The 72,089-nt window shown below is 37.9% G+C and overlaps 2 protein-coding genes across 3 annotated transcripts in view; both read right to left on the reverse strand.

Moving 5' to 3' along the window:
• Nucleotides 1–4,613: 4,613 nt before the first annotated feature.
• On the reverse strand, nt 4,614–17,439 carry AGR2 (anterior gradient 2, protein disulphide isomerase family member). Of its 2 annotated transcripts, none has more exons than XM_003782728.1 (8): nt 17,263–17,439; nt 13,603–13,748; nt 13,286–13,349; nt 13,121–13,173; nt 11,625–11,698; nt 9,622–9,685; nt 6,891–6,974; nt 4,614–4,907 (listed from the first exon to the last, which is right to left on the reverse strand). In XM_003782728.1, the coding sequence occupies exons 2-8, from the start codon at nt 13,739–13,741 to the stop codon at nt 4,858–4,860; spliced, it is 528 nt and encodes a 175-aa protein (XP_003782776.1). In that variant the 5' UTR covers nt 13,742–13,748; nt 17,263–17,439; the 3' UTR covers nt 4,614–4,857. The 2 variants fall into 2 exon arrangements, with proteins under 2 accessions (XP_003782776.1, XP_003782777.1); XM_003782729.2 differs by having other exon boundaries at nt 17,281–17,431.
• Nucleotides 17,440–57,598: 40,159 nt separating this feature from the next.
• AGR3 (anterior gradient 3, protein disulphide isomerase family member) overlaps nt 57,599–72,089 on the reverse strand; it is an 18,051-nt gene continuing 3,560 nt past the window's right edge. Inside the window, exons 3-8 of the mRNA XM_003782730.2 lie at nt 69,184–69,247; nt 59,880–59,932; nt 59,319–59,395; nt 59,011–59,074; nt 58,492–58,575; nt 57,599–57,811 (exon numbers count right to left, since the gene is read on the reverse strand). Of these exons, the coding sequence (XP_003782778.1) occupies nt 57,762–57,811; nt 58,492–58,575; nt 59,011–59,074; nt 59,319–59,395; nt 59,880–59,932; nt 69,184–69,247 (392 nt within the window). The 3' untranslated portion in view covers nt 57,599–57,761. The remainder of the gene's footprint in view (nt 57,812–58,491; nt 58,576–59,010; nt 59,075–59,318; nt 59,396–59,879; nt 59,933–69,183; nt 69,248–72,089) is intronic.

Below are 72,089 nucleotides of genomic sequence, written 5' to 3' on the forward strand. Positions count from 1 at the left end.
TAGGTCCATCCTGAACCCCTGGAGGCCCTGTTATGAACCTGCAGGCTCATTCCCAGAAGGCTGCGATAAACACATAACACATCACGTCCGAGGAGAGCAAGTCTCAGGTCCCTGTCCTCCAAGCACAAAAAAGGCTGTCAGGCGAACGCCAGACCCTAGATGTCCTTTCTTCCAAACCGAGCATTATCCTCTAACTGGCACTATGCTCCTGTAAGAAAGTCTCTTCTCTGTTTACATATTTCATTTGGAGGAATGTTTCTTGGAACATTTGCCCAGTCAGCCTTGATGTTACATTTTAGCTAGAGAATTTAATGTGACTACAGAGGAAAAAAGGTTTAGCTGTAACTTCTAAAATCTGAGCTTACTGTGGCTCAAGTTCACCTCAGACATTCTGTTCTTCAAGCAACAATGTGTTTGGTATGAAAACCAGTTTTGCATGTTCAGCTCAAGTAACGTGGCGTTGAATGGAACCTTTCAGTGAGGGGAAGGAAAGCACAACTGGGGCTTGTAGTTCTCAATTTTTCTAAACATTTGTGTGACTCTTTTAAAGTGTATTCATTCGTTTGAAAGTACTCTAACTACGTGAAAGGATTTCACTTTCAGGTGGCACTAAAGAAGTAAGAATCACATTTTCATGTAGTATTTCATAGGAGAAAACTACTCTGAGGCATTGTGACTGTGCGGTCATGATCATCACATGTGATTGTTTTATTTGATTAGAGATGCTGATGAAGTTGAAGACCAGTGAGGGGATTTCTGTAAAGTTGTTCTGTACTTGGTACGGTTGAGGCTAACAGATGGTTTTTATAGTAGGCTCTTTATGCCAACTGAAATGGCAGTATGTGTTGGTTAAAGTGTTCTGAACAATTTTAAGGGCACAATTAGCCCGTCAGCCCACACCTCTACTTCGTGGAAAAGAGAGGGAGGGAGAAAAGGAAGAGAGAGAGGGACCAGGATTTGTCATGTTGATACTTTTCTCTTTTTTTTCTTAGACAGAGTCTAACTTTGTCACCCTGGGTACAGTGCTGTGGCATCACAGCTAACAGCAACCTCAAATTGCTGGGCTGAAGCAATTCCCTTGCCTCAGCCTCCCAAGTAGCTGGGACTACAGGCGCTGACCACAATGTCTAGCTATTTTTAGAGATGGGGTCTTGCTCTTGCTCAGGCTGGTCTCCAACTTCTGAGCTCAAGCAATCCACCCACCTGAGCCTCCCAGAGTGCTAGGATTACAGGCATGAGCCACCCTACCCAGCCTGTTGACATTTTTCTTAAATGTCATACCAAAACATAACAATTGTAGTCATTGAACTACCTCTTGTGACAATGGCAAAGGGTAAATCAGACTCCCCTGCCACATGCTGGGCTACTTCAGCTCATTCTCCTTAGGGAAACTAGCATTTGGAATTCATTTTCAAGAGAGGGCTTGAGGGAGTTGCCTATAAGTTAAAATGTATGTTTAAGAATGGACTTTGACATCACTTAGATGGCAAAACCACTTTCTGCTGCTTACTTTTAGGATGTTTCTTTTTAAGGTAGTTGAATTTATAAGCTGACAAGTGGCCTTTTCATAAGTTAAGCTGACTTGACCTGGACTTTGAAGTTCAGCTTCTGAACTGAACAAAGTTCTATTCTTGCCTTAGAGCTTTTTCTGATACCCCCTGGCTCTTGCTCTTACCAGCAGTGACTGCAAAACAAGGTCCTCAGTTGCTGCTTAGGATGACTGAGAGGAAAAAAAAAATAATACAAAACAGGCAGGCAGTCACAGATGATCATTCAAAGAAGACCGCAGCTCTAAAATAGGTAAAAACGGTTTAATCAGGCACGTTGACCATCTGTGTAAATGACTTTTATAGATGATTTATATAAGCAACATTTTTTACAGCTAACTCTTCTTTTTTCCTCTCAAGCTGTTGGATCTCAGATAAAACTGAGAAAAAAAAGTTATTGTGGTAAAATATGTGTGGCATAACATTTATTATTTTCACCATTTGTAAGTATCATACAATTCAGTAGTATTAAGTATATTCACGTTGTTGTGCAACCATTACACTCTTTTTTTCTTTTTTGTGACACAGTCTGTTGCCTGGGCTGGAGTGCAGCGACATTATCATAACTCACTGCAACCTCAAGCACCTAGGCTCAAGCCATCCTCCTGCCTCAGCCTATTGTGTAGCTGGGATGACAGGTGCATATCACCAGGCAGCTAATTCTTCTATGTTTTTTATAGAGATAAGGTCTTGCTGTGTTGCGCAGGCTGGTTATTGAACTCGTGTCCTCAAGCCATCTTCCCACCTTGCCCTTCCAAAGTGCTAGGATTACAGGTGTGAGTCACTAGGCCTGGCCTATGCCATTCATTTTCAAAACATTCTATCACCCCAAACAGGAACTCTGTATCCATTTCATTCATGTCATAACATGTGTTGAAATTTCCTTGTTTTCCTAAGGCTAAATAATATTTCTTTGTGTTTATATACCACATTTTGTTTACCCATTCATCCTCGGATGAACATTTGAGTTGCTTCACCTTGTAGCTGTTGTGAATTATGCTACAGGCACGGACGTACAAATATCTGGTCCTTGTTTTCGGTTCTTCTGAGTATTTGACATATACTCAGAAGTGGAGCTGCTAGATGGTGTTGTAATTCTAGGTTGAATTTTTTAAAGCATTTTCCACAATGGCTGCGCCATTTTACATTCAGAACAGGTTACCAACATTTTTATCCAACTGTTTGAAATGACACTCTGGCATTATAGGCCCCTTCTGCTTCTCTGTAGCAGAGAAGACAATCAAGCTAAGCACAAATGACAGGTTGTGAGATGACAGTAGAGGAATTTGGTGGGAGAAAAGCATTTCTAAAATACTTTTATGAGCTTAAAACAATTGTTTTCTTGTGTGTGGCTTTTAATTCTGTTTTTAACCCTGTAGGTGTGCAGTTCCTGTCGTTGCAATGATAGTATAGAAAGTCTTAAATTCTTTTTCAGTTAGGCCTTTTTTTTTCTCTGTTTCTTCATTTTAGAGATGACAACATGGCACATTCTATAATTCCGTAACCCATTTGAAGGTTGCTACTTTTTAGTATATATACATAATGCATTTTAATAATGGCATTAAAATAATAGTATCTTGGAACTTTCTAAGACCTCTGTTTTTCTTGAATGATTTCCTGAGGATCTATTTTTAGAAGTAGAGGAGGCGTGGGCAAAGTCAATATTTTTTATAACCCTTGCTGTTTCTTTAAGGCTTTCCTAAGGGGAGGGCACATTTTGCCTACAATTTTGACATTTCATGTCCTAAATATTGGTTTATATTTTAAAAAATTATTAATGTGTGTTAAGATATTTTCTTCACTATATTTCAAAATGATACAATCATCACCTTACTTCACATCGGCCTAATGAAAATACAAACATCATTTTGTTGCACTACAGAAGCTCAAATCACATAGAAGTTATTGTTCAAACTATTTGTTTGTAGAAGTGCAGCTTCTTATTTTACTCCTCGTAGCCCTCAGAAAACTTTCTAAATGAGATGTTTGACCTTTTATAGCACATGGTGGTTACCTACTTGTGAGATGGGAACTTATTCCCTCAAGATATTTTTGGTGAACATTTGTATGTCATTAAGTCGAAAATATATGCTGAGCAACTACTAATAGTAGTCCCTGTGAGAGACAAAACCACATTGAAAATAGGTTTTTCCTACCCTGAAAAAATGAATAATTCCCAAGGATTTGTTCAGAAAATATCTTTCCTAAAAAGTTACTACAGACAAGCCATAGATAATCAGTATGCAAAGCGTCACCTAGACCACCACAGTCCAAGGGCCAAAGAAGTTGGTGGGGTTGGATAATAGAGGAATTTCATGTAATAATGGATGTGAGATCATGGATGCAGTGAATCAGATCATGATACACAGTCTGTGAGGCAGAATATTGCCCTCTGAGGCCACACCCTTTCACGATTTTTTCCAAACATTAGTGACCTCTGATCTCTACCTCACCCGCACGACATCACTGCCCTTGGCACATTTCCCGGTCAGTCACGTGTTGGTGAAGGCGGGAATCATTCAAACTGAATGTATTCTAGCTCAGGACTCTAGGGCTTTGAGAGACCAAGTCTATTTCAGGGCCAATTCATAGGATTTCTTTCGGGTATGTCCGGGGAGGTAGAAGTTCTTTTGATAACTTTTCCACAGAATTCGTTTTCTGAAGGAGGGTGTTACCTGCCAGGGCCCTTCCCTGAGATTTAAGGTGGGAAAAGTCTGACTAAAATTGAATTACTAAAATGTGTATATAAGAGTTTCCGATCTAGGTGGGTAGGGTTGTCTCTAAGTGGAACCCTGATTTTCTTGGGATGTCTTTCAAGGTGTTTTTTCCTGCTTAAGCATGGGCTGTTTCAGACTTCTATTAAACTTACGCCTACATTGAGTCACCCAGTGAGAACCTGTATTGTGGTGAGATGATAGTTTTTCTCTTGGTTTTCATCACTGGATTTAGTATGGTTTTGTCCCTTCCTTGAGCAGTGTAGGTGTGTCCAATAGTCCTTTTTGGTGAACAAACCAATTAGCTTTTCTGCGAAAGACCCACATTGGGAGAAAAAAATTACCTTTAGTTAGAATACCCCCAAAAGGATTTATTTTTTAGAAAATCATGGCTCACTATGGTAGTATACAATATTGTTTTTACACATGAATACTTGAAACCAATTTAAAAAAAAATAGCTATTGTAACATTAGACCATAATCTGCTCAGTGTGTCAGCCAAGCTTCTGCGTTCTCCAGTCTTCTGAATTCTCTTCAGGTTCCAAGTCTCAAGGTCTAATATAGAGGGAAGGGCTTACAGATTGTTTTTTTTTCCTTTACAATTCAGTTTTCAGCAACTTGAGAGCTTTCTTCATGTTGTCCAGCACTAATGGGGGATATGAATAGGAGAGTCAAGACGTCATCAGGAATTACATGAATAGATGTAATAAGCCTCGAACTTGGTACTCTGTTGCTTACTGGGGTACTTTTTAACCATGCAGTAAATAGTCGGTAATCTCATTGAAATTTTTTTTTCCCTAAAATTACATGAAATGGCTTTTGTGACAATCCAGTTCTCTAGTGTATTCATTTCTTCTCATATCTTCCCTCTCCAACCTCCACTTCGAAAAGAATCCCTTTATAAGCTTCATTAGCAGGAAACAGGTCTGGCTAATTTAGTACATTTTAAATTTTAAAAGTAAATTTTAAAACTAAATTTAAAGTAAATTTTAAATCATGCCTGTAAGAAATAATCGGTTAGTAGGTGTGTGCAGCTCCTGATGATGGTTTCAGAAGTAGGTGGAATGTAAATTACGGCAAACCAATTTGCACACATGAATTTCTGTAATCTTCATGGAAACGCTCTCAGAAGTTTGTTGTTAGGTAATGAAATAGGCAGAGAGAGGCTGAGTAGCTTACTCAAGGTCACACAGCTAACCAGTGAAGGAGCTCCTTACTCCAGAGCCCAAACCTTAGAACTGTTCTGCAGCAGCCGTTCAGGAAAGTGAGGTTTGTGATGTACTGGAATAAGATGTCCATGTGCCAGGCAGTCAGCAGTGCTTACTCTTTCTACAGATATTTATTAAATGCCGGTTCTGCAAGGTATTATGACCTTACTTGTTTAAGATGCCTGCCTGTAAAGAGTTTCATTTTATTAAGGCCCAAGATTTTTATCCCAAATGGCCACTACTACTTGGAAGGCCCTCCCCTTGGTCCTCCCAGTGCTGACTGGAAACACTGCTCATGGGCCATGAGGATCTTGCCTGCTGCCCAGACAGCCTCACATTCCTTCCTGACATGCTGTTCTAAGGCCATGCTGGCCCAGGGAAATTTCTGAGATGGTTAAAATATTCTGTGTCTAGGTATTGAGCACTTGGAATGTGCCTGGTATGGCTAAGTACTGAGTTTTCGATTTTAATTCTAGATTAGTAACATGTGGCCAAGGGATGGCACAATTGAAGGCAGCCGCTCCGAATTGGCCAGTGTTAGTTCCTAGGAGAAAAGCCACTTTTCTTCCCTGAAGGACTAATCAGATGTCATAGCTAGGTGTGGCCTTCCCTTGTGATACTTCATCTGCCCTAAGGCTATTTCTCCCCCCCCCCACACACACACACAACCCTGCTCACAGCAGCCACAAGGAAAGTGACTATTTTTTTTTTTTTTAAAGAGACAGAGTCTCACTTTATCGTTCTCAGTAGAATGCTGTGGCGTCGCAGCAACCTCCAACTCCTGGGCTTAGGTGATTCTCTTGTCTCAGCTAGTAGCTGAGACTACAGGCGGCCCCCCACAACTCCTGGCTATTTTTTTGTTGCAGTTTGGCTGGGGCTGGGCTGGAACCCACCACTCTCGGTATTAGGGGCCAGTGCCCTGCCCACTGAGCCACAGGTGCTGCCCCAAGGAAAGTGAATTATCTTGACAACTGTTTGGATCATCTTTCCTCTCGATCTTTCAATTGAGCCTGAATTTAACTTCAAGCCCGACTAAATTATTTTACTTTTGTTACTTGGAAAAAAAATCTCACACAGGTTATCACAATTATTGCAGTCAGTTCTGTGCTAGAAAAAGTGTGTTAGTCTACCTAACAGAAAACCTGAAAAACAGGTAATGTGGTCATAGAATCCTCTTTAGAGAAAAAGTTACCTAATCTAAATAATTCATCTTCAACTGAGATAATAATAATTAAAAAAACCAACAACCTGAGGTGGAAAGAGGATTTGCCCTAGGACACAAGGCTAGTTGGGGCCAGACTGATTCTCTGGCATCCCCAGGCAGACCTCTGTCTCACCTGGCCCTGTGGCCTCTTGGCCCTCACTAGAGCAATAGAGACGGTGAACACTTGGACAGCATTCAAGTTGGCAGTAACACTTACGTAAAGCTGTATCTGTAGGTTCGTAAGCATAGAGACGATTTGAATATCTGCCGGTGATGTCGGCTCTTACTGTCAGGGATGGGTCTGCAAAGAGCGAAAGGGAATGGAATGCTTTGTTTCAAATGATCTCTATGGCCTGATAATGCCAAAGCCTACCTCTCTGTGCTCAGTGTCCCATGAAGGAACAGGGCGTGTGTGCTCCATCCACTCTGCTCCCAGCCTGTGCCAGTTAGCAGCTGGGAGGGAGCAGTCAGCTGCTGTAAATTGTTATTTGTGGCAAAGGTTATGAACCCTGCCGTCCTATCTATAGCAACGTTAAATGAGAACAATATATATTTTGAGAGTAGTGTGATGTTTGTTTTTCTGGTGAAAATGTTGACATTCTTTTTTTTCTTTGAGACAGAGTCTCACTATGTTACCGTCAGTAGAGTGCCATGGCGTCACCACTCACAGCAACCTCCAACTCTTGGGCTTAAGTGATTTTCTTGCCTCATCCTCCCTCCCGAGTAGCTGGAACTACAGGTGCCCACCACAATGCTCAGATATTTTTTTTGTTGCAGTTGTCATTGTTGTTTAGCTGGCCCAGCCAGGTTTGAACCGGCCGGCCTGGGTGTATGTGGCTGGCGCCCAACCCACTGAGCTATGGGTGCTGCCCATGTTAACATTCTTTGCTGAAAAATTGTTTTAAAACTTTGGAATGACTATAATTGTAGTTGACACATTTTACCATGAGCAGCGTAAACAGAAACCCACACCTAATGTCAGTTTTCAAAACTGAAAAGGGATTTTTGTTTATGTATAATGAATAAAGAAGGCAAACCTTTAAGGACAACAAAGGTCCCGTAACTATAGGGTGCTCTCACTGTTATTGTTAACTACCTACATTTTAAAAATAAGGATTTGAGTCTTACATGTGAACATGTTTCTCTAAATTTAAATCCATTTTGTAGTGTTTTATATTTACCTGGAACTCACCTAATTAATGGGAAAAAAGGTTTTTAAAATTTTAAAATTAAGGTGCACACAGTAGGGAAGTGGTAGAGGGAAGAGGGATAGAGGATAGAGACCAAAGGGATAGAGACCTTTGTGAGGGAAAGGGGGTAGAGGCAAGTGCAAACCATGCCTTAGGCGAAGCGATTAAGGAACCCAAGACACATGTCCTAAAAAGTCAAGGTAGAAGACAGGTGAGAACCATCTGCTTATTGGTAAAGTCTGTTCCAATCACGGTCATTTCAGAAAGCTGGGCTGGGACCAAACGATATTAAGTTACAAGAATCAGAGGTTTATTTATTCACCAAAATTGAGCCTGACTATACTTCTGGTTGGGGCAGAGGAAACAAAAACAATGTTTGTATCACAAATCTTTGTAACTAATTAACACAGGAAAGGCTTTGTGAATACCCAGCCTGTGGCTCACAGTCCTGGCTGTACATTGCTGTCACCTGCAACGCTGTAAAAACCATCCTGCCTGAGTCCCACTCCCAGATATTCTGACTTGATTGATTTGAGGTGTGGCCTGTGTGGCTTGGTTATTAACATCGTCCAGGCGATTCTCCTGGGCGGCCACAGGGGACAGTGGCTGAGTGGGAAGAGCAAGTTGCCTGATGTTGGTTCTTCCGATTGAAGAAATCGAACATTTGTTAAAATGCCCTGCGACAGAGAAACTGTAAAAAGAATTCCTGCACAAGGTATGACTGGACAACCTGAGAGCAACCTTTCGATGTTAGGGTTCCAAATGTTATAAATTCTAACAGAACCAAATCATAAAATTAGTGCTCTGAGGTCAGCCTTCTCCTTTTTATTCATCACCATTTCTTTTTCTTTACCCTGTTTGTACATTTAATGTAAACTTGGATGAATGACACAGAGGAGCCACTCAATTCGAGTGAGCTCTTCTATGGGATGGATTTAATTATGGGTTGGCCTTAAATCAGTAGGACTTCAAACAAAGTCAGGCTCAATACATTCACTTGATAATTCAATAGATATTTATGGAGAACCTGCCACAGGTTCGTGCTTGGAATATGATGGTGAGAAGAAATAGGTACAGTCCCTGCCCCATGGGGCTTATCGTTCTATGGGGGGGAATTTATCACACAACCCACCTAATAAACACAAAATTATAATTGAGGACAGGGTAATCAATAAATGAGCCACAAGAGCATGTAGTGGGAATTTGACTAGGTCAGTGAATGTCAGTGATGACCAAGGAGTTAAGGAGGTGACCTTGGGGGACAAGGGAAGCAGGAAAAGCTTCTAGCAGAGGGAAAGGCATTTGCAGAGTAGTAGTGCCAGGAAGAGGAATGGCTCCTTTAATTTTTTTCCCCACTCCCTGTTCCTAACTTTCCTAAAAATAATGATCAAAAATGTCAGAAAGAAAAATTCAGTACACTAATTGAAAATGTGCCTGATTAATAAATATTTGCAGGCTTGATGTATTCAGGAAAATTATCAATATATTTAAAGAGTGAACAGGGTGTTCCTTCTCAGATGTATTGTGGCAGAAGATGAAAAGTTAAAAGGAGCAGATGAGCCGAGAAAGTCTTCTGGGAAATAGGGAGAAACTCGCGTTTTCTATTGAAAACTACATTGCAGGATTTGAAGGAATGTTCCCCTTGCTGGAGCACAGTAACAACACTGGCCTTGGTGAAGTGGGAGGACAGGGGAAGGGGTGTGACAATAACAGCCCCTATGCCATTGTCAGCTTGCATCATCTCACATTTTCACTTACCAATAAACATTATCCTGGGGACATACTGGCCATCGGGAGACAGATGCTTGTCAGTTGTTTCATACTAAGATTTAAAAGAACAAACAGCTCTTCAGCTATTTTCAAATTTGTTAACACAAGAATGTGTCCACTATTGAGCCGGGCACCTCAATATATCACAAGGCACCCCTCTTCCACAAGGAGTGTCATAATTAATACAGATGGAGAGTCAAGTTCGATGCATGAAATAGTAAGTAAGAGAGACCAGCATGTGCTGCGGAGATGCAGAATGGGTGTGATAAAGAGCAAAGGAGTTCGTAAAGGGAGAGCTTGGAAGCCGTTACCGTGTTTGTGGAAGAGATCTTGGGTGAGGTAGGAGAATATCGATGAATGAAAAAAGTGGAAGTCATTTCTGGAGAAATTACAAAGACAAACAGGATTCTCTTGAGTGTTCATGAACCGTTTAGTGATTTTTATTAGAATTTGTTTAGCAAGGCACAGTGCTTATCTCATGAATGCAGAGTCCATTGAGAGATAGGCAGGAAAGGGACTATTGAGGATCCAGTGGGTGAAACTGGACTGAGGATGTGCAGGGATATCGGGCGCTTATGGTGCAGGTTCCAGTAGGACTTTCTAAAGTGGGTCAGAGGGAATCCTGAAAAATCAGCAGGAGCCAGTCGTGTGGAACAGAACGCCACCCTGTGCAGGGGAGAGTATGTGTAAAGGTGTGGAGAGCACAGGCACAGCATTTTCTCATATGACCAGGGGCTGGGAAGGACTGAAGTAGCAGAAATGCAGGGGGCAGTGGTGATGGAGGCTGCTGGAGCTGCTTCAGGGGCCAGTGCGTGGATGACTGCACAGTTGCTGTTGCTTGTGCAGAAATAGTTAAGAACCACTGGAGGGGTGTCAGAGAAGCACCATGAACCCAGTTTGATCTTTAAAGTAATTACCCTGACAGCCACGTGGGATTAGACAGAGTTTATCTTGTAGGCAGGAAGCCATTGAGTCACACTACAGCTAGGTAGAAAAGTGAAAAAGTCTTACATTGAAAGAGTGGTCCTGAGGTGACTGATAGCATGAGTATTTAGAATTTAAAAGTGCAAAGCTTCTTGAATAGCAAAACTTTAAATGAAATAGGGATAGAGCAAGAAGAGCTATTTGGAAAAACTCGAACCAAGATCATTAATTGAGTGTGGCGCATATTGGGTCCAATCTGGTTATGAGATGTCTGGAATATGGTTGGGTAGATGAGTTGGAAGTTGTTTCAGGTTTGGGTCGGATGTGGGAATTATCTCTGTGTAGGAATCTATTAGAGGCAGGTGTACATGAAGTTGTCCATCAAGGACATAAACTGGGAAAAGAGAAGGGGTCCAGTAGAGATTCATCAAGTCACTAAGGAGGGTAGAAAGAGGATGAGGAAACCGTGGCAGGGAGGCCAGAGGACTGCTGGTGTGGATCGATCTTTACAGAAGCTGAGCTGTGCATGGGCTGGGGTGGCCATCATGGCGACATAGGATTAGTATCATTGTTTGCATTCAGAAGGAAAATGGAGCCCATTTGTGTACAGTAAAAAGAACTTGCAAAGGCAGAAAGCTGTGTATGAGGAGGGGTGGAGGAGGTGAAGTAAGGTGAGAATGTGCGAAACTAAAGCACAAGAGGCCACGACTGCATTGGGAAAGCAGAGAGGGATTAAACACGGAGGCAGAGAAGCCAGGCTTGTAGGGGGATGGGCACAGGGAGTAATTTCCAAGATACAGAAACTTTCCAGTTATTATAGCAACAGAGAAAATGCCACAGGAGTGTATTTTTCAGACAAACCACGATTATTAATTACTCCATAAAAACGGACATGCCAGATGGATTATGGATAAAATGAAATTTCTTTTTTTCTCTGCAATTTATGAGATGGGATATTTGGAAGAGATCCCCGTTAATGTGGTATGACTAAGATGTACAGGGTAAATAAACCATCCATTGCAGATAAAGACATGGGGGGTGTCAGTGATGATGAGAAGTAAACTTACCACTAGATTGAGGAGGACAAACTGCTCTGCCAATTTCTGGATATCTTTATTCTCAGCAAACACTTTCTTTAAAGCTATAATATAAAGAAAATCATCAAGCATTCATCTTAGCATTGGTTAAAACCATTGTTCTCTGTTACATTTTATGCTGAAATGCATTTTAGATACAATATTCTACTCTGCGCTTTAGCAAGTGATGCATGAAGTTAGTACCTATGGCCTTGGCTACCTCTGCTTTTTGCATTCACTCATTCATACATCTATCCACTTCTTTCCAGATTGTATCTACTGAATGGCGACTATGAGGAGAGCACTGTATTATGCACTAGGGATAACCCGGTGGGAAAAAAAGAACATGTGCTCTGCTCATAGAGCACAAATGCTCATGTGGGTGACAGATCGTAAGTAAGCAAATAGATAACTTCAAGTGTAGGTATGTACTTTGAAGAAAGCTAAAGCAAGGAAGGTGATTAAGAACTATGGGCTAGTCAAGGTAGATGTCTCTGAGAAGGTCACATGGATGTGAAGGAGGGTTGCATTTCGAAGGGACTGCAAGGGCAATAGGTTAGAGGTAGGAATGAGCTGAAGGTAGAGTGTGTCTGAGGGTTAGCGTGAAGGTGGGCAGAGAGAATGGAGAAGGCAAGGGAGGGACAGGGAAGGAAAGGAAGCTATCGGCCAGATCGCGTCCAGCCTCGTGGCTCGTGGTCAGGAATTTGGTTTTAACTTTACCACTTGAACACATGAACAATAGGGTCTGACTTACATTTAACAGCTTCACCCCGGCTTCTGTGTGGAGAACTGGCTATTAGGTGACCAGTTAGGTGTCTATTACAGTGGTTGAGACAAGACCTGATCATGGAAGCAATAGGAAGTGGATGGGTTTGCGTAAGACCAGCTACATAATACAGGGTGGCCTTAAAGTTCATGTGGATGTGTGGATGATCACTCTGTGTATTAAGTCCAGTGCAAAATGAAAACGTACAGCCCCTACTCAAGAATTATAAAGGATTTTAGACAGTGACAGCAGAGTATTAAATCATGTGTAGGAATCTTCCATGTTCTGCTCCCTGTGTGATCACACTGGTTACGTGCCCGTAAGGCTGGTCCTGGTTTTAGGACTTTTTTTTTCTTTATTGTCCTTGGTAGAGTGCTGTGAAGTCACACAGGTCACAGCAACCTCCAACTCCTGGGCTTAAGCAATTCTCTTGCCTCAGCAGGACATGTTTTGAAAGTAAAGCTAGTATTTGCTGATGTATTGGATTTGGAAAATAAGAGAAATAAAGACATTGATTTTTAAATCCTAGAGCTTGATTTTCAAAATATACACCAATGGTTAACACAAAACATGAAAATATTTGAAGTTACTATAAAATGTTTTTGTTACACAAAATACTCTTTCAGCTGTGCTAGGTTAGAAGGATACAAAGATGAGTGAATTGAACTCTGGCCCTAAGGCCAAAAATATATACAAAATTACACTTAGAAGAATAAATTACCTTGACTGTGTGGGCATTCATCCAAGTGGTGAATGATCATCAAGGGTTTGTTGCTTTAAGAGACAGAGATCGGATAAATTTTAATAAGATTTCATTTACACACAGGTGCCACTAGATGGTGCTCTTGAGAGCTTTGAGAGAGTTCTTCATAACCCTCATCCTTACCTTGTCTTGGATTTGTATAAAGCTTCTTCATATGTCTGAGTCCAGATGAGTTGATCACCCCAACCTAAAACAAAACGAACCAGTATATTTAAAGCTTTCATAATTTCAGGTCCAAAGCAACAATAAAGATAAATATATTCTCTTGTGCTAAAGAAGAAGAAAAACCTCTAGAGAAAGTAGAAATAATTATAAACAATGATAAACCTAGAAGGAGCACATACCCAAAAATGTTCAACACACAAGTTTCAGTGCTAAGAGTTAGAAAAGTCCTTCCCAATTAAGTAGCAGTTGTAAGCCAACCAGCAGCTGACTCCTACCTCTGGAGAGGGTCTGAGGCAGTTTGGGTTGAGGGTCCTTTGTGTCCTTTTTAGCTCCAGGTTTGACTGTGGCATCTTTGGCCAGAGTATAGGAGACGGCCACAAGGAGCAGGAGGGCTGACACTGAAATTCTCTCCATGGCAAATCTGATACAGAAAACAAACACAAAGTCAATCAAACAAAAAGGAATTAGCGATCTTCAGGATCTGCAGATTGCAGCACCACGATGGTGGAATACAATAGGAGCTGAGGCTCCGTTGAGATTAGACATAGGAGATTGGAGTAAACAGCCACTTTCTGTAGGATTTTCCTAAGAACATACATGCTCTTCCACTCATAATTAAGTTATATCCCAGTAAATCCATTGTAAGTTGAAAATCTCCAAGTTAAAATGCATTGACGAGGGTCCCTCCTTTCCTGAGGTTTCACTTTCTCTGGTTTCAGCCACTCATGGTGGAGCACGGGTCTGAGATAGATGAGTGCAGCACAGCAAGATGTTTTGAGAGAGAAGGCACAGTCACATTATTATGCTGTATTGTTGTAATTGTTCTATTTTATTATCACAAATCTCTTATTGTGCCTAATTTATACATTAAGCTTCATCATTGGTATGCATATAGAGAGAAACAGTATACTATTTAAATTGCACACAAACTTTATGGCCTCCCCGTGTATATTTTAGTGCTATTTGTACTTTCAGGCATCCACTAGGGTTCTTAGAATGTCTCCCCCATGGATGAGGGGGACCACTGTGATACCCCTGCTGACCATCATAGCTTAGCCTTGCCTACCTTAACCCTGCTCAGAACACTTATATTAGCCTACAGTTATGCAAAAGAATCCAACACAAAGTCTATTTTATAATAAAGTGTTGAGTATCTCATTTAATTTATGGAATACTATACTGAAAGTGAAAAACAGAATAGTTGGATGAGTAAATAGAAGTGTCGTTGCTACTGAGGTCATACTGCTTTCTCACTATCATAATAAAGTCAAAAAATTAAGTTGAAACATCATAAGTTGGGGACTTTCTGTATATAGTGTAGGTATCTAACTATCCACATAGATATACAAATGTAGATCTCTAAAGATAAATATTGCTATATTTTAAGAAAACAGCTACATTTAAATTTTATATTTAAAAACTATTGCTGATTGTGGTGGCCCATGCCTATAGGCCCAGCTACTTGGGAGGGTGAGGCCAGAGGATCACCTGAGTCCAGGAGTTCTGGGCTGCAGTGCACTATGCCTATGAGGTGTCTACACTAAGTTCTGCATTAATATGGTGACCTTTCAGGAGTGGGGGTTCATGAGGTTGCCTAAGGAGGGATAAACTGGCCCATGTCATAAATGGAGCAGGTCAAAAAACACAGTACCGGAAAACATCTTAGGAGTATTCTCCTCTTTTCCACCTCCCAATGCCTTGCTGTAGACATAAAAGAATATGAAGTTAAGAGCGACAAAAAGAGGCGAGTTCAAAAGAAACGTTTCTGGATTTTGCTACGTTGCAGAGCTGGGTCCCATCTTCCCAGAAACAATTACCCTAAACATAGACATTTCTATAACCTTCAGTTGAAGTAGAAACATTGCCAGAAGAATGAAATAGGAGTAGAATGATTATTTCATTTAGAACCTGCCATCTTTGTCACTTAAGACTGGTACCCACGCAACTCTTTCTCTAATGGGACATTTATTCAAACTCCATATTATCTCTGAATTAACTCTGTATTAGCTCCAGGACACATCAAGCTCCTTCCAAGGAAATAATTTTTTGAATCTCTGTGTGGGCCTGTATAGGTAGGTGGTGGTGGGCATCCACTTTAGTGCATATTCAGGTGGGATTCATAACACAGAGAAATAAGCACCATCTACGTCTCTTTATCACATTCTTGTATCCCTTTTGGTACGCTACAGCTGATTCCGAGGAAAAGCTGTAGCCAATGACTATGAACAGGAAAGTGAAGGGCAAGTGAGCTCCATGAGGGGGGAGAGAGGGAGGGAAGGAGCTAGCAGTGGAAGGGAGTTGAACTAGCAAGTCATGAAGGTTATCCAGGGGCCAGAACATGAAAAGCTGGAGGTTTGAAATTCTGGTAAAGCCACACACTAAAACTTCATAAAAGGAAAATATGAAACGGCGGCATCTGACTCTAACATCGGTGTAGGTTTTGAATTAAGATAGACTCTGCAAAGGACGTGGGATGGACTGTGTTTGCTTAGTGTTTTTAAGAGGGCAGTTTTTTACAACCCGATAGCTTGGGTGAGAACCTTTGCTAAGCATTAGTTGATTAATAAAAAAAGTGTTGCTAAGTTACCAAATACAAATGGTGTCTTGCATTAAACCCACCAATTATTATCAAAGTCATAGTACATAGCCACAAAATATCTTACTCAGAAAAGACATAAGCAGAAAGCAAGGAAATACTTTTCTTTGTTTTCTACACCCATAAAGATGTGGAAATGCCAATGCCAATGTTTGTTTTCTAGAGTTCTGTAAAACAACTCAAGTGTGCTGTGAGTCAACAATACCCAGCCCTCTTAGTATAAACACTTCTTTTTAATGTTAAAACAACCTAGAATTTTAGGTGAGAAAAATTATACTTTTGGAATATTAGCTGGTTCAGAAATTTATCATGAGTGACTACTAATTGATCAATAAGCCTCTCATTTTGTATTCTATTTATAACAGCGTCTATGTGTAATTTGCAGAGATAATAGCAAATCAATGGCAAGGCGTTTCATTCAGTCTGCTGACAATTCTTGTTGGACGGTAGCCATCAGGACCCTTTGCTATAGCTCCGCAGATTACGGGTTGGAACTATTGATATGTTATTGCTTCTGTTTTATGGCATGATGACTCAAAGAAGGCTAATATAACTCCAGCTAGACAAACATCCTGCACTGGGGTGACTTTCTGAGTTTCACTCTACTGAGTTTTCAAAATAGGAATAGACTGCTCTGCAAACTTCCTGCATAAACCACTGCAAAATACAATGCTAACCATGCAAGTATCAATAATATGGAGGCGCACACAAACACATATACATGCACACACGGAACCAGCATTTTTTACTGGCACTATATCCCTGTCTTCTTGTCCTTAGCAAGGGATGAACTTGCAGGACGTTTTGGTGTCCACGTTTGTGAGTGCTTCACAAGCAACTCTTTCCTCTGACAGTCTGTCCCAGGAATTTAAAGATTGAAACAACAAGATTATCTTTATACCAGACAGAGAATGAACATTTTTTTTTGATTTGCAATAAGACATTCCGAGTGGTCAATCTGAGCTGAGGTGTTACAGTTGAGAAGCCCACAAGCCTTTGCTTTAACCCAGGGGGAAAGAAGCAGAGCATTAGATGGTGACTGAAATCCCTGGCCCCGTCCCAGCCTGGAAAAGTGGAGTTCACGTACTCTTAACCCTCTTGTTTCCTACAGGAAAAAGCATTACTTTGAACCAGCCCAGGAACATAACACTCTGCCAGCTCTAGCCAAAGAAAGGCCCCAGTCAGCCTTTGGTGGAAATTCCATCATTCCCTCTCCAAATCCCACTTCCTTGCCCTTAGAAACTTGCATTTCTCTATTGATTGCCTGCAACTTTACACAGCTATAGTCTAAAACTCATTCTAGCCAGTACGCTTCTGCAGCTACTGTCAGGAGCCTTACCTGTGTTTCCCCACCCACCTGCCTGTGCGAGGCAGCCGGCCAGGTCAGTCCAAGCTTCTGAGTGTGCAGGTGCAGCTCCAGTCTCTATTTATGCAGGAGACGCACCTCAATCCCACCCACTGGTCCTGTATTTACATGTTGCTAACTCAAAAGGAAACTTCCTTTTCCCAAACGATTGTCTTCCCTGGGTTAAAGGGTTCCTTAGTTTTTAAAACCTAACGTTGCAAAGGCACGCGTTTCAGTAGCCAGGTTTTTTAACTGTTTGTGAAAATACATTGTTAAGTGGCTTGGAAACCATGGGCAGAGTGCCAAATCCAGGTAAGCTTTAAATGAAGACTTTTGATTTGCCTGAAGGCTGATTTGTCTTTATGTGATTGGATGGAGTTTGTGGGTTGTAGATTTTTTTTCTCTCCCCCTTGGGCAGATTGCCTTTATTTAGTTGAGAACACACAAGAGATGATTCACAATTCTAACCCTTATAGTCATATAACCTGCCAAACTCCATTATGAGACAAATTATTTTCCACAATACACTTCCCTCTGCCTGTCAAAAAAATATATTATACCTTAACGACAGGTAAGCAAAAAATACAAATCAATATAATATTTCAAAGCTTGAGGAAGTTCTTGGAAAAAACCAGCCTAATATTATGAGCTTGTAATAATTACCTTGCTGTTGGATATATGCGGTAATTTCTCTGCAAAGAGTTCAAAGGTATTTCATAGATACTCTCTCGTTTAAAGGCAAACTTCCCTCCCAGGCATGCAGGAAATCCTTTGCCCCATTTTTTCAGACCTAAAAACTAAGGTCTGCAATTATTTTTTTTTTCCCTGAAGATTGTACAATTATTCAATGAAGATTTTAGAACTGGAGTTTTCTGTCAGAAAATTTTAATCCTATATTTTGTTCATGAAGCTAGATTTAGTCTTTAGCACTCAGAATGGAGAAACTTTAACTGAAAATTAACTAATAGAATGAGAGTCCTACACAAATAACTTCTTAAAATGACTTAAAATATTTAAAAGCCTATTTCAAAAACATTTTTAAGTATGTACATTTTTTCAATAAAATCTTGAATTCTGTGGGCAAAACAGTGATTCTCAAAATATTAAATTTTCTTTCAGTCCTAAGTGAGTTTACAAAGATATAATTTCTTTAGGAGTTTGACTAAGAACAATGATTCTAAACTCTTACCAGGAGAAAGGCTCTTATATAGATCCTTAACCTATTTAGCCCATGGAATATTCAATTCAACTCCTTCATTTTGCAGGTGAAGAAATAAAGATGTCAAAAAAATTTGAGACTTCTGAAGGTCCCACAAGCTGCAGAAAGCTTAAGGGCAGTGGTTCTCAACCTTCCTAATGCTGCAGCCCTTTAATACAGTTCCTGCGGGTCGTGACCCATAGGTTGAGAACTGCTGCTTTAAGGCAAGGCTGGAACAGAGCCCATGTATTCTCTAGTCTAGTCCTTTATCTGCTGAAACTGCAGAGTGAATGGGATTTGGAGTAACGGGATTTCAGCCTGATTTCTGCATCCTGGTGACTGCTCATTGGATGATTTCAGAGACATTTAACGACTCTGAAACTTTGGTTTTTCTATCCATAAAATGGGCATAATACTGTCTTATATGACTATTTTAAATATAAAATGACTTAAGGAATGAGAAAGTATTTGGGGTATTTGTCCACTTGGCCTGCCATAATAAAATGTCACACACTGGGGCCTTTACCAAGAGAAATTTATTTTCTCACTGTCTGGAAATTGGAAGGCCAAGATCATTGTGTTGGTGGGGTTAGTCTCTTCCGAGGCCCTCTCTCCTTGGCTTACAGATGATCTCTTTTCCCTGGGTCTCTGCATGGCCTTTTTCTATGGGACCTGTCTATTACATAATGTACTTTTAAAAACAATAAGTATACCAGTTATATGGGATTGAGGCCTAGCAAGATGACCTATTTTAACTTATTTACCTCTTTAAAGACTCTCTCTCCATATATAGCTACATTCTGAGGTGCCAGGGATTAGAATATCAATATATGAAGTCTGAACGAACACAACTCATAACACTTGGTAATTACAAATATCTCTGATTTGTTATAATTAACTATAATGATATCACAATTATTCCACTGTACTTCTGTGCTTAATCTCACATCAGTAAAACTCAGTGTCTGCCTGGTAGGTAAGGTATGGCAAGAGACGATTATTAGAACACATCTACACATGCTATGGTAGCTGCAGAATCTTTGGCATAGCAGTCTTGGTGTGAAGCAATTAGGGATTTGTAGATGGTGCAAATATGCTTTCAGACAGGAGGATGAGGGAATTTTCTTACATGCTGTTAAACTTCATTACTTTTAACAGTTATAGATCAGTCTTCTGGATTTGCCTGATATTTTAAAAATATGTTGTTAGCTGGGTGCGGTGACTCATATTAATCCTAGCACTCTGGGAGGTGTGTTGCCTGAGCTTAGGCGTTCCGGACCAGCCTGAACAAGAGCAAGACCCCATCTCTACTAAAAATAGAAAAACTAGCTGAGTCTTATGGCGGATACCTGTAGTCCCAGCTATTTGGGAGGCTGAGATGAGGAGATCGCTTAAGCCCAAAAGTTTGAGGTTGTTGTGAGCTATGATGCCACAGCACTCTAGCCAGGGCAACAGAGTGAGACTCTGTCTCAAAAAAAAAAAAAAAATGTTGTTACTAGGTAAAATCTACAGGTATAATGTTGGATAAGTAAAACTAATCTCAGAACCAGTGACCCTAACAATGGTCATAATGAACTAGTGTAAGGTGTAACTTTGAATGTTACACCTTTGTGTTTTAAACATTTGTGTCATCATGACTTCAGAGGTTCTCATTCAAGCATATTTTAAAGTATTTTTTTCTATTTTCGAGTAAAATCTAGAGGCTTATAAATAATAATAACTAGCAATTATTGGGTATTCAGTACTCATTGTGTAGTTGACTCTATTGTTTCATTTATTTACTCCTTCATTCCTTTGTCAAATATTCATCAACTTGATTTATGTAGCAAATACTATGCCAGGCATTAAAAATAGAAAAATGAGATAGACACGATCAATTATTTAGGTAGTCAGACACATATATGGACATTGCAATTCAGGGTGATAAGCCATGCAATAGGGAAAACACATAGTTTTTAACACTGTCCTTATTCTAATGTTATTTATAAACTGATGGAAGAATTAAGATAGAGCCACACTAAAAACTATTCACATTAGAATAGCAGGCAATAAGGGGCATGCTGGGGGCATAGATATCAGGTGTTACTATTTTTCAGAGGAGGTATAGATTGCTATCCATTAGAATGCTCAAACTGATGGTAGAAAGCAACACTTCCAAATGGATGCAGTGACATAGAATTTGTAAAATATGTGGGATATTTAAGGACCAGCCTAACTGAGGTGAGATTTATCTGGGTGGCTCATAGACAATGAGGTTGGGGCTATTTGCCTGAGGATTTTAATGCCATTCTGAGGTTAGACTTTATGCTCAAGATGAAATATTGGGAGGAGGTGTAGGAGGACAAGCTGTAGATTCAGATTGGTTTGAGTCTGACACTAGTTTATGACCATTACATACCTTACTAACCCAGGCAAATCTCTTTTCCTCTCTGTGCTTTAGATATTTACCAAGCAGGGAAAGTAAGACCTGCTCCTGAGGATCTGTGGAAGACTAGATAATAGACATAAAGTGTTCAGATTGGCACATAGCATATAGTAAGCACTCAACAACCTTAATTATTAATGCAGAGTGTGGTCACTTCTCTTATGATCTGTTAGGTTTCTGTCTATCAACTCTGTGATAGCAGAATTTTTGTTTGATTGCTCTTTGTAAGAGCAATCATAAGCCTTAAACTTTTGATGCATTATGTATTGGAAAAATTAATTTAACTTTGTGACATCTTCACCAGTCTTCATTATTTTTCTTTAAAAAATAAAGAAATAAGTTCAGATGAGTGGGCATAATTTGTCCAAAACCACAAAGCTGATGAGTAAAGACCTAAAATTTCCCATAATTGCTGATAATTAATGCAATATTTCTTTCATCCCATCAGGCTGCCTTCTGATGTCAGGAAGTAATGAGGTAAACTTGTAGATGCATGCTAATTCCACAAAACTGAATTATGATGAGCTTTATGCAGAAAGAATTAAAAATGGCTTCTTGTACTCAAGGGGTAAGCCTCAAAGGAGACTTAGCAAAAACATGCATTTAACTGCAGACCAAGTTATCGAATAAATAAGTTTTCCTTAACTCTATCTTAGAGAAATAGACACATAAAAATTTTTGTTTTGACATAGAGGAATAATTGGCTGTCATTCGAGTTTATCTTAATGTCTGAAGGAGGCTTCTGTGAACAGAAATAATTGTTTCCAGCTACCTGGGTTTTAATTGATAATTTGGGTATTGAAGCTGAAGGACTTTAAAATCTAGTTTTTTTCTAAATCTACATCTACAAATTAATTTTAAATTATATATACTTTATACATTTGCATAAAGTATACAAAAATATATTTTACCTATTAAAACAGTAAATTGGTCTAAAAATAAAAGTCACCTATTTTACTTATTTCTTAGTGGTTTATTTAGCTCAATTTTGCTCATCATTTAAAATTAATATTAAAATTGGCTCAATTTTAATATATCATTTAGCTCAGATCTATTAAATTCACCTGAAATAACTAGATTCAATTTAAATGGCTTAAATTCAATAGGTCAAATAATAAATTCAATAGAAGAAATTCAATTTTATCTTTAAATAGTTAAAACTATATTTATGATTTAATACCAGTGTATCTAATTCTCTTAAACTTTGTAAATGCACAACAGAGCAGGTTTGCAAACATAATTAGCAAAACCCTCCTAAGTATTTTAGTAGCCCTTATAAATATCGTAAATAAAAAATTACTACATAGCAAATCAAATTATACTAATTATTTTTATGTGGCTTCACAATAGATTATTGTCATTATTTTTAAGAACTGGTAATCACTGTATTAAAATAGTTGACTTAAGCATCAACAATGGCGTCTTCATTACCTCCTAGCTCAATACTGATGGAGTAACCTGCTTAATGATCTCAGGACTATGCAAGTCAATGAACCGCTCTTGCATTCTCATCTGGAATTGATCCCACACCTCAGAACCTTCAAAAGGAATTTTTCCTGTAGTGATTCTCATGGTCTTAGCAGGCATCCAATCTAGTCCTTTTACTTTGAGATGTATTTCCTTTGCTCCTCTGATCAAGTCAGCATACACCTTCTCCAGGGATTTTGTATTGCTGCTGGTTAAGGTAATTTTTTTAAAATTTAACTTTCTAGTTTAATATTATTTTCTTTGCATTAATAATGTAGCATTGTCCAAAGGAAAATACATTCTAGACTAGCTTTTTGAAGTTAATAGGTCATAATTTAATATTTAATTTTAAAAACATATAAAATTTGGAATATTACAAGGATATGCATGCTTTGTTTACATAGTTTGTTTTTGTACATTGTTAAGTCAAAGTTATAAGTGTGCTTTTTGCCCAGAATGGCCGCTTTGTACCTATTTGGTGTGAATTTACCTGAATCCTCCTCCCCCTTCCTACCTACTTGTTTTGCATTGAGTTTTACTTCCATATATGTTTTGGGTTTTTTTTTTAGACAGAATTTCACTCTGTTGCCCAGGATAGATTGCCATGGCATCCTACTCAACTCATGGCAACCTCAAACTTTTGGACTTGAACAGTCTTCTTACATCAGCCTCCCAAGTAGCTGGGACTATAGGCACCCACCACCATGCCCTGCTAGTTATTCTAATTTTCAGTAGAGATGGGGTCTTGTTTTAGCTCAGGCTGATCTTGAACTCCTGAGCTCAAGCAATCTACCTGTCTTGGTCTCCCAGATTATTAGGCTTATAGGCACGAGCCACTATGCCTGACTGTGTGCATAAGTGTTGATCAACTAGTTTCAATTTAGTACTGAGTACATGATGTTGATGTACTCATCAAACATTGAGATACTCAATTTAGTATTGAGTATGTGATGTTTGTTTTTCTATTCTTGTGATACTTCCCTTAAAAGAATGGTCTCCAATTCCATCCAGGTTGTCACAAAAGATACTAGATCACCATGTTTTATGGCTGACTAGTCTTAATCCATTCATGTTTTGGTGGACATTTGGGGTGTTTCCACATCTTTGCAATTGTGAATTATGGTGCTGCAAGTGTCTTTTTCATAAAAAATTGCCCCTTTTTCAGTAAAGACCTAATTGTGAGATTTCTAGGTCAAATCATTCTTTGAGGTATTTCCATACTATTTTCCATAAAGGTTATACTAGTTTGAAGTCCTACCAACAGTATAGAAGTGTTCTTTGTCTCCACATCTGCACCAGCAGCTGTTGTTTTGAGACTGTTTGATAAGAGCCATTCTCACTGCAGTTAGGTGATATTTCACGGTGGTTTTGATTTGCATTTCCCTTATGGTTAGAGATGTCGAGCATTTTTTCCCTTACGTTTATTGGCCATTAGGCTATCTTCATTTGAAAAGTTTCTGTTCATGTCTTCTGTCCGCTTTTTAATAGGGTTGTTTTTTATTTTCCCTTGGGGATTTACTTGAGTGTTTTTGTAGATTCTGATCACAAGCCCTTCTTTATCAGATATATAGCATGCAGACATTTCCTCCCTATTTTGTAGGTTGTCTATTTACTCTATTGATTATGTCCTTAAGGTAATTCTAATTTGGTGAATTGCCACCTTGGGTTCCATGGTGTTTTTCCAGTATCTTTAGAAGCCTTGGCTGTGGCGAGGCTTCCTGACAAACTTATTCTTTGCCAGGAATGATCAGGGGTGAGTCAGGGACAGGAGTGGAAAGACCATGGTCCCTGCAGCCGGGACTGTGTCTTCCTCAAAAAGCTGCTTCATAATAAATGCTTTTGTACTTTTCAATTAGAATTTTAATTCTAGGCACATCTTTAAAGTCATAAGGCTAATATTTCAGATTGCCTAAAATATACGTTTCTTTGATATTTTACGAACATTTAAATGACAACCACCTAAATGTTATTACAATATTGTTCAAAACTTAAATTTAACATAAAAGTCTTAAGACTATGGGTTTGAGTAACTGGTTTTGTTCTTCTTTCTGTTCTCTTCAGGGAATAATAAGGGAGGAACAGATTTACTCCTCAGGTGGACAGAGGATCCTAGTTCTAAAGTCTGGGACCATGACATGGGGTTAAAGGCTGAGAACCAGTCACTGATATATCTAATGTTGTGCAATTAGATGTGTTTCTTGTGGCATCCAGCTCTGTAATAATCATCCATTTAGGAGGGTGAAGAAAAGACATACATGGAAAGCACGAAAAGTAGAGAGGAAGTATGAGGGCATCCAGGATAGGGCCATGACCGTGAATGCAAGTTTAGTAGGAACTTCAAACCACAAGGCAGCAACCTAGCCAGATAATTGGAGGATACACCTGATTATATAAAAATCAGTTGTCTTAAATCAAAATTCAAGGATACTACTTACGTTAAAGTAAAAAAAAGCCAAGTCCTCTGATGCAGGAATGTATTACCATTTGGGGTCATGAATAAGGGTCATAAATACTTACCAGCTTTCCTGGAAGACCCTCAGTTTAAGCCTGATGTTAGGCATACTACTAATTTGGAATATTTATGTTGGGTTCCAAAAATATTTGATTTGGGCAATAAATTACATGGTTTACGTGATGAACTCTATTAGCTTTCTTTGCAGCAAAAATGCAAATATATATACAGTATGGGCACACATAATTTTACAATTATTTCAAAGAATTTACTTAAATAAATGAGTAAACCCAAAGATCTCTTTGACATTGCCATAAAGTCCAGGTTAAAAATATTTGCTCTAGCATTCAAGTTTCTATGCTTAGCCATTTTTAAGGAGCCTACAGCTTTAGAATTTGGCATGCAGGTCTCCACACTTCTTTATAGCATATCTAATATTTCTTCCTGGCTAGCAGAAATTTCATGCTCTGTATTAAGGAGGAAGAGTCATTCAAGTCTCTTGTCTTCCTTGAATAAAGGCACACACAGCAGGAAATCCTTTTAGATCATGGCAGAGGGACACTTTGTAGGGAAGGAGAAATAAAAAGTAATTTAAAATATATGAGTCTCCAAAGTCCATCAGAGAGTTCCTCATGAACTCTAATCTTTTTGAAGGAAGATGGGCATTTCGAAAGGAGACATTAACATCATTTTTTTTGGAATTTGAAGCAAATAATCTCAGTAAATACTTAGAATTTCCGATAAAGTGATAGCTTTTAAGGAGGTCAAATAGGCTGGACACAGGGGTCAAAAACTAACTCCATCATAAATGAAGGGAACAGTCCATATACATTAAGAAGACGTGTCCTTAACAGTTGACGTCTGACCCTAGAGTCAATATTGTTAGATGGTAAATATACTTCTTAGGGTGGAGCACTGAACAAGCAGAGATGCTGTCAGAAGCTGTTGTTTCTCCTGAAGCATGAAAATGACTTTTTACAAAAGCCTGATTTTGCTTTGGAAGATAGCTCTACTTGGACTTAAGTTCTGTGAAGTGTCTGATTCTTTTTTTCACTTTACTCCTTTGCAAACTATTGTATCTGATGCCTTGTGGTCATGACTAGAGTTTTCTAGCTTATTATCTACCCATCTGTATAGTGGAATGGCACGTGTTTTGGAAGAAACAAATGAATATCAATGTAATATAGAAAAAACAAGTATTTACATAGAAATACAATTTGGTAACTATAACTCATGGTATACTAGATCACGTAACTCTTCAGTTTGTGATGTTTTCTTTAATAGGCAAAATCCCATAAATTTTAATATTTTGGATCCACAGCAGGAAACAAACTTTACTATTAAACAAATGACTCAAAAGAAAAGTATGATGCTTATAATTATTTAATCCATTCAATAGTAATAAATAACATTCTAAGGCTTCATTTTTGTGGAAAATCAAAATAACTATTCTGGGATCTATGATTCTAATTTGTTTCTGATGAAGATGTTTTGTGTGTGTCTTTGGTACCAATCAATTTTGTTATACTACTTCTTTAAATGAAAGAATTGGTTTAAAAAAACAGAGTTTGAGTAACTCAAGGGATTTTGAAGAAACTGTCATGATTGTTACTTTAAAAAAAAAATAGAATCACTTATTGCTTTCACAGACTGATCGTTTGGGGATGATTTGCACTGTCCAGTTCTTGCATTTCATCCTTCAAGTTCAGGACCAATGGGAATATAACACATCCTATGTTCTCAACTTTCTTCTGTTTGCAGGTGTTTTCCACATGACTCATTCTGTAATAACTTTATTCTCATGGTCCTTAACTGTAGGTCAGCCCAGAAAGCAAACAGAGAAGAGACTTGTTCCATTTCCTTTCTTCCTGATTTCTTTAAGACCTCGTCATCATTTCAAGACTGACTTCTGCTAGGTTCACAGCATTGCATTTTTCCTCTAATCTGAGTTTTTCGGAAAAGGTCCCAATTGTTTATTGTTTATAGGCTCTGCAAATGGGGAAATGGGTTTCAATTCAGCAAATATTTAGGATGTAATTTTAGAAGAGTATCTTAATTACAGTTAAACCAGTTTTCTATTATTCCCATTTTCAGTGGGGGTGTCAACTGAAAGGTTCTCTCAATAAAGTAATTCAATCAATTACTATCAGCATCAAACTATTTGATGAATTTGGTGAATTTGCTGAGGCTGCCAATATGGGTTGGGGGATATCTGAATATGTTTAGGGCATGAAATGTAAATATTTTATAAGGAGATTTCTATGTGACATCATTAAGATTGCTTTGCTAAAATACTAGACTTACCACTCAGATCAGCACCAAACTATGCATGCATAGGCAAGTAACTTACAAATTTTCAAATGAATACATGGACATTATGTTTATGATTTAAAGACTAGTTTCATTCGATTCATTTTTACTAGCCTGGCTGAGGCTCATTTTATACTGCTCTGAAATGAAAATCTTTATTTCCTCAAAGTACTTTCATACGATTTTTATGTGACGTGTCCAAACCATATCATTTACAGCTTAGATTAGTTTAGAAAACTGAGATTAGTTACTTCCTGAACATGGGGAATAGAAATAAAACAGAAAAACTGTGAAAATTGTAAAAATTTCTGAAAGCACATCTTAATAGATATCTTCAGTTGTTAATATCGGCAACTATAATTTGTAAAGTTTAATGAGGGGGTTCATATATTACGCATGATCGTATTAAAATGTAATTGATGACTCACCTGATGTTTTATACATTTTTTAGTTTTTGTAGTAAAGTGGTTGCCATGGTCACACCACTTTCCTTTCAGCACTATTTGTCAGCTTTTTATCATAAGCTTATCATAGTTTTTCCTAGCAGAGTCATTGAGAATAGTTTAGTATTACTGAACTATGGAAGAGTGGATGAAAGGACCTAAAATGATTGCTTTAAGATCACCAAGGCATGAATTTTAAGGAATAATTTTTCTACAGTTTTACTCTCATAAGTAAAAGCGGAATTTATGTTTTTATAGTGGATGGGTGTTCCCTTTGTAACCATTTGAGCAGTACGCACTCATGAATTTTGGCAAAGCTGCCTTCCTTTATTGACTGACTACATGTTCTGAGCTAGAGTAAACCAAAGATCAAGCATAAAGTAATATAATATTTATTCTGGCCTATGCAATCCAAGAAAGATTAAAATTAAAAAACTAATCCCCAAAGCTTATCATACCGGAAGGAGTAGAACATCCTGTGACATCTTGTCACTGGGAAACACCACAGGTTTCAGTGGAACAGACGATGGAGACGAGGACTGATTTTCACAAATGGCGGCGTTCATGGGGAGCTGGGCACAGCGTGCTGAGGTTCTAATTCATGGCCATTTTCTCTTTTGCAAGGCACTCTGGGGGGGCATTTCAGGTTCAGCAATAATCCAGCAGTTTTACTAAGCTCAGAAGAAGGAAGTTGCCAGGGCAAACATGGTGTCCCGGGGGGCAGTGGATGCAGTTAATTGGCAGAATTCTGGGATGCTGATTAAATCCAAAGAGTTTTATATTTTATTTCCAACCACAGGTCAGCATCAAGGACCACAGAAATGCATTGTCTGTCTTGTTATCTAAAGTCTGAGGGAGAAGCAGGTCTAGGGTCATCTCTGTGCTCAGTGCTTCATGCAAAAGGAAAGAAATACAACAGTGCCTTCCTCTACTTTGAGGACTGCTCGGCCCTCTTTACGCCCTCATCTTCTGCCCCACCAGCTACCTTTGCTGTCCTCAAAGCTGCTCTTCAAGGATGCCTGTGCATTCAGTATGCAGAGTACTGTCTCAGGACAAGAAGTTGTGTAAACCGGAAGTGTTAGCATAAGGCCACTTGGGATCTAGAGACTAGTCAGCCTTCTCTTTGCTAGAACTGGGGCTGACGATTGTCTGTTCTTTTGACATCTGGGGAAGGGGTTCCTTGAATAGAATGCAAATGGAATCACATCAGTTCCTCCCAGAGAGTATCTGGTTTTGATTTTCATTTCTAGAAGTTTTACTGGGTTCTTTCCCAGCCTACCTGTTTAGTTTTACAGCATTCTATCATTTACTGTTTCTTTCCTTGTAAGTATTCCTTAATAAGCTGAACATATTTAAAATGGAAGTGCTAAACAAGCCCATTTGTTTTGCTTGTGGACTGTCCTTTTGGGGGATATTTTTCTTGCTATGGTCTACATTTTTTGTGAATGCATCATCTATGGTGATTATTTTTCTGTTAGAGAACAGTGTGCTGGGTTATAGATAAGTTTCTGGGTATCTAGCCTTTTTTCTGCCATACATTGGAAGAATAAGTGTTGCCCTGGGCCACACAGTAAATATATAAGTGAGAGCTATTTAGCAAAAATAAAGACCCATGCATACTTTTCATCATACCTGATACCATAGACATGCAAAAACCTCCTCACAAAAGTCAGCATGTAGCCAGCAGCCTGCAGGTTGGACACCCGTGCAATAGAGCCTTTTTGAGTTTGTCCCTGACACATACCTGGATGGTATCTCTGGTGCATGGTCATTTTGATTTTAATCGCTTTTCTTTGGAAGATTCTGCTTTTTCACAAGAGCATGTTTTTTTTTTGTTTTTTTTTTGTTTTTTTTTTTAATTTTGATTTTCTTTGTAGGTCTCTCTGCAAAAGGCAAGTTTCTTCCTGGATGTCTTGGTTACTGAGTGGTTTCTCTAGCCTCTTTCCCCAGGGTCCACAGTTTCAGCAGAGCTCTGAGTTTCAGCTCTTCTCTTTACACCCAAATCATTTTTCCTGAATCCACTTGACATTTACAAATGTTTTCTAGAAATGTCAGTTAGAGGGGAGTAAGGAATAAAAACAACCCAGTCTGCTGCACCAGCCAGGTCTGAATTGATTTGTGTTAATGCAAGCTCTCAGGATTCTTTTTTACTAAGTGTTGTATTTGCTCCCTGGAAAAGAGGACTCAGAGAGACAGCAGAGTGTTGTCTAAGGAGTGATTATTGCCATGGTAACATGGGAGTAGCTTTGTTTAAAGTTTTGGTGGGGACATCCCTGGGCTTTACTCATATTGATTGGTGACAAGGAGCCTGAAGAAGGCCATGGGTGAGGGAGTCCTGGAAAGCGGGGTCTAATCCAATCATGATGACAGAGAGGCTGAGCAGCGGATGGGTGCCCGCTTCAGGGTGGGTGGAATGGCAATAGCACCTAATTCTTCCTGTAGAAGGGGAAGAAGGCCTCTATTTCCTGCTTTTACGTATTTGTACTTGGAATGAGAAACGATAACATTCAGGATATGTGTGCCCTCATGCCCTAGGGTAAACAAATAAGAAATTAAGCTGATGGGAGAGAGGGAAAGTTAAGAGATTTTCCAGGATGTGCCATCTTTATTCAAAGAAGACTCTGTTTAATTCAAAGGAGACTCTGTTTAATACTATCCAGTTTTTAATATATATAGTAGACTACGTGTGTGTGAGGGTGTCGCATGCACATAACCAGCCAGCATCTTTGGTGGTGATGAATGATGAAAGTTGAAAAGAAACTTCATTCAATCAAAAAGCAACTGTGGGCTGTGTGCAGTGGCTCACACCTGTAATCCTAGCACTCTGAGAGACCAAGGCTGGTGGACTGCTTGAGCTCAGGAGTTCAAGACCAGCCTGAGCAAGAGCAAGACTCCATCTTTACTAAAAATATAAAAACTAGCTGGGCATAAGGGTGGGTGCCTGTAGTCTCAGTTACTCAGGAGGCTGAGGCAAAAGGATTTCTCAAGCCCAGGAAGTTCAGGTTGCAGTGAGTTATGATGATGCCAAGGCACTCTACCCAGGGCAAAAGTCTCAAAAAAAAAAAGTAACTGTGGCATCCCCACTTTTGCTAGGTACTCTTCTAAGTACAGAAGACTCAGCAGTGAATAAAACAGAGCAAAATTCCCAGCCTCCTGGGATTTACAATCTTGTGCAAAGAGGCAGGCGTGAAACGAAATCAGCTGGTAAAACATATGGGGTGTCAGATGGAGGTAACGAGGATGAAGGAAAATATACAAGTCAGGGGCCGTAGCGCTGGCAGAAGGTATCTGAGTTATATAGTGTGCCGAGGGAAGCCTGATGGAGAGGGAGGGGAGGGAGCCTGTCAGGCAGAGGAAGAGCCAGGGCAGAAGCCTGCCCAAGGTGGGATGTGGAAGGGGTCATTTGGCTAGAGCCACGTGAGCTGGGGGCCGGCAGCACAGGGGATGCCACCGGGGAAACACCCAGGGGCCGGGCAGATTTCATGGTGCAGACACACAGCATGAAGCAGTTTCCACGGAACTGAGAACGCTGGGCAAGAGCTCTGGAGTATTGGGGCAAACTGAGTCTTTGGATTTAAGAGTAGAACTGGATTATGGGCGGATGTAAGGGAGGCTGTAAATAAGAGTCAGTGCTAGGAGCGGTGGGGCCCACAGGGCTTCTCTCTGACCCTCGCCTCACCCGGTCCCCAGGCTCAGCCTGCCCGGCCTTTCCGCAGCCTCCCTGGCAGCCGGCTCTCAGCTGCGATGCTTCCTAACTCGTTGGCATACTTGCCCCTCCTCCCGCCTGGCTGATAACTGATGTAAGGTCACCCACTTTGTCTCTTTAGGATGCTTGAAGATAAATCTCCTGGAAGGGTCCAAGATAATTTCATTCCTTGAACACAGAAAATTACTTTTGTACTTAACTGCGTGTTGTATTTTGTGCTGGGTGCCTCAGGGAGTTGCAAAGAGGGGCGACACACGACACCTGCTCCCAGAGAACTCAGTGCAAGAGAGAGGGATGGGGAGGCAAGGGATTTGCACAAAGAACCGTAAAATTCCACTACAATAGAGTTTTAGACATGGTTACCCACAGTACGGATACATAGGAGGTGTTTTCTGGGAGGGTGAACTTACTGGTAATTTTTGAAATACAAGGACATAGGCAACCACGAAAGCTGGTCTTGTGTTTAGCTGTGATCACAGTTGCCTTATTTTATGCTGGAAATGTTACCAGACGGAGCGGGTCCGGCTACCTGTCACTGTCAGTCAACATGTAGAGACCGGGTTTAGGTCCGACAAGCTCAGTTTGTCAGAGCGAGAGCAGCTTCTCAATGCTGTTTTGTCTCAGCTATAATTTTAATAACTTTTATAACAAAATACCAAGGAAACCAACCTAGAAAATTTTAACTTTATCTGATAGGAAGTAACATGTTAATGCAGCCTCCATTCTAACAATGGAAATTGTTTAAACCACAGAAAGGTGATTTCTACCTTAACAAAATAGCTAAGAGAATCATCAGAGGAAACATAAGTAACCCGTATTCTACCGATATCGCAACACCTGCCGTCTATGTGTGACCACCTCCTCGGGGTCTCCTGAGATGAACATCCTCACAGTCACAGTGGGACCTTCACTAGATAATCCCCGGGGCATGGGAGAGAATGGGAGCTGAGCAGACCAGGTCAGCTGTACGGCTTCAGCTCGGCTTCTCAGGCTCCATCTTGCAGACGGCTCTTCCCGCATCCGCAGAACTGCGGGATGGTGTGGCGCCGGCCTAAGAGCCTGGACAGCGGAAGATGTGCCTGGTGTGATGCAGGCTACTTGCTGGGGATCTGAGGAAGTTCGTTAATCTCCCCTTAGGTCAGTTTTCTCATGAGTAAATGAGGGATAAGACAGTAGCTGCTGCACGGGGTGTTTTAAAGGAACAAATGAGCTAACATCTGTTGTGAACCAAGAATAGTTAACACAGATGTTAGATATTATTCCCAGCAACAAACTCGCTCCTCTTCCTCTTTTCTAGCCACCATTTCTTTCTAGTTGCACTATTTTCATGGAAAATTGTTGCTTGCATAAACAAAGACAACTTCTTCCTCCATTAAGAACCATCTGGAGACTTTTAAGAGAGAAATATGGAGAGATTCTGTAATGGGGGGAGTCTTAAATCTCAGAATTGTTAGGTGCTACAGAAATTTTTGGATAACTGAGCTTCTAGAGTTAAGCTTTTATGGATAGTTATTGATAGTCTTTCAATCTTTCATTTTATAGAAAGAATTTCAGTAAATTAAAGATAATTAAAATCAAGAATGTACATATAAATATATATGTAATATAATGTGTTATAATATAAGAAATATATATATATTATATAATATATATTTCTGTATAACATATAAAAAATTATAAGTGACGTCTGTGCATTTAAATTTTTGGTGTCATTTGTAAATGAAAACTTGGACTTTTTGTTTCTCTCACCTGCATCTGCATAGAATTTTTTTCATGTGAAAAGTTGATCGTTTATTTAGCACTAAAATCAAATTATAAAAACATCAATTCTTTCTTAGTACAGACAACAGGCATTTTAAAAGCATTTCTGTCATTCTAAGTTTACATCAAAATATCTGCAAATCACTCTAATTTCCAATGACAAAGACAAGTTTTGCTGGTTGTGAGGTCAGGGAGGGGAAGCAGGGGTGCTCTGTAAGCAGTCCAGTGGACTCAGGGAAAGCTGTTTCTTTATTTTTGTATAGAATTTTAAAAGAATCTTTCTAAGGTCTTGGACAGAGTGTATAATATACAACACACAAGGAAGCTAAAAATGTTTGCATTGCTCAGAAGCTATTGTAGGATTGTCCACTCACACTTCACATCTATAATCTGAGGATTTGCTGAGGTACTTACTTATGAATAAACTTGATTCATGCTTAACTCTGTTTAAAAAAAAAAAAAGTCTTACGTAGTAGCACAGCTGTTACCAAATAAAACTTGGCCCAGAATTTGCATAAAGGATCATATGATTGAGGGAGGACAATCACAGTAGTAGTTGGCAAAAGGGGAAAGTCATGTTCTACTATAAGAAGTGTGTATGTGGTTTAAAATATAGTATATAAGAATCAAGATGCCTACAGTGTTTTGCAGAATCTCTGAAGGATACTGTGGAGGAAGAGGAAAACCAAGCAGCCCCAAATCTCATTCAGAACAACTCTCTCTTTGTTTCACACAGTAAACGTCTAAGTAAAAACTCCTTTTGAACAAATTTAGAGACAAAACATTTGAAAGGCACTAATAGAGACCAGGCTCTTCGTTGCTACTCTGTTTATTCTGCTCAGCCCCAAATGGCCAGCATCTAACATAAATCTAACAGTAAATACACACTCAGTGACTAAAATGAGATAGAAGAATGCACGTCATCCATTCGGTTACAGCATAGAATATATTTGGAATAGGAGTAGAAGCCACAACTTCAAACAAGGAGAAGCTGTGACTGAAACCCGAGGAGACATGAATTGCCACAATAAGGCGTTTACACTTCATTTGGTCAGTAATGGAAACTACTTGTTAAATTATATAAGTAGGAGGAAATTCAGCTGAGGCTGTCTTTGTACTTCGAGTTTCTTTATATAACAAACTGCAACTTAACTTAGTACACAAAGAAACTGAAATCTAATTTAGGAGTATATTTTTGTAACAAATAGCTAGGTTTTAGCCAATCACAGGCAGCCAACTAATCATACCATGCCCAAATAAGGAAATTGCCTTATCAGACCAATCTCAAATAAGGCAGCTGACTATCTGTATCCAGTTCAGGTGATTACTCTGTGTTCAACTTATGAAAACTCACTGCTTACACTGCTGGGTGGAGCTCTCTGAACCTCTTCTGGTTTTGATTGATGCCCAAACTATGAATTGTTATTGTTCTTTGCTCAAATAAACTCCATGAAATTTAATTTGTCTAAAGGTTTTCTTCTAACATAGTGATGTTTTTAAAGGAGACTCATGTGATTGGAGCTAGGCTTTTAATAAAGAAAAAATCTGTTATATTGTTTTGAATAGAGAGAAAAAGTACGGCAGAAGACTGGAATTTTAGATGACTTTAATGATACACTAAATTGAGTACCAGTGGGAATAAAAATGAGGAACAATGAAGGTAGAAGAGACTGAATTGGCAACCAATTTGTTATAAAAATGGACGCAATATAATTACTAGTTTTTTTAGCCTAAAAGGTGTCTAGTGACTGGGTAAATAAGACTAAATGTGGAATGGATGTATTATATCCGAGGGGCAGTGGATAATGAAGACTGAAAACAAATCATGAGAAAAGGTAACAAGGATACTTTTGATTTAATCTTTGAAAATATAGTTTATTTCATTTATTTTGTTTTGTTTTGTTTTGTTTTTTAATTTATTGTTGGGGATTCATTGAGGGTACAAGAAGCCAGGTTAATACAGTTTATTTTTAATCTAAGTTTTCTTAGTATTCACTCTCTGCCACTCAAAAGCTGAAACTCAGGAGCTCAGGCCCAACAAGTTCCTCCAGTTTTGGCAAATGGTTTTCATCTTATTTCCCATGCTTGCGTCTTCCTTTTGGTCCTCATGCATTAGTTTCCCCTTTCCTTGCTCCTTCTGAATAGGGCCTCATCCTTACTCTTCTAGAACTGTCCTGGAATTGGAATTTAATAACTGGGACTCTGCAATCTGCTCACAGAACTCCCTCATGCTACCCACTGAAACCTGTTTCTGAGTATTCCCATGCTCTGCTTGTTAGGGCTCTCAAGTTCTCCAAGCTAAACCTCTCTTCTGGGATTGTTTGACTGAACTGCCACTTCTAGACAATGTTTTCCGCTGCCTGACTGGATTTTCTACTAAAACTGGTATCAGAGTCTGAGCATTCAGTGGGTACCAGACTGCAGGAGTTCTCTTTCCAGGGTCCTTGGCCTTTCACTTTATGTCCTACCTGCTGCACTGAACTGGATCATTCCTCAGTGGCCCCATGTGCCTTTCTGCCTCAGATCTTTGTAGATCTGATTGCTTTATCCTAAGGGTTATTCTACCTTGTTCTTAGAACAACTATCTATTTGGGTACTATTTCAGAAAAGTCTCCCTGACCACTGTACCCAAATAAGTAGGCTTCTTTTATTGTCACCTATCATTTTACCTATTCATTTTGTTCCTGGGGTACCTCAATATTTGTGGCTGTTTTTCTGTTCAGCTGTATCTTAGCTGTATTTCCCACTAGACTGTTGCAAGCTCTCAATCACTATTACATTCCCAGCACCACACATAGAATGTACTGGAAATGGATTTGGCAAGTGAATAAAAAAGTGCTTTTATGTGATGTGAAAATAGATTGTTGGGAGCAAAAGCCAGTTTTTAGGGTTTTAAAATATGATTGGGGAAAGAATAATTTGTGAAAAACTAAATACTGATGACCCAAGAAATTGAATGCAAGAGAGAGGATGATAGTTTGAGGCAGTAGCAAAGTTGATAAAGGTTTATTTTAAAGTAATAGCCTTCTAAGCTTATTGGCGGTAACGGGAAAAGGATCCTGAAGCATTGCTCAAATTGGAGAGAGAGGAGGAGTCATAGTGGGGCAGAGAAAAACTTTGTGGGAAAGGGGAAAGGTTTCCTTGACAAGAAAGTAGAATTTATCTCTTCTGTGGGAGCAGGTAAAAATTGGGGCAGAAGGGAGGGGGTTGATGGAGTTCATTGTAGCTGGCTTTAATTTCCCCTGCAAATAAGAGATGGTTTTGTTTACTTAAATGAAGTTAGGTATTAGAGGAAGAAAGGATTTGGAACAGCAGGGGATGGGATAAGAATTAACGAAGGCATATAAAATAATTGTTGGACAGGAAAGCTGAGATCAGACAGCATGACGTCAGGGTTTATGACCTCTCGTTCAGAAAAACAAATTGCTTTTGACTTGGAGAAGTCATATAGTAAAGACTGTGGAGTTGTAATTTATTTAGTGACTTTTTCCATTTGTTTTTAACTTAAAATTTTTAGTTGCCTTTGTTCATCTTTCTCATTTTTATAATTTCATATGGGTATGAAATGAACTGACAGAATATTTTGTGAGTAATTTAGCAGATAAATTGGATTAAGGGGAAAAGGATATTGAAGGGAGAGAGAGATTTTATTTTCATATTAAATAACACAGTAGTATTTTTATTATTGCTTCATTCTGGGTGTGTATCCTATCTGAGCCTTTTTTTCTCCCTGGTAGAACTAAATCTTTGCATGGTCAATTGTACTTACGAGATAAAACTTTTTTAAAAAGCTAAAAATGATATGCAACTCGAAGACGTAACACTCACTTGACTTTTAAGAGTGAATGTAACATTGGTGGTTACATTTGATAAATTGTGTATGCATTGGGGCCTCCATGTCTCCATTTTAAAAAAAGAATATGAAAATAATGAACTATGTTGGGTTTCTAGGAGGAAAATAAACAGTGATATTGTAAAGGGTTAGCTAAATATTAAATGCTTTGCAAATACCTTTGGTCTTTGCTCTGCAGGAAGGACTCATAACCTTTTAGATAAAGTTATTACATTTCTGAGGGAAGAACATGAATGAATAACAAAGCAGGCATTGCCCCTGGAAATCAGTCCTCTGATACAGGACTGATAAGTAGATTGGTTTCCAGTCTACATTTTCTTTTTGAGGAAATGCAAACACTTTAGTAACATGATCTTACAAATAGCCCTATTCTCATTAAGCAGTGGGCCATTTTTACAAAGAAAGGAAGGCTGATCAAAGAATATGTGTGACTTGTTAAGGATCAACAAGAGGGCAGATGAGAGAGGAAATTGACATTAACCTCTGGTTCTGTTAGTAATGAGTCACATGTCCATGATTCAGACAGGCTTGCAACAAGAACAGCTCTGGGTACCTAATAAGTGTTCAATAAATATTGGTTATGTCAAAGAATATTGTTTCAAAAATGTCTAGAATATTTGTATAACCACCAGTCTGTTATTCAGTGTGAAATATGATCTGACTTCCTCTGCAACAACAAAATTTTCACATGGGTTTTAGGATTAGGACTGTAGTTTTGAAGTTTTAGAATAAGTGGCCTCAACAGAGGGATGATCCGTCTCTTTCCTGAGTGTTAATGTTACCATTTGCATTGCATTTTTATATTCATTTTCTTTGCTGATATGACTGAGTATGAAGGTAGGCATTGATTCTACTTTTCCAAAGAGTAAACTGAGATTTCAAGAGGTTATTTCCCTGCCTAATGTGTTATGACTAGTACTTTGCAGAGACAGAACTAGAAGATTTCATTTCTAGATCTCATTTCTATTCATAGGCCCATGTTCTCTTCTTTCCTAAGAAAAGAAACAAAACAAAGCAAAACAGATGAATACATAAATAAAATCTGAAGATCAGTCCTTTAAACCTTTAAATAGAACTTTGGATAAAAGTAGCAAGAGCCTGTGTTAAATAAGAATAAAGTGCCTGGAAGAACTATCATTAATGTTTCTTCTGGAATGTTCTATCATATGAGCTAGAATAATAGGAGTAGCAAATATTACGCTATTGTCAAATACGCTCTTAAGTGCTTAATTAATTTGATCCTCATACTAATTCTGTGATGTCAGTACCACACTATCAAATCTACTTTGTTATTGAGTCTGGGCAGCAAAATTAGAAACTGATGATGTCACACTATCCGAATCAATCTGGTTCCAGATTTTTAGATAGCAAGTAGTGGGAGTTTGGATAGCAAGAATTTATTCAAATCTGTTCAGTTCTGAAATTTAGATATTTACTTTTTACAAGAGAAAACAGAGGGAAGTGTCCAAGGGACGTGTTCAAGGCTATGCAGCTAGTAAATTGTGGATGCTGGACGTAGGGCTGCAGTCTAGGCCGTCCAGCTCCTGAGTAAGCTGTTATTAACCATAGGTTTCAGTTCTTCACTAGGACCCTCCCCCCACCCCCTGCTATGTATCAGGAAGTGCAGGGCCTTAAGTTTTGAATAGTGAAGGAAAGAATATAGTCAAAATATGGAGTGTTAGAATATGGGGGTGGTGGTGAGAAGAGAGAACAGCTTAATAAAGGACCTGGGTTAATTTAGACCAAAGAACATCTACTTATCTATGGTTTGACTTTAAAAGCTGGGAGTCAGAAGCTGTATTATCTCTAAAACATCTGCTACCTAGAAGACCTGTCTGTTTTAACATGATTAGAAAAGTGATCAACCCAGCTGGGATCAGTATTGGCTATGTTGCCTTCCTCCTGTGTGTCTGCCTGGACTTCCAGCTCGGGGTGCATGCTGAATAATTCTGCTTCATTCTGCAAGTTATACAAGAGAAAAGTAACTATTGTACTTTGTTTCCTACATGATACTTGCTGGGCATTATTCCCAAGGAATGTTCCCTGGGAAGATATTTTTATGGTCAAATAAGCTTAGAAATCACTATATATTACACAGTGCCCATGAAGGATTGCTTATTAGTCTACTCAAGAATTTATGACGTTCTACAGGAAAGAAGTCTAACTTTGCTTAACCAAGCATTTTTTTTCAGATTATTTGATCACAAAAAAAATTTGAAAGGGGTTTCACTGCTGTTACTTGTTATTTATAAAATGTCCATTAACATTCTATGGTATTCCAGATCCAGGAGATCTTGAATTAGTATAAAAAAGTTTAACCAAAGGGTGGTGCCTGTAGCTCAAAGGAGTAGGGTGCCTGCCCCATACGCTGGAGTTGGTGGGTTCAATCCCAGCCCTGGCCAAAAACTGCAAAAAAAAAAAAAAAAAAAGTTTAACCAAAAGAAATGTTTTAGAGACTCAGACTATAGTTTAATTGATATGATAATGTGATCTAAATCTATTCTTGGCAGGTGGACCTTCTTATATCCTTCAATGCCAATGACTTCTGTGTGCACCAGTGTCTTTTGTGTGAATTATATCATTTCACTCTTAAAACCACTCCTTGAGAAAGTAGGGCAGATATCATTATTCAACTTAAGAAAGTGTGGCTCAAAAGTGTAGCATCACCCCTGCTCCTCAAACAGAGTTGTGTGGGCTGACAGTTGCTTGTTTCATGATTATGTCAAATCACCTTATCTCTTGGGATCTTGCTTGGTTGGGGAGACGTGTGCTTTGGTTGTATTTTTCATAATGGTATTAGTTTGTGCGGATTTATCAGCATGCTCTCTGAGATCCCCATTAATGGTTACTGGGACCATATCAGCAGCTACAGAAAGAGAAGTTTATGGATGTGGAAGCAAAAATGGAAAAAAGTAAACATTCTGCAGGAAAACAGTGATGTCAAGGTATGCTCTAGGCAGTTGAAATCAATAAACAAAATGACACTGTAAAAGAATGGTAAAGATCAGTCATTGTGAAGTTGTGTTAGCTTTCATGAAAATCACTAGACATTGAGTAATAACTCACAAATTGACAGGAATTATAATTACAATGTTCTTCAAATAAGTAGGCTTAGAGGTTTGTCTGTAAAATATTTTCAATAGAAGCGTAGCATTTTATATTTGAGAGCAGTTTTAGAGACTAGTTAATCCAGACCCCTTATCTTACATATGGGGAAAAAGGCCCAGAGGAGTTAAAGGGCCTACCAAGCACTTGTCTGTTTTAGCGCAAGAGCAGACAAGAGTCCAAATCATTTTACTCTTCAAAAAAAAGCTGCTTGTTACAGTGCAAGACATTGGGGGACTTCCGGGGTGGGGGGGACTTCCTGGAGTAGCATCTGGATTGCTTCTGATGTGCACATATACTAAGAGCTCTCCATAAAGGGAATAGAACTTTACTAGTGTACCAGAATCTGTAAGATGTGCTTCTTCATTTGTCCCCTTATGATTCAGGGCCTTTTAATTACCCTGCCATTCTGAAATTTCTAGAATTCTCATAATATGATTAGCTCCTGCCTAAAAAGCTCTTAGAAAGTTGCTTCTTGTATAAGAATCTAGACTCAACATCAGGGGAGTTGACACTTTGCTCTCCTTCCTGGTGGGTGCCAGGATTTTCCTTTTATTCTGTCTGCAGGGAGTGTTCATAGATTTAGTCCTCTCTCCTGACCACACATCCTAATTACTCTGGGTTGTCATCTGCCCTTGTGATTTTTAACTCTGTTGGCAAGTATTCTTTCTCCTGAACTCAGAATTTCTTGCGATATTTCCTCTTAATGACAACTCTGGGAGTAATAAAAAAAAATTCTTACAATAAAATTATCTCTCAGTATTTTCTTTATAAATAGTCACAGTCTGAGTGTGTTGAGCCAGACAGACATAAGCTTACTTTTTGGCTCGGACACTTGTAAATAAGATAAGATCTGCATTGCAGGGTTTGTTTTAAGGATTAATAATAATTTATACAAGAGGTACATAACAGGGGCCTGATAAGTGGAATATGACCGTACTATTGTGTTAGTATTAGGCTCAGGTCCGTCTCTTTGAAAAGGCTTCACATTAATGTAGCTGACAGCTTTACTAAGGCTGACAACTAAGTTCTTGAACTCATTCTAGAAAAAGTGCTCCACACCCTTTTAGAAAGGGTAGTGGTTTGTCTTGATGCTAAGATCCAGTGAAATTTGCCCTGAGTTCATTTTGCTTTGATAGTTCTGCCTAGAAAGTTCTGCAGCAGCTGTGTGACTCCTGAGGAGAGGGCGCCATTATTATATGCCTTTGTTGTTGTTGTTGTTCTTTTAATCTAAACCTTTGTCTTTGATGTGTCTGGGTAACTAGGTGCAACAGAGGAAAAAGAAAGTGAACTTGAGGTCAAACATTTTTTTTTAAGAATTCTTTTTCTTTTTTTTAGAGTTTATTTATTTATTTATTTATTTATTGTCACAGTTTGGCCAGGGCTGGGGTTTGAACCACCACCCTCAGCATATGGGGCTGGCACCCTACTCCTTGAGCCACAGGCGCCACCCTGAACATTTTTAATATTACATCTGTATAATGACAAATACCACTTTGAAATAGTGTCTTTTGTCTTACTCTGAAGTCATACTTCCAATTATCATTAATTTGGATTTTATGACAATATATATCCGGCTAGTTTGACGTTAAACTTTGATATGCTTCTGGAAAAATGAATCTATGCCAGAAAATGGTGTAAATAAGATTTCAAGTGGGAACATTTACCTATTTAAAACAATAAACTAATTAAAAACTGCAGCAATTATAAAACTAAATATTAGTAAGTTGAGATAAACGTATCTTAAGCAGTTTATCTTAAATGTTAAAAATAGAGCATTTTGGGCCAGGCATGGTGGCTCAGGCCTGTAATCCTAGCACTCTGGGAGGCTGAGGAGGGAGGGTCGTTTAAGCTCAGGAGTTCAAGACCAGTTTGAGCAAGAGGGAGACCCCTCACTCCTGGCTCTACTAAAAATAGAAAAATTAGTTGAGTGTTTGGCCATTGCCTGTACTCTCAGTTCCTTGTGGCAGGAGGATCACTTGAACCCAGGAGTTTGAGGTTGCTGTAAGCTGGGCTGATGCCATGGTGCTCTAGCCTGAGCAACTGAGAGACTCTGTCTTAAAAAAAACAAAAACAAAAACACAGACAGCATTTTTATCCATTCACTGAAGTCTTTAACAGCAATTGGATAAGCTAGCTCCAGTTACTCTCTAAATTTGAAGGTAAACTATATTTCTTAACTAGTTTATTTCATATTATTTCCTACAGGAAGAATGAGGCATCTTCTGGGGATTTGGGGAGAGTTTGGATCTGTTACCAATTCAATAGTCTATGTGATTGTTGACTGATGGTTAGTTGGGTCTGTGAGACTTACAGAGTTCTAAAGGTAACAGACAAAACAACACAAAAAAGTACTTGTAAGGAATGGATCAGAAAGCCTTGGAGTATTTCCAACCCAAGGATCTTTCTATATACTTTTAGTGTTCTGGAAATTCTTATTTTTATGAAGCTGTCCCCAGCAGATGAGGTTGGACTTCTGCTAACTACTTACCATCCCCCTGGGTCCCACTTGTATTTCCAAATCAGAGTTTGGAAAACTAGCTCAGATGACCTCCCACTCACTCAACAGTAGAGTTGATTGAGGTCCTTAAGTGCAAACTAATAACAGTGTTCACTTCCAAAAGAGAGGTTTAGTTCTATTTTTGAAGATGAAGATTTTGAAGAGAGGCCCTTTACCATCTACCCAATTACATGATGTTGAATGTTTATTAAGTATTCAGGTCTGTCCGAAATTATCATTTCCCTTGTCAGGGACTAGGTTGAAACAGCCAGTGCATTTACACATAAGCCAAAAAGTACCTGACTGGTCTCTGGTGGTTTTGTTCAAGTTCATCTATCTTAAGCCAGATAATCTAGCAGGGAACTGCATAAATAGTTCTCCTGGTAATCCTTTGCTTACTGCAAAAATATTTTAGCTGCTGTTTTTCTCTAAATTATCATTTTCACTCCATGGTAACATGGTAAAGAACACTTTTTTAATTAGCTATTTTAAATTTTAAACCAAAAGTTTAAAAAATTGGGTCTCAGCTATAGAAACTTTTTGACTAGGGAAGGATTTAAACCAAAGGTAACCAGCTTTAGGTAATATATAAAGATACTTAAAAAAACAAAAACAAGAATCCCTCCCCAACACTTTTATTACTTGGCTTACTCTACTTTGTAAGTATATTATACTTACTTGTTCACATTTAAAATTACTCTCAAATATGTTCAATTAATAGCTTGGTTTTAAAAACCAGGCAGGGTAAATTTGATATTTTGTTACAAGACCATGCTATGTAAAATTTTGTTGGTAAAGGGTTCAGAAAAGAACTTTTTAAAAATAGTCAGAGCCACTTCATTTGTGGGAAAAATGTAGTTTAACACTCTTAATTTGCTTTTTTGCATTTTCTGCTATGGGTCTATACCGTGAAAGTTGGTTATGTTTCTTAGTTTAGCAAGGAAAATTTTTCCTAACTTCTTCTGCAAGATTTTGGGTAAATAAGCAACTTTACAGGAGTTTTATGCCCTATTTAGATGAAAAGTATCAGTGTTAGATTATCTCTTATAAAGCTCTATGGTTTGCTTTGTGCTGTAACACATTTTTAAAATATTCAAGATTCCTTTGGGCTTAAGTATCAAACTATAATAAAATCCACAGCCCTATATTGAAAGGAATCTTTCTAAATAACAAAACTTTACTAGCTCAATAAAATACTTTATTATCTGAGCGAAACTGGAAAGAACATGTTAATCCTTCTAGACAGTAAGAAGAATACAAATCTAGAGATGTCCCTGAGGTTAAGTTCAGTTTACAGTCTGGGAAGAAGTGAAAAAAGAATAAAGAAAAATATGGACCCGTGAAAAAGTCTGTCCTATTAAAAGTTCTGAAATATTTTCCTGTCAATGTCTATTTTTTATGGCAATGTTAAGTTTCAGATACATTAACATCTGTATTTAGTCTTCCAATTTATTTATGCAGACAACTTCAGATTCATGTATTGTTTGTTCTTTTGTCCCTGCCAATTCCTGGAACTATGTCTTAATATTTATAGTTTTCATTCAAAATTTGTGTTATGTCACATAATGAAATCTCTCTGAAGATGTCTGCTGTCCACCTGTTTCAAGTTAATTTATTTATTTTTTCTCTTAATTTTTAACTTCACAAAAATATTTAAAGTCAGCTTGGCCCATGTGCAAGTCTGGCTAGAAGAGTCTGTTTGGGTAATTTTTAATTTAAATGTCCTGTAAAAGATAGCTCTACAAACAAATCAAAAGTAGTCTTTGGCCATAGAAAGCGCATGAATTTTGGATGCTGGTAGAATTGGTCATGTTGTTTAGACTCTCTGAACTTCAGCTTTCTTATCTATAAAATGGGGGCAAATAAGCTAACTCATAATGTTGCAAAGATCAGATATTTAAAAAAGTAAACATCCTACTGAAGCGCTTTGTGCATAAGGACACAATAAAGGGTCCCGATGTTAAAATCATAAGAATTCTACAATTCAATCCTAAAGACAAACAGAACCCTTACAAAGCGAGTTGTTTTTGCTCACTGCCTTTTCTAGGCACATGCTGGCTTTACTGAATTTCTCTCCTTATTTGATTTATAAGTCCTGACTGTCAATCAAACAAAAACTTAATGTTGTTTATCTTTGCTGTGCTTACTTTGAGAAGCAACTTTGAAAAATCTGTGGCAGTCTCTTTTGAAGAATATAACTCTATATGATTTGAATATTCTGAATGAGTTTCTCTGTTTAGCTAGTGGTTATTTGAGACTTGCATAAATTGTAGCATAAAAGGTCCTTATCTTTTAGGTTGTCTTAAAATTTCTCTGACTCTCTTATTCTCCACACAGATTGTATCATTTCAAACAGTTTGCAACAGTATCTTTCATTCCACATGCCCTTCTTTCAGTGTGATCCTGCATTGCTCTAGTTGAAATGTATGGTGCGTGTTTCCTTCTCATAAACCTGGCAGTATTATGTGACACTATGCAAGTTCCAAGCCTTGGTCATAAAAGCAATAAGACTTCTGTCTTGTTCTCTTGAGATGCTTTCTCTTGGACATAGCTACCCAGACCAGATCACGTTGAGAGACCACATGGAGAACCCACAGATACATTTTCTGGCAGACACACCAGCTGAAGTCCCAGCTCACAGCCAGCATTGACTACAGAGATGTGAGTGAGAGCTCCTTAGGGTGCTTCTAGCCCTCAGCTTCTGAGTCCGCCTTCCCCCTCCCACCTTCAAATCTGCCTGGCTGACATTTCTGCCCTCGTGGAGCTGTGTTCTATATGAAATCTTGACCCACAGAATTAGGGTACATGACAAAATGACTCCTTTAAGATAAAGTTCTAAGTTTTCAGGTGGTTCATTATTTAATATTCATATCTGAAACAATATTAATTTCTTTTTTCCCCATTTCCTCTTCCCATGGTCATGTCAATAGAATTGAATTCTGTGTTATTTATGTGTGTATTTTGAATGGTGCAATGATAATAATTGTGTACCTTTATTTAGTGCTTGCTATGTGCCAGGTACCATTCATTCTAAACACCATATATATCTTATTTAAATTTTCCAGTAGTACTATAAGAGAACTATTATTTATTTTATTTTTTCTTTTATAAGTCATATGTACATAGATCATGAATACATTTATGCCTTTGTGGGATTCAATATGTTGATTATTTGTACAAATTGGAGTGCTTACATCCTACTAATTAACATAGCTTTCACCTCATTTACTTAATCACAGTGTTAAGACATTTGTGTTCTATGCTTGATAGATTTGACTTGTATTATTACTTATTTTATTATTCTGACTTAAAAATGAAAAAAAGTGAGTCACAAATAAGTTCTACAATTTGCTCAAGTGAAATATCTGCTAATCTTTGCCTCTGAAACTGTGTAACGTTCTATCAAGGCAAATGAAAGGAATATTAAAATTTTAGGTAAGAAAGAACTCAATCAACTTTTAGTTGTATAGATTTGAAAATGTTAAATTCCAAGTATACTAAAAATATCTTATTCATTTAAAAATACTTGCTTTTAAACTTAGAATGAAACAAAATACAAGAAGTTACCTTTTTTTGGTAACCTGTTTCTGGGATCCTAGAAACCGTGAATTAGTAAATCTGGCTTATAAATCAAGATTAGTTAATGGAATATAATAGAGAACCAAGAAACAAAGCCACATTTTTACAGATATTTGTGACGTACATCCTTTTCACTAAATGGTTTTTAGAAAATTGGATTGCCATTTGCAGAAGAATGAAACCAGACCCCTATCTCTCACCATATGTAAAAACCAACTCAGATGAATTAAAAACTTAAGTGTGAGACCTGAAACTATAAAAATACTAGAAGAAAACCCAGCAAAAACTCTCTGGACATTGGTTTAAGTAAGGAATTCATGACTAAGACTTCAAAAGTATAGGCAACAAAAATAAAAATAGACAAATGGGACCTAATTAAATTACAATGCTTCTGCACAGAAAAATAATCAGCAGAGTGAACAGACAACCTGTTGAATGGGAGAAAATATTTGCCAACTATATATCTGACAGAGCACTAATGTCCAGAATTTACCAAAAGCTCCAACAACACAGTGACTTCCCCAATAGTGGGCAAAAAAAAATGAATAGACATTTTTCAAAAAAAAAAAAAAATTCAGGGTGGTGCCTGTGTCTCAAAGGGATAGGGCGCTGGCCCCATATGCTGGAGGTGGTGGGTTCAAACCCAGTCCTGGCCAAAAACTGCAAAAAAAAATTCAAACAGTTAAAAAGCATATAAAAAAAGTTCAACATCACTAATCATCAGAGATACACAAATTAAAACCACAATAAGATATCATCTTTCAGTAGTCAGAATACTTATCAGTAAAAAGACAAAAAAATAACAGATGTTAACAAGGATACTGAGAAAAGGGAACACTTATGCACTGTTGGTAGGAATATAAATTAGTATGACCTCTATGGAAAACAGTATGGAGATTTTTCAAAGAGCTATACATAGAACTACCATTTGGTCCAGCAACCCCACTACTGGATATCTACTCAAAAGAAAATAAATCATTATACCAAAAAGATATCTAGGTGCATATGTTTATCACATCATTGTTCACAATAGCAAAGATACGGAATCAACCTTAGTGCCCATCAGCAGATGACTGGGTAAAGAAAATGTGGTATATGCACAATGGAGTATTCTTCAGGCTTAACAAAGAATGAAATCATGTCTTGTAGCCACATGGATAGAAGTGAAACCATTATTTTAAGTGAAATAACTCAGAAACAAAAATATATAGCATGTTCCCACTTATAAGTGGGAGCTAAATAATGTGTGCACATGGACAGACAATATGGAATGATAGTGGAGACTTGGGTAGAGATGGAGGTAAAAGGTAAGGTACCTACTTAATTGGTACCATGTGCATTATTTAGGTGATGGATAAACTCAAATCCTTGACTTCATTAGGTAGCATGTCCATGCAACAAAATTCCCCTTGTATCTCATGAATTTATATGAATACAAGCAAATGAAGATGAGCATTAAATTCTGTCTTTTACAATGATATTTCTTCTATGATACACATTTTCCAACATTTTACCAACTCCTCTATGAGAATGACTTTTACTATTGGTTATGTGTCATAGTTGAATCAGCAATATTTTTAGTGTTCTATATAAAGGAATGGTCTTTCTTACAATAGTTGCTGTCTTATTTAGTTGGTAAAAATGCACAGATTTTACAATTTCTGTTGTAAACAATCTATCAGATACTGGAATCCGACATATACTATTGTTGCAACAATAGCATACATGCTTAAGAAAATGACAACTCAAGAGCCTTTCTCAATGGTTGCTGTAACGCTTGAGTGTCAAGATCTGGCACAGGAATGTCCAACCTTTTGAACCTTTTGTTTCTTCTGCTGCATGTTAGAAGAAGTAACATTGTCTTAGGCCACACATTCGACACACAAACACTAATGAAAGCTGACAAGCAAAAAAAAAAAAAAAAGTCAGTGCATACTTTTCATGCTATCCAACACCACAGATAAGCAAGAAAAGAAGTCCTCACAAAACCATGGGCTGCAGGTTGGACACTCTTGATCTAGTAGGTTTGTATAATAAGGTCCATATTAGTATTCGTTACTGCCTTGCAAATACATGTATAAAATTCCATTTCACTCAGGTAATTGTCTTGACATATTGACACTTGATAAGCGATATTAACTAAGTCTCTGCTGGACCAAGGTTTTGTAAGACACAGCCAGAAACCAGAGAAATTTACTGGGGAGCTGTTGGGGCTGTCTGGTCAGTCCCTCTTCTGTGCCCAAAGGCGGCTTCTGCAGCAGAGAGCATTTTTATTCTGTTTTATTCTGACATTTATTTCTCTTGCAAGTTTTATTTTTTCTAAGTTCATTATCATAAATTTAGCTTTTTCAAAAATGTCACAGCATATTTGTAAGCTTTTATTATCAATTTGTAGCTTTTAAAATCATCTGTAGTAGAGAATGTGCTGAGTGTTGCTGATTCTTATTTTTCATCCACAGTATTTAATTTTTCAAAGTTTAGTCCTGTTCCTATAGGCTTAACTTATTGATTATGTGTCCCACAACAAGCTAGTCTAAGTTCTTGATATTTATGAAAGGAACGACCACAGGATAGTAAGAGCTGAAATTCTTTCAGAAAGTGTTTCTGAAAGGGAGGCATTGTACTGAGCAGGTGGTAACACCACTATGAAGCCACTATGTCTATGATCCCTGATTGCATCACTCTAAATCTATTAGTTTACTTTCTTTCTGTCTTTTTTTTTAAAATGGGGCTATTGCTCCAAGAATTTCTTGTCTGCTAATGAACCAACATATCAAGAGATTGATTCCTTTCATATATCTCTGAAAACTTCCTTTTGTGTCAAAGGGAAAGTAACAAGTAACTATTTTTAGATTAAATAAAGATCTATTTCTGTTCATAATATGAGAATTTTGGTAATTAAAGGTAGAATGATCTTTTAAGTACTTATATTGTATGTGATGAAATCCCACAGAGAGGTAACGATTTCTAAGGCCACCCGGTTAAAGAGTTGATATATACAATTGTCACAATTTATTAAACAGGCCACAGCAGAAGAAGCAGTGTTCAGAGTTAAGATCAGAACAAAAGGGAGCCTCCAGTCATTTGAGGAGCTGCTTGAGAAGAGTGTTTCTGGCAGGGCCAGCAAGTGTAAATCATCTGAGGTGGGAGAGTTTCTGGGGATGGCAGAACAATATAAGCAGCGGGTGCTGCTGGACATGGTGAGCAAGAGGGAGATGGATACGAGACTGCTGGAGACAAGTCCGGGGGGAGAAGCACATCCTTAGCACCTGGCATGCTGTGGTTGACAGTGTTAGTTGTCTCCCTAGCTTCCATTTTCCCCTTTTGGTTTTCCTGATATTCTGAGTCTTGCTCTCCTCTGTGCCTTGGTCATGTACCTCCAAGGAAGCTGACCCCTCTCTCTAGCTCCCCAGCTGGGTCCTGGTTGGCTTTGGCCTATCAGTGTATTTCAATCCTATGATCAAGTCACTGTTTCAGGGGTGACCTGTGACCCAACACAGCCAGGTAGGGGAAACCTCAGGACCCTTGCTCTCTCCTTTCAGACATGAAAACAAAGCCTGTTATCCTGATTGTGTCCTATAGACATGAGTTATCTTCAGGAGAAATTCAACCCTGTGGATGGTAGAAGCAAGCAGAAACTGGGACTTTGATGACAATTGTAAGCTGTTCTATTTCAGGATTATTATTATTTAAGAGTCAACAAATTGCCTTTGTTGTGTAGCCAATTTGATTTGGGTTTTCTTATTTCAGCATATAGAGTCACTGTCCACTGAAAAGCCACTAAGTCAATTTATGCCAGGGAGTAGCACTGTTATTCCATATCGATGCTAAACTGAAACTAGTAGATTAACAACTGTATGCTCACATGAGAGAAAAACCCAATTAAATTCCATTAAGGTGGAGGAGGGAAGGGGCTGGGTAAGTTCTCACCCAGCAGATACATTTCATGGGTATATGGCATCCTTCTTGGGTGAAGGACACAGCTACAACTTGAACTGTCACCTTACAAAAACAGATCATAAGCTAATCCTATGTACCCTCATATTAATCTGAACTTTAAAAAAAGTAAAAAATTAAAAAAAGAAATGTTTTTCTTGTTTAAATACTAAAGATGTTTGTTGACTCACAAAAGGACAAAACAGATGCAATTACAGTGATATATGTGAGAGAGTGTAGCGAATATGCCCAGGGTGGTGACTTTGAAGTTAGAGGAAAATACATATGGAAAACAAATATATTTTGGTGCTAAAATCAGTAGGGCTCATTAAAGGGTTGGTTGTGGGTAACAAGGAATAGGAATGACTTCTCCCAAAACATGGGGAAGGTTTTGGTTTAAAAAATTAAGATGGTGCCATTTACTGAAATGAGGGAGTAGCTGGCTTGGGGGATGGGTAGAAAGCAAGGGTTTTCACTTTTGAATATGTTAAAGTGTGAAATAATTTTTTATTTGACAAGGGTATGTCAAGTATATAGTCTTTTATATCAGTTTGTCATTCAGTGAAGAAATCAGGGCTAGAGATAAAAGTTTGTGAGTCATCAGCACCTAAGTGATTTTTCAGTAAATGGAATTATGTGAGCAATTCATGGAGAGACTGTAAAGAATAAAGGAGAGCCAAGGATAGAGCCCCAGAGTTTTCAAAGTTTGGAGGTGGATTGGAAGAGCTTGGGAGGATGTTAGGGAAGATTGGCCAGAACAGCAGCAGGGAAACGGAGCATGGAGAGTTCTAGTAACAAAAAGAGGAAGTGCTCATAAGAGAGAATAACTCTGTGGGGTCTGCTGAGAGTTTGAGTAGGGAGAGAGAGAGATATAATTAAAGAATAATTTAAGTATGCTTTATATTTATTTAAGACAGGTATATTCTAATATCTGCACTTTGAAGATAATGCATCATAATGTTGAATCATAACTAAGAGGAATATTTTACTGAAGCGATGATTCTAACTCAGATAACTCTTAGGTCTTATGTGGCTCCAGCCAACAAAAAGAATTTAACAAGATTCCCATTATTACTTGCATTTTTCAAAGAGCATTAATGAAGATCCATGTCATAATTTATAGTCTCACTTTTCATAAGATCTTTTTGTTTCCACCTCTAATTCTCTGAAATTTGTGGGAGAGAGGAGTGTGAGGAAAGAGTGTGTGTGTCTCTTTCTCCCTGCTGTTTCCCCAGACCTCTCCCAGATACCATTGCTCCAAAGGTGTCACATGACACTAATGGTCTGTGAAACCTGTTGAACACGTACTCAAATTCCTTCAAAAGTGCATTCACATGTGAGGGAAAAATGACCATTGTTATACTTCAGAAAGAAACAACATAATTCCTAGAGAAAGAATGAAAGATAGGCTATGTTTCCTGGCTCAAGTTAGGGATTTGACTGGAATCCTTTTATTAGAGCTAGATACTCCATGTTGGTCACCTATGTGCCTTCTTCCAAACATTTTCTTTTACTTGCTAGGGAAGGTTTTAAGCAGAAGAAAAAGGAAAGATAGGACACGTGGCTCCTTTACTCACTTCCTAAAGTACTTTAAATGCTGAGGTGTCCTAAAACTTCTGATAACTCTTTGGAAAGTAAGCTGAGGAATTTTTTTCATATTTATTCTGGTCCAGTGCAAATATTTGTCTATTGAGAAATACATAGCACATTAGAATCATAAACCCACCATCTGCTTAAAACAAGCCAACACCCACCCACCTGTAAGGAGACGGATGCAGGCTGGCATCCTGTTCCTCCAGCTCCTACGTGAAGGCAACTGACGCTATAGGGCCCTGGTTTGTTTGAGCTGCCCCATGCTAAGATTGCCTGATAAAATTCCAAAAGGGTGTGTACGTTTGTTGTAATTCATAAAGATTACTTTCAGGTTCTTGTAGAGAACTCTATTTACAGTAATGGTATCAGAAAGAGGCTAATGCATTCAGCTTTGGGTACTTGGGTGCACTCAGGGCTTCTCCTCTCTTGATGCTCTAGGGCAAAGAATGAAATAAATGAATATTCCATTTGCAGTCTGCAATTATGTCAATAGGTATGACTGCTCATGTTAGCTGAACAAGAAAGAGATCTTCATTGCCCTGTTCCTGGCAAGAACAGGATATATGTGAGAGAGTATGACAGAAGGAGAGAATGACAGAAAAAAAAAAAGAAAGAAAAGAAAAAAGACACTACCCATAGTGGCTTATATTTAAATGACCCTAAGTTCCTATTTTAAACTGACAAAGACTCTTGGACAATACTTTGCCTTATAGTTGTCCCTGAAGTGTTTGTTCTTGCCACTTACCAGTAAGTTTATAGAAGCTGGAAAATGAATTTGTAGTGGAGTTCTTCTTTAAAACAACTACTATTGTTTATTGTTTCTGGAAGAAATCCTCCAGAGGACATAAATTTCAGGTTAATTTCATCACATAAAATATTCCCCTGAAAGACTTGCCACGAGATCATTGTTCTTTGACAAACCCTGATACAAAACGAAGTCAGAAAATTAACCGGTTATTGTATTTTAGAATTTGAGAATTTGATAGTTCTGAAACAAATCACCAAGGAATTTTTACCAAGGTTCTACACTGGTATTAATATGCCTGAACCATGAAACATGATTGTCTAAGACTCCTGAGGTGATTTATACAAAGTTTATATACGCTATTTGCTAAATTCAGGTAAGAAAGTAAATCAAGATAAACCTCATTTGGCATATATGTCTTCACTCTACAATTTTTTTATTGTACCAAAAAATTACATGATTAGTGCTAATAAGATTTTTAAGTATCCCCTAGGAGCTATAAAATCAGAAGAGTATGACTTCAATATGGTACCAGATGCACGTTTTAGGTGGATAGTATAGGTGGTTTTAAGGGGCAGCTGAGAGTCCCACTTACTATTGGCACCTGGAACTTCCAGAGTTTTTATTTATTTCCTCAGCTTTCTACTGTTAAACATGGAAACACAAGGGAAGCATAATTAATCACAAATACTTTATAGAAGAGACTTAGGTTTGTGCTTTAAACTTTCTAAGAGGGATCTGGACAAAGGGCTAACAAGGTTTTAAAAGAGATTAGGGAAAGCAAGAGCGATTGAGGAGAGCAAAGGTCACCTGAAGTGGGAGTTTACCTAAGGCAGGGCAGGTAGGCGGTGCTCTAGGTAGTGGGTAATATTAAGAGGGCAGTGTGTGATTCCGGAAGAAAGTTAAGACTGATAAAGGTCATCTGTTGTCCTTAAAGTTTTCTTCTGCATAACGGTGCATAGCATCATAAAGTAAGAACACTGGGTCATGTAGATCAGTAGGTTTTTAATGAGTGTGCATGTATGAGATACTGAAATAATACCACCTGTCCATCCTCTCCTGGCCCTGAGATTCTCGGGGTGACCATCACAGTTACATTGAGCCATCAAAGGCTGTTAGAACCTTATTATTTGGTTTGCAGGAGGCAAAATGGAAGAACAAGGCTGAGAAAGGAGGGATGGCCTGTGATTTTTTATAAAACATAATTGAATTCAATATTAACTGCCCTTTTAAAATAAAGGGTGTACTCTATGTGTTTTCAGTTGTTGTACAATGTCAGTTTTGATTAATTTTTAGTTTTTTAAACAGCATATGAATACAAAGCACCATAGTATGATAGTTAAGTGTATGGGCTCAGGAGCCAAACTTGCTAGGTTGAGTCCTGGCTGTGTAACCCTTTTACCACATTGAGAAACATCTTAAGTCCACATCCAACTCTTAGTAAAATGAGAATACAGTATTTTGCATTCATAGTGAGGTATTTATGAAATACTCTATGAAAAGATGGCAGCACACTGACAGGAACATAGAAAGCCTTCAACATGTGTTTGTTTAATAGTAACAAAAATACCGAGTATAACAATCAGTGTTCTCTGGGAATGACTTCTGCTTTTGAATTAAAACCACAGCATTGACTTTTCATATTCCAAACTTGATTAATTTAGCCATTGATATAAGACTCTTTAAGTACTGAAAGAATATGTAATTGGGCAGAAATATCTTGAGAGGATAAAACTAGAACTTGACGAACTTATTGTAAGAAATGATTCTTCTAATCCAGCAGGGGTTTTTTTCCTTTTTCTTTTCTTTTTTTTTTCTGAGACAGAGTCTCACTCTATTGCTTAGGCTAGAGTGCCAGTGTCAGCCTTGCTCACAGCAACCTCAAACTCCTGGGTTAGGTGATCCTCTTGCCTCAGACTCCCTAGTAGCTCAAACTACAGGTACCCACCATGATGCCTGGGCTCTTGCTCTTGTGCATCTTTATCTTGAACTCTGGAACTCAAGGGATCAACCTGCTTCAGCCTCCCACAGTGTTAGCATTACAGTTGTGAGCCATTTATCTCTGGCCTAAGACAGTATCCTTTTAAGTGTGTGATAGGAAGTTTTGGTGTTTCCTCACCCATCATGGGGAAATATTCAAACTGGAGATGGGAGAAGAAAGCAGCTGTGTTGACTTACTAGGACTCTCATAACAAAGTACTGCCACTGGGTGGCTTAAATAACAGCGATTTATTGTCTCACTTCTGGCACCTGATAGTCTGATATCAGGGTGTCTGCAGTGCTGGTTCCTTCCAAGGGCTATAAGGGAGAACTCATTCTCTGCCTGCTGCCTGGCAGGTTTGCTGGCAAACTTTAGCATCCGTTGGCTTCTGCTTCATGACCTCAATTTCTGCCTTTATGTTCACTTGGTCTTCTCCCTGTATGCACTTCTGTGTGTCTAAATTTCCCCTTTTTATAATGGCACCAGTCATATTTGATTAGGGGTTTACTCCTAGATTATGTCCCCTTAACTAATCACATCTTCAATGACCTTTTTTCCAAATAAAGTTGCATCATTTCCAATAAGGTTGCATTGTATTGAGGGCTAAGACTTTAATCAAAGAATTTTGCAGGAGACATGATTCAACCTGTAATGGTATCCTAGTCTAGAATAACTGTAACATACTTCCAGAAGTTGTAGTATGCAATACTCAGTAAAAGTTCAGTTGTATTCAGGTGGATCATTCCAGAAAATATGCTCATAAACTGAGTCACTGAAAACACCAGGACAGCCAAGTGTTAGTGGCCTCCTGTTGTGGGTGTCCACATGCCCAACACAAATACAACTATTTTGTGTGAACTTGAGGAAGAGAAATGTTGCTCCACTCCTCAGGATGAATCCATGAGGTGGAAGCTAGAAAGGTAAACTCTTACACTGTTATTTTCAAAGAAATAACCAATGAGGCTCAGAGAAGCAAGCAACTTCACATGCCAAACAGGTAACAAGGAAGTGCTACCCTGAACAAAAACCTCAAGGATCTTTTATTGAACCAGGAAAAATCCATTAGTACAAGACATACGGAACATGCAAAATTACAGATAGAAAGAAAGAAATCAGTGAATTGAGGAAACAATGGAAAGAAAGACAAAAGAGATTATCATAAGATTATAAAGTAAAAAAGAAATGGTACAATGCCTTGGGGGTAAACTTTGACTTCCCTATTCTATGCTGCTAATCTATATCTTAAACCTTAAGTGATTTCAACCTTTGAGTCTCTTCCAACACAAGACCCATAGATCTATATCTAAACTGCTGAACATTCCCGACCCCCTGGTGGTGTCCCACAGGTACTGTGTTCAGTAAAAGTGGGTGAGGTAGGGGGATGTAGAAGAATCTGGGCTATTGTCAGCAGCTCCTCAAGAATGTCAGCCTATACTAAACTCTAACACACAGAGTAAGAGAGTATAAGGACAAGAGCAAGGGTTGGGGGTGCTGGTGAAATTTTTTTGTCTTTTGCTCCCAAGGGCTTTATATTTAGTGAAAAAGACTGCACAAGAAACAAATTTAAAAAGCAGAAACAAAATGCTGATCTCTCTTTACTCAGTAGGGAAAGATTACATATAATTACATTTTAATAAGTACTACTGGTAACTCTTAAGTAAATCTCTATGTACCTTTATGTGTGTATGTTCATGTGTTCAAAAAAGGAATTTTACCCAAAGCTTGGTGAACTTCCTTAATAATAGGAATTATAATTAATAATTCTAACCTAAAATTATAAAAGACCCTACAAGGAAGACTCTGTATGCTTATATATTTTAGGGTTAAACCAATAAAGAAGAGTTTCTTTAGCCTCTACAGTATACCTTATTTTCTATTTCATCATATTGACTTCCATCATGACGAAATACGTTCTCATATCACTCCTGATTCACCAGTGCTCCATCCTGAGTGAAGCCTGGCAATCCTACTGCCTTCCTATTACATTGTTTAATGCATTATTCCTCATCAGTGATCCATCTTACCACTTGACTGCAAATTCCTCAGGAACAAATTTGCCTTATTTTTACCCAATCCATCTTTGGATCTATAATAGTAAACATAGTATTTGGTACAGAGTAGCAATTCAGTGTTGAATCATTGGGAAAGATTAAGTGCTATAAAGTAATTGAGTTTTTGTTCTCAGAAATAGATTGATTTGAAATATAAAAGAAATATTGCTATTTTAGGCAAAAAAAAGGGAGGGGGGAAGGAAGATAAGGAAGAGGAAGAAGAGGATCTAGTGTAGTAGTTCTATACTATGGTTGCCAGTGTTAGCAAATAAAAATATATGTCACTCAGTTAAATTTGAAATTTCAGATAGATAAGGCATATATTTTAGTATAAGTATAGCCTAAACATTGCATGGGACATACTTCCTTTAAACAAAGAGTTTATCTCTAATTTAAATTTACATAGGTGCTCAGTACTTTATCTGCCAACTGTATTACAATTTCTTTTGAATATACAACATTTTTGACTATTACATATCTATGAATGAAAGCACTGAAATTTCGTCTATAAAAATGTTTATGCATACAGAATTGTGAATTCAATGTCAGGTCATTGATAAGGATAAAAGTAATAGAAGTAAAGATATATGAGGTCAGACAATTAAGTTCACGAATTAATTCTATATATATGAGGTCAGACAATTAAGTTCACGAATTAATTCTAGACAAAATGCTACATACCTCATTTTTGAACATCACTATGGTCACCTTTGGAGTACTCCCCTTGGCAAGCTATGCACCAATGTCAGAGCCTAATCCACCCTTTAATGCAATTTTGGAATTCTTTTTTGGGGATGGCTCTAAAGCTTTAAAACATCTACTTAATAATTAAGTTAAAGAAAACATATACTTGAAATTTACAAATGTATTTTAAATTTAGTATGATTAAGTTTTAAACATCTATCATAATTTAAAGGAAGGAGGTGGTTAATGGTGAAATATGTGACTAAAAGTTCAAATGAGAAGTGGATTGAGATAGAGCAACTTGGTTTGGTAACATGAAGATCATTTATGACCTATACTAGCAGGTTAGATACAATGAAGGGGTCAGAATTAAAATTAGATTAGGTGGTGGAGTGAGAGGGGAGCAATAGAAACAACCAGGGTAGAGACCTCTCATTTAGGTCCTCCTGTCTCCACCACTGTAGCTCTTGGCTCATCTTGGCCACTGATACAGGCAGAAATCAAACAACATGCTTATTCTCAGGTGTTAGCAACTTTATTGAAATATCATTTTATCTTCATAAGAATATTACAAACACATTTAAAAATCTAAATACTAATGTTATAAAATATATAAACTTGCATATTTAGTATTTGTCAACAAGCCAGAGGTTTACTTCAAAACATTTGACCTCTTAGAAGCAAAGGCATTTTTCTGTCATCCCTTATAACTCTGCCTGCATAAGTCTTAGTGCTTTCTTCATGTTTTCAATCACTGAAATAAGAGTAAATATATTATGCTATTAGTAAATGAAAGTATGAAATATTATAATCTTTTAACTCTAGAGTCTGAAATTGGCCCATTTAAATGCATAGCTTTGAAAAGATGGCATAAAAGAGTATTGCGCTAAAGCTATACATATAAATTTAGGGTGTAGACTACTCATATCTAGTTGAGCAACATTCTCTATGTTAAAACAATTTTATCAGATGGGTTTTGAAGGAGTAATATGATCATTTTGTATCAGAATTGCTGGATCTGACAGGCACTATGCCTTATTAAATATAGTAGATATTGAGTGTTGTAAAAAATAAATGAAAAGATTTTATTATCATTTGAAGAAATCACAAGCAATCCTTTGTCCTGGAGAATGTACTCTCTTAAGTTTGTTTAATTTGAATGTGTACTATATATTCTTTTAAGTGGCCTCTAAATTTGGTAATCAATATAACCTTTAGGCATCCCTGTTAAAATAGAGATTCTGAAGTGCCCAGGAAATTCTGATTTGGGTGGGAGATGGGAGTTTGCATTTTTAGGAATCAAGACCAGCCCTGGTGATTGTAATTTGTAGAAGGCACTGTTTATGGAGAAACAGTGCTTGGGGGAGTCTTTGGCCATTTAAATAGTCAGGTATCAGCTTTGATCACTTTTCAAAATAATTTATGAATACTTACATACTGGTAAATCTTGGGGCTCATATGTATACAACCTATTAGAGTATCTTCCAGTTATGTCAGCTCTAACTGTTAAAGAAGGGTCTGTGAAAGGGAAAAAAATAATTTACGGAAGTATTAGTTAATATGTTCTCAAAATCTTTTTTGCCTGTTAGTCTAAAACCAATTTCAAGCAAATCTGTAAGCAAAATTAGTTTACATACATTATGAGGAATTAACCTGAATTCTCCTTTCACTGTGTCTTAGTTCTCTTGTCAATACAGGTTGGGGCATTATACTAAAAGTACAGGGGAATATTGATTTAGTAGCATAATCTACTTTTAAAAATATTTAAAATTCTCAAATTATAGATACAGTGAATGTCGATTATAGAGCTAACAAGTGCTATTATTGGTTTGTTTAGAAATGACTTCCCATTTAAGAAAAATACTGCTTGAACTAGCATTTCAAAACAAAGCAGAGAGGCTAAGATTTCTACTATATTTTTTTAAATATTATGAAATGAGAACACACACATACCCACAAACATGATTCTAGGCACATACTTCCCATCAGGTGATAAATTCTTATCAGTAGTCTCATGCTAGTAGAAGAAGAAAAAAATGAATGTTACTGGAATGGATTCTTTTTGATAGTTAATTTCAAGAATATTTTATGTGAACTAGATTTTTAGTAAATTGTATATTTTAGTCTTTTACAATTCTATATAACTTTCTATATCAACATAGCAATCAACACTTAGCTCTTATGTTTTAAAATCAGAAAAACAGGGATTCAAATATTTTATTAAATTATAATATTAAGAAAACATTGTAGAGTTTATGCACCATGAGATTCAGCATGACGAAATTATTCTGAGCCATTTCTTGTATTTCTTCATTTTGGGCAAATACTTTTTTTAGTGCTGTAGGAAAAAACCAAATGCCAGTTAGTTTGAAAGATCAAGCTACTGTTTCTAATTTGTTTGCATCTATAACTTGGGGGTTAATAGTTCATCGGTCTATTGCCACTTTGTCACTTGTTGGGAAACTGAGGGATAGTCTCTTCTGGAGATACCAAGGGAAATTTTATTCGTGGAGACACTAGTTTTATACTTTCATGTAACTCACTGGCTCATTGGTTAAAATAACTATTTCTTTCAACAAGTTTTCCCACTCACCTCATCTCCCTTTTTGTGAGAAGAAGGATAACAAATTTTAAAGGATAAACAATGAAAATATATTCAAATGAACAATCATTGTAGTCTTTAACACTTGAGTAAAAGGGTGACACTCTGGCAGTTGTCTTTTTTTAATGGGTTTTTTTTTTTTTTAACTATTCTCACTATTCTTAACAGCTTTTTCTACTTCATGCTGGAAATATAATAAAATCTCAGGAGCTAAAATTACCTTGGCAATATTGACAATCCTCCAAGTGATGAATAACCATCAGTGGCTTGTTACTAAAAAAAAGGAAAGTGTGGAATTAAGTTAAATTATTAACTTTGAGCCAAAATATACAGTGGAATTAAATTTAAAGCCTAAATGACCCTGAAATATATATCAATAGGCAACTCTCACGCTGCTTATACATTGCAGGTTGGCACGAGAATGAAAGGATGTGAACATAGCCAAATATTAAAGCTTTTTAGGAAAACTTTTGAAACAACTAAATAAAAAAAAATCTTTGACTCTTTTGCAATCTTATACCAAGTATTCATTGGAGGCTCGGCGCCTATAGCTCAACCGGCTAAGGCGCCAGCCACGTACACCTAAGGTGGCGGGTTCGAATCCCCAGCCCGGACCCGCCAAACAACAATGACGGCTGCAACCAAAAAATGGCCAGGCGTTGTGGCGGGCGCCTGTAGTCCCAGCTACTTGGGAGGCGGAGGCAAGAGAATCACCTAAGCCCAGGAGTTGGAGGTTGCTGTGAGCTGTGTGATGCCACGGCACTGTACCGAGGGTGATAAAATGAGACTCTGTCTCTATAAAAAAACAAACAAAAAAAGTATTCATTGGAAATGAATTTTATTCACAATACCCTTTCATCTCTGGAGACAAAATTGATTTTTATTCATCTAACTGCATTATAGCATACAAAAGAATTACAAAAAAGCTTGCTATGCTACAGATTTCTAGACCCTACCTCCAGAGATTCTTATTTAGTGGGCCACGGGTGGAACTTTTACATTTATTTTTTTCTAATAAACTTTTGGTGACACAGTTTTCAGGCTGTATGTTGAATAATATTGCTCTAGACTACCTTGCCATGATTCATAAATCTGAGATTTTTACTTTAAGTCTTGTTGAAAGTACTAATTTTGTTTTCTTTTAAAATAAATTACAAATTTAGCTGGTTTAAAATATAAAACTTAAAAAGATAAAAATTCTTCCTCCTACTGCTTGCTTACATAAGTAAGCAATATTACTGTGTTTTATGTTTTCTTTCAGAAGTTTTCAGGTCATGTACCTGAATATGTATATATGTGCTGTATTTTTTGAGGGGACAGAGTCTCACTCTATTGTCCAGGTTGGAATGCTATAGCATCAGCCTAGCTCACAGAAACCCCAAACTTCTGGGTTCAAGTGATCCTCCTGCCTCAGCCTCCTGAGTGGCTGGGACTACAGGCACCTGCCACAGAGCCCAGCTTATTTTTCTATTTTTAGTAGAGTAGAGTCTTTCTCTAGCTCAGGCTGATCTTGAACTCCTGAGCTCAAGCCCTCCTCCTGCTTCAATCTCCCATGGTATTAGGAATATAGGCATGAGCTACTGTGCCTGGCCTGTATTGCCTTTTAAAAAAGAAAAAAGCACAAATAGAAGCACATAGGTATTTGCATTTTTTTTCATATAACATATATCTTAGCATTCTAGTGTTCTTCTGTATAAAATTCTATTACATGGATATATTTTAATTTATCTAATTAGTCCCCTCAAAGATGGGTTATTTAAATTGTCTCCAGTCTCTTATGTTTAGATTATTTCTAAACATTTGTATTTGCACAAATGTTTATTTAGGAAATATGCTTTTCTTTATGAATAATTTTGCAAATGGGTAAGTATATTTATGAATAAATTTCCAGAAGTAAATTTCTGGGTCAAAGAGTGAGTACATTTGTACTTTTGATGTATACTCTCCATAGAAACTGTACCAATTTATATTCTCTCTGGTGATGTAAGCAGTAACAGTTTCCTCTCTAAAACTGGTTAAAATGTTTTAATCTAGTAGCAAAAGAAGGCAATTAATACGGTTTTACTTTCTTATAAGAAGTCAATATGTGGGGAGGGGCAAGATGGCCCACAGGCACCAGCCTCCAACAGAAGCTCCCATCCAGAGGGAAGGATAATGTCCGGAAAATACCCAATAAAGTTGAAGATTGGGAGCCTAGCAAAAAGAGAAGAGTGACATCTGCAGTGACATCTGAGGCAAGTTGAGACTCCAAGAAAGCAATTTACAGGTACATCCCAAAGGAAAAGTGTCCATCTCCTCCCCAAAGAAAGTTGTGGTTTTCTCTTTGTTTTATCTTCGTCTGTTCCTGTAAGTTTTCTACAGGTGAGCGGTGAACTGAGGACCTATTATCTCAGCCCATGTGTGAGAACCACAGGAAGTGGGGGTCTACTACCCTAGAGGGACCCTGCTGAGATTTTAAACACTCTCACGCTTGGCAGAAAAAATGAACAAACGTTTTCACTGCCATTTTGAATTTCCAGTCCACCCTTCCCCCCTTGTCTACAGAGACAGTGAGGGAGAGCACAAGAGCAGCGTCCCCTACCCCCGCGAGAACAAGTGCCCAGTCCCGGTACTGCAGCCAGAGATCTGCTAGACCTGTGTGCATTCCACAGGCAGTGGTGGAGGAGTCCCCACCTACATGGGAGGCCCCAGAACTGCTTGCTAGAGCCACGTGCGCCCCAAGGGTGGTGGTGGAGGAGTCCACTGCTCCGGGCAGGCCCATAACTACCTGTTAGAGCCACGTGCATCTTGTGGGCGGCTGCAAAGGAGTCCCCCACTCTGGGTGGGCCCAGAATTGCTTGCTAGAGACACGCACACCCTGCAGGTGGTGGTGAAGGAGTCCCCTGCCCCAGGTGGGCCTAGAACTGCTTGATAGAGGTGCACATGTCCCATGGGTGGCAGGAGGGCCCAGAACTGCCAGAGCTGTATGCTCCCGGCATTCCTGGCCAGCCACCCAAGAACTACAAGAGGACGGTCAGTTGAGAGGGAATTATACTAGAATGGCTTTACCCTGAGTTGAAGAGCAACAGACACAAGGAACAACAAGACTCACATCCCTGAAGCTCTTCCAGACAGACATGCTCTGCCTCTTTGAGCAACCAGAGAAAGCCGACATCTTCTCTGATGGAGGCCACTGACTGAACGGTTTTGGTACGGTCTGCACATGGTGTAAATTCAGCATGGGGCGGAATCAGCAGAAAAACTTTGGCAATTTGAATAACCAGAGTAGATCAACTCCCCAAGGAAGGATGGGGCAGATGCAATTGAAGATCCCATCCATAAACAGATGACTGAGATGTCAGAAATTGAGTTCAGAATTTGGATAGCAAATAAGATTAACAGAATGGAAGAAAGGAGGGAATTAGAATTTCAAGAAATTATTCAAAAGATATCTCAAAAAATTATGCAAAAGATGTCTTAAAAATTCAACAATTTCAAAGATAAAATGACCAAAGGTTTTGAAACACTGAGGCAAGAGGTTGCAGCCTTCAAAGATCTGAAAAATATGGTAGAATCCCTTGGTAACAGAATGGAGCAGGCAGAAGAAAGGATCTCTGACATTGAAGACAAAGCTTCTCAATGTGCCCAAGCATGCAAAAATGAAGAGAAATGGAGAGCAAAAATGGATCACTTTCTCAGAGAGCTCTGGGATAATTTGAAGAAAACTAATATTCATCTTATAGGAATCCCTGAAGGTGATGAAGTAGCTTCACAAAGCACAGAGGCTCTACTTCATGAAAGTATGAAAAAGGACTTTCCAGACATGCAAAGAGATCCTGAAATTCAGATAGCAGACAGTTTCAGAACCCCAGCATGCCTCAACCTGAACAAGACATCCCCCAGGCACATCATAATTAACTTCACTAAAGTTAATATGAAAGAGAAAATTCTGAAAGCAGCTAGATGTAAGAAAACCATAACCTACAAGGAGAAGAATATTAGAATGACTGCAGATCTCTCTGCTGAAACCTTGCAGGCTAGAAGAGGGTGGTTATTGACTTTTAACCTGCTAAAACAAAATAACTTTCAACCCAGGATCCTGTATCCAGCTAAACTGAGTTTCATTTATGATGGAGAAATTAAATACTTTAATGACATTCACATATTGAAGAAATTTGCTATAACTAAACCAGTCCTCCAGGCTATTCTCAGACCAATCCTCCATAATGACCAGCACAATCCTCCACCACATAGGTAAACTCACACAGAAAATTTTGATCAAATTCCAACTTCCACAGTGGTGAAAGGATTAAAGATGTCCATTGGACTTTCGAAAAACTCAATATCCAAAATTATACCAGGTTTATCAATATTCTCAATCAATGTGAATGGCTTTAATTGCTCTCTAAAGAGGCACAGGCTGGCTGACTGGATACAAAAACTCAGGTCAGATATCTGCTGCATACAAGAATCCCATCTTACCCTAAAAGACAAATATAGACTCAAGATGAAGGGATGGTCATCTATATTCCAGGCAAATGGAAAGCAGAAAAAAGCAGGTGTTGCAATTTTATTCACAGATACAATAGGTTTTAAACCAACAAAAGTAAACAAGGATAAAGATGGACACTTTATATTTGTTACAGGTAATACAATGAGATTTCAATCATCAATATTTATGCACCTAACCAGAATCCACCTCAATTTATAAGAGATACTCTAATAGACATGAGCCACATGATTTCTCCCAGCTCCATCATAGTTGGAGATTTTAATACTCTTTTGGCAGTGTAGGATAGATCCTCCTACAAGAAGCTTAGCAAAGAAATTTTAGATTTAAACTTAACCATTTAGGATTTGGATTTAACGGGCATCTACAGAACATTTCATTCTAACAAAACTGAATACACATTTTTCTCATCAGCCCACAGAACATACTCTAAAATCGACTGCATTTTATGTCACAAGTCTAACCTCAGCAAATTTAAAAGAATAGAAATTATTCCTTGCATCTTCTCAGACCATCACGGAACAAAAGTTGAACTCAGTAACAACAGGAATCTGCAGATGCATACAAAAAAAAGGAAGCTAAATAACCTTATGCTGAATGATAGGTGGGTCACAGATGAGATCAAGAAGGAATTTACCAAATTTTTGGAACAAAATGATAATGAAAACATGAGTTACCAAAACCTCTGGGATACCACAAAGGCAGTCCTAAGGGGGAAATTTATAGCACTGCAAGCCTTCCTCAAGAAAACAAAGAGGAAGTTAACAACTTAATGGAACATCTCAAGCAACTGGAAAAGGACAAACACTCCAATCTGAAACCCAGAAGAAGAAAAGAAATAACCAAAATTTGAGCAGAATTAGATGAAATTGAAAACAAAAGGATTATACAACAGATCAATAAATCAAAAAGCTGTTTTTTTGAAAAGGTCAATAAGATAGATAAACCTTTGGCCAGCCTAACCAAGAAAAAAGGAGTAAAATCTCTAATCTTGTCAATCAGAAACAGTAAAGATGAAATAACAACAGACCTCTTAGAAATTCAAATAATCCTTAATGAATATTACAAGAAACCTTATTCTCAGAAATATAAAAATCTGAAGGAAATTGACCAATACTTGGAAGCTTGCCACCTTTCAAGAGTTAGCCAGAATCAAGTGGAAATGTTGAACAGGCCTTATATCAAGTTCTGAAATAGCATCAACTATACAAAATCTCCCTACAAAGAAAAGCCCAGGACCAGATGGCTTCATGTCAGAATTCGACCAAACCTTTAAAGAGGAACTAGTACCTATAGTAGTTAACCTTTTCCAAAATATAGAAAAAGATGGAATACTACCCAACACATTCTGTGAAGCTAACATCACCTTGATCCCCAAACCAGGAAAAGACCCAAGAAAGAAAGAAAATTATAGACCAATATCACTAATGAATATTGATGCAAAAATATTCAACAAGATACTAACAAACAGAATCCAGCAACACATCAAACAAATCATACACCATGACCAAGTGGGTTTTATCCCAGGATCTCAAGGTTGGTTCAACATACGTAAATTTATAAACGTAATTCATCACATCAACAAACTAAAAAACAAAGACCATATAATTCTCTCAATTGATGCAGAAAAAGCTTTTGATAATATCCAGCATCCTTTCATTATCAGAACACTTAAGAAAATTGTGTTCTCAAATTGATAGAGGCCATCTACAGCAAACCCACAGCCAATATCATACTGAATGGAGTTAAATTGAAATCATGTCCACTCAGATCAGGAACCAGGCGAGGTTGCCCATTGTCTCCATTGCTCTTTAACATTGTAATGGAAGTTTTAACCATTGCAAATAGGGAAGAAAGGACAATCAAGGTATCCATATAGGATCAGAAGAGATTAAACTTTCACTCTTTACAGATGATATGATTGTATACCTGGAAAATACCAGAGATTCTACTACAAAACTCTTAGAAGTGATCAAGGAATACAGCAGTGTCTCAGGTTACAAAATCAACACTCATAAATTGGTAGCCTTTATATATACCAATAACAGTCAAGCTGAAAAAATAGTCAAGAACTCTATTCCATTTACAGTAGTGTCAAGGAAGATGAAATATATGGTAGTCTACCAAACAAAGGATGTGAAAGGCCTTTATAAAGAGAACTACGAAATTCTAAGAAAAGAAATAGCTGAGAATGTTAACAAATGGAAAAACATACCATGCTCATGGCTGGGAAGAATCAACATTGTTAAAATGTCCATACTACCCAAAGGCATCCGTATTAAATATATAATTTTAATGCAATCCCCATTAAAGTTCCACTGTCATACTTTAAAGATCTTGAAAAAATACTTCATTTTATATGGAATCAGAAAAAACTTCGAATAGCCAAGACATTACTCAGAAATAAAAACAAAGCAGGAGGAATCTTGCTACCAGACATCAGACTATACTATAAATCCATAGTGATCAAACAGCATGGTATTGGCACAAAAACAGAGAGGTAGATGTAGGGAACAGAATAGAGAACCAACAGATGAACCCAGCTACTTACTGTTATATGATCTTTGACAAGCCAATTAAAAATATTGAGTGGGGAAAAGATTCCCTATTTAACAAATGGTGCTGGGTACACTGGCTGGCGACCTGCAGAAGACTGAAACTGGATCCACACCTTTCACCACTAATTAAGATTGACTCTCACTGGATTAAAGATTTAAACTTAAGACACAAAACTATAAAAATAATAGAAGAAAGTGTAGGGAAAACACTGGAAGAAATCAGCCTGGGCGAAGATTTTATGAAGAGAACCTCCCGCAATTTTATTCAATTGAAGCAACATCAAAAATACACTACTGCGACCTCATCAAATTAAAAAGCTTCTGCACAAAAGCACAGTAAGTAAAGCAAGTAGACAGTCCTCAGAATGGGAGAAGATTTTTGTAGGTTATATCTCCGACAAAGGTTTAATAACTAGAATCCACAGAGAACTCAAACATATTAGCAAGAAGAGAACACCTGATCACCTCTCAGGGAGGGCAAGGGACTTGAAGAGAAACTTCTTTGAAGAAGACAGGTGCATGGCCTACAAACATATGAAAAAATGCTCACCATCCTTAATCATCAGAGAAATGCAAATCAAAACTACTTTGAGATATCATCTAACATCAGTAAGATTAGCCCATATCACAAAATCCCAAAATCACAGATGGTGGCGTGGTTGTGGAGAAAAGGGAACGCTTCTACACTGCTGGTGGGATTGCAAACTAATATGTTCCTTTTGGAAAGACATCTGGAGAACACTTAGAGAACTAAAAATAGACCTGCCATTTGGTCCTATAATTCCTCTACTAGGTATATATCCAGAAGACCAAAAACCACACTACGATAAAGATATTTATATCAGAATGTTCATTGCAGCCCAATTCATAATTTCTAGGTCATGGAAGAAGCACAAGAGCCTATTGATCCACGAATGGATTAATAAATTGTGGTATATGTACACCATGGAATACTATGCAGCCATTAAGAAGGATGGAGACTTTACCTCCTTCATGTTTACCTGGATGGAGCTGGAAAATATTCTTCTTAGCAAAGTATCTCAAGAATGGAAGAAAAAGTATCCAATGTACTCAGCCCTACTATGAAACTAATTTATAGCTTTCATAGGAAAGCTATAACCCAATTTTAGCCCATGTATATGGGCTAAGAGAAGAGGGGAGAGGGTGGGTGGAGTGAGGGTGATTGGGGGGATTGTGCCTATGGCTCATCCTATAAGGGTACATGTGAATCTCTCTAAATGTAGAATATAAATGTCTTAACACAATAACTAAGAAAAAGACATGAAGGCTATGTTAACCAGTTAGATGATAGTATTTCAAATTGTATACAGAAACAGTACACTGTACCCCATGATAGTATTAATGTACACTGCTATGATTTAATAAATAAATAAAAAAATAAAAATAAAAGAAGTTAAAAAAACAAATTTCTATGGCAAAAAAAAAAAGTCAATAGGTGAGGTACTCATTTTCCTGTTCTGTGAACTATCATATCTTTTGTTCATTTTTTTCTATGGACTTGTTGACTTTTTTTCTTTTTAATTTATAGGAATGTTTTGCACATCGGGGAAATTCACCCTTGCGATATAGTTTGCAGTTTTCCCTTTATTTTGTTTTGTGTCTTTTCCCTTTGATTATGGCATGTTTTTGGTTATGCAAAATTCCATGTAATCAAAATATCAGTCATTTCTTTTCTCTTCTCCTTTTCTTCTTTTCCCCTTTTGATCATCTGCAGAACTAACAGACAGGAGGCCTGGGGTCAGGCAATGGGAGCATCTGGGTGGCAGCGATTGTGAGCTTTACTTCTGCATCCCAGGCACCCCTCTCACCCTACCCTAATCCCTGCCCTCTCCTACTCAAGATTTAAAGCCATAACATTTTTCAATAGTGTTTTCTAGTACCTTAATGATTTTATTTTTATCATTACATCTTTCCAACTTATTTTGGTATAAATGTGACATATGAGTCCAAATTTATTTGTTTTTCCCAGATGGCTATTAACTTCTAACACTATTACATAATATACCTCCCTTCACCCTGATTTAAAATACCACTTTAGCATATAAAAAAATTCCTGTAGCATCCATGTATTTATTTATTTGTGATAAGTAAAAATTATATATCTTTATGGTATACAATGCTCTTTAGACAGATGTTGTGGAATGATTAGATTAGACTAACATCTGGATCACCGCATATACTTATGTTTTTGTGGTGAGAACACTTAAAATTGATTCTCTTGGAAATTTTCAACTGTGGATCAGCTACCAGCTCATGTCAGAAAGAAAGAAAAGTTTTCAATAAAAAAGAAAAAGAAACATAGATTGGGTGTAATTGTGAAGGAAAAATGTCAGAGTCTACCAGAGAGTCAATGGGAAAAAGTAACAGAGCAGAAGAAGATCAAGGTACTGGCAGAGATCAACCCCTGAGAGGTTGATCACTAAAAATAAAAGGGAAATTAATCTGGAGGCCTTTACCTTTTTTGAGCATGAAAGAGACCTTCTTCATAAGTTTGTACCCAAGTGATATCATCTCCCCATCCTAAAATAAAAGAAAGAGATCAGTGCATGACTATAGAGGAGCTCTAAAATGGGTATCTAACAAGTGGATACCCACCTGCAGATAACTAATGGAGCCACCTACTGTTGGCTGACCAATGATGCAGAGGATATACAATTTTAACGGGATGTGAAGAGGTGGTGTCCTTTCAGATTATAGTAGTGAGGTTATAGGATTCTGTTTCAAACCTCGTGGCCTTGACCACAGTAAGTGATTAATAAATGCTATTAGAAGGGACTGATTAGCAGGCCTAGGGCAGCTTTGAACCCACCACCCCCAGTACATGGGGCCGGCATTCTAACCATTGAGCTACTTGCACCTGGCTGTTAGAGGTGATTGAAAGGATATCTCTGGACAATGCAAAAGCTCTGGCTTTCAAAATGTTCAGAAAAATAACAGTTAATCTTTGCAAACTTTGTAAAACTATCAGAACTACTTCAAACTTTACTCCACAGTGCCCTTGTATCTTGACTCCCCAGTGATGCTGACATTTTCTAAGTCAGTATATTTATGGAAAAAAGAAAATTCCAAATTTTGCTTTGAGTTCTCACATAGAAAAAATTCAGGTGTGGGAATTTCGTGGTTGAGAGACATAATAAAACACATGCGATTTGGAAACATCCAGAAGAGTGCAGGAGAGCAAGAAAGAAATCAGTGAGTAGGGATAGAGCCCTCCAGACTACAAGAAGTGATGTGAGTATTTGAAAATGTGCATCAGACAATTAAGAACAAGAATGCACAAAACATCCAGAAATAGTGCAGAGTACTTGCAGGAAATGTTTCTATTGATGTGTGAGAAGCATTAAATTAATGTGAAAAAAAAGAGAACTATTTGGAGGCTAGTTTGGATTCAGATTTTCTTACATGTTTCAAATGTTGTCAGACATTAGTTCTGGGCTTTGATATTATGGATATTATATTATGGATATAATAGCAAGGAATTATGAAGCAGAATTATGAAGCAAGATTTATGTGATCCCATGATTTTTGCTCGTTTGTTTTGGGATAGCAATGTTACTGAAATATAACTTACATACCATTACAACTCCCACATTGAAAGTGTACATATTTTTTTAGTATCACAGAGTTGGGCAACTGTCACTACGGTCAATTTTAGACATTTTCATGAACTCAAAAAGAAATTCTAGCTATCATCTCCTGCCCAATCTCTCCATCTCCCCTAGAACTGAGAAACTCCTAATCTACTTTCTGTCACTATAGATTTGAGATATTTCACATAAATAAAATCATGTAATATGTGGACTTTTGTAACCAATTCTTATCACAAACTTTTCAAGGTTCATTCATGTTGTGGCACGATTAATATCAATATTGAATTACTTTTTATGGTTGAATATAATTCCGTTGTATCGATATACCACATTTTATTTATTCATTATCAGTTGATAGACATTTAATTATTTTCACTCTTTTGTTTTTTATGAAGAGTGCTGCTATGAACATAATTGATCCAGTTTTTGAGTGGGCGTATGTTTTCATTCCTCTTGGGTCTATATCTCAAAGTGGAATTGCTGAGTCAAATGTTAACTGTATATTTAACACTTTGAGGAACTAATACATCATTTCCCAAAGTAGCTGTATTGTTTCATGTTCACAACAGCAATATTGTTGGATTGTTTTGCCTGCTTTAAAATGTATTTTTTTTTTAAATTTCTAAATTTATTGTGCATATTAGGTGAGATCCTGCCAATTGCACTCCCTTTCTGCCAATCACCCTCTCTCCTAATTCTTCTTCTCTCCCTCCTTTCCCCCTCCTCTCTCCCTCCTTTCCCCCTCCTCTCTCCCTCCTTTCCCCCTCCTCTCTCCCTCCTTTCCCCCTCCTCTCTCCCTCCTTTCCCTCTCCTCCTTGCTAGTCTATATTTGTGTTTCATTCTTCCCTGCTTTACAGTCTTAACATTGGAAGACATCTTTTGTTGGTTTATATTCCACTTAAGCTGGAATTCTTCCTCTCTGTGAGAATCCTAAAAGATTCTTTCTCCAAGTGTGCTTGAGTACATGCTGTATCTTCATACCACATTTTTGCATTAAATAAAAATTATTCTAGAAAGAGCAAGTAAAAATAGCCCCCTGCTTAATTTTCCCTTTTCTGTTGCAAATATCATTCAATGTTGGGGCTTTAGCTGCAGGAAAAATTCCTATTCAACTTAGTTCCACAAACACTAAAGGAATATCTTCTATACATCTTCCTCTACTAAGCAATGTGAAAACAAAGATAAACAATATAATCTCTATTCTTAAAAAATTATTCATGGCCCTGTAGAGGAGCCATCCTACATTATAATTATTTTTATACACCCTACCAGCTCATGATCACAATAGGCTGAAGCTGGTACAGCGTTTATACTCCCTTTGTGGCTTCTATTCATTACCATAATTCTATCTTGAGCTCTGGCCATGCTTTCTTGTCTTTTAAAATTTCATTCATTCATCTAATATGCATTTTTTAGTATCTGCTATATGTTAGGCATGGGACTGGGTGTTAGGCCGTTCTTTTTGTTCAAAGAAAGTTATGATTTTTTTTTTTCACTATGAGTGTGTGTGCGTGCATGCATATGTGTTTTCTTGAATTATATCTTACTTTTTAAATTAATCTTCTCTTTTCCCCTTACTGCCTTCTCAACTGTTTGCTACTGCCCTCTGCTCTCTGCTCATGGCCTCTGCTCATGGCCCTCTGTTGATATTGCACCTGTTTTCCTGCTTCTCATCCCTACTTTTCATCCTCATTCATTCTGAGCTTCATTCTCTCAGTTGTTTCCTACATAGCAACAGATGGTGAAAGGCTTAACCAAATATAAACCAATTC

Source organism: Otolemur garnettii, unplaced genomic scaffold, assembly GCF_000181295.1.
Source record: "Otolemur garnettii isolate 467f Iridium unplaced genomic scaffold, OtoGar3 scaffold00005, whole genome shotgun sequence".
NCBI lineage: Eukaryota > Metazoa > Chordata > Mammalia > Primates > Galagidae > Otolemur > Otolemur garnettii.

Excerpts from the sequence above, each read along its gene's own strand:
- AGR2 (XM_003782728.1), bottom strand. The coding sequence starts at position 13,741 with ATGGAGAGAATTTCAGTGTCAGCCCTCCTGCTCCTTGTGGCCGTCTCC. Across the intron at positions 13,174-13,285 it reads TTATACAAATCCAAGACAAG|CAACAAACCCTTGATGATCA; the intron begins GTAAGGATGAGG and ends TGTCTCTTAAAG. Across the intron at positions 9,686-11,624 it reads TTGTCCTCCTCAATCTAGTG|TATGAAACAACTGACAAGCA; the intron begins GTAAGTTTACTT and ends TTTAAATCTTAG.